Below are 72,089 nucleotides of genomic sequence, written 5' to 3'. Positions count from 1 at the left end.
GTATGCCGGGGCCAGGCGAGCCTTAATGAGCTTGCTTTGGCTTTTCAGGACGCACTTTGATGTCTGCGTGAAGAAATGAGTTTATCGGCATTCCATTTACGCTAAATCATATTCACTCGTTCTGCCAGTCATCTCATATTGTTCACTCTCATTATCCTACATTGTGACCAAAGCAAGGCACAGATCTGTGCCTCTGATCCCTGGCCAACCCTGTACTGCATCGGCTGACTCCATTCAGCGCTTCCACCAGTTTCTTATCTTTCCCATCTCCTAACAGCTGTGTCGTATTCCTTGGTAGGCATTCTGCCACTATAGTAGCCCATCGTTTATTTGCCGTAGGCAATTCATGGCTTGCCGGCTTCACGTGTTCCGCCAATGCCGTCGTTAAAATGCTTTAAACTTGAGACGGGACAAAAAAGCTCCGGTGAGCTTGAGAAGGAATCCGACCTCATTGGTAGGACAACAGTACAGCACGCATAAAAAAAAAAAACCTGAAGCGTAAGAGAAATGATACATACAATAATTCAATGAATACAACAAGCACACATAACTTAAGGTAAATATCTCGCTATCGGCCATAGGTATCATTCCATCGTCATTAAAAACTACGCATTCCCGCCGTCGTTGCTCAGTGGCTATGGTGTTGGGCTGCTGAGCAGGAGGTCGCGGGATCGAATACCGACCATGGCGGCCGCATTTCGATGGGGCGAAATGCGAAAACACCCGTGTACTTAGATTTAGGTGCGCGGTAAAGAAACACACGTGGTCGAAAATTCCGGAGTCCTCCACTAAGGCGCGCCTCATAATTCTAAAGTGGTTTTGGCATGTAAAACCCGATTATTTAAAGAAAAAAAACTACGCATACGTAACCACTTAAATCCAACCATGCAGGGCCTCCATGTAGCGCAAAAAAAGTTACTGAACTAATTCAATTTCCCAATGTAATATGCTTCAGAAAAATCAAAGTACGACTTATACACATCTTACGGACGTGATAGCGTCGGACTGTAATTTTAATGTAGGAGAAAACACAATTCTGTTGCGGGGAAACTCGAAAAAGAACCGCATTTAAGGCGATAGTGTTTTCCAGCTGCCGTTTCAGGTCTGTCTGAGTAGGAGCGGCGTAAAGCCTCTTTAGAGCAGCGTAGCCCCCTCGGTTCCTTGCACACCATCAAATAAAGAACCAGAAAGCTCGCCTTCGTGCAAAGCGTTCGCCGCCACCGTTTCGCGGCAAACATTACGGTTACACGAGCTGCAGTTGCCGTGAAGCGTGAGAAGCACTCGGGGATCTTTGGATGCTGTCGCGTTCCACTCTTAAAGGCGAATGTAATGCGCCCTCCAATTTTTTGTTCGTTTTTCTTTTAACCAGTGCTGCCATTGTTATCTGTACATACGTTGTACGTCTACCGCGTTTGTTGGACGACGTTTCCGCCCACTAATAATATAGATTTACTTACCCTAACAGCCCAACGTAGATTGTGAATCACACGTGTCGCGTGGTTGAGCGACCGGTTGCGGACTGCACCAGCGTCCTAAGCAGTGTTAGATTTTGCATTATAGGTGTATTTATGTTTGATAGCGCTTTGCCCAAGCATGCGGCGTGACCGTTGTGGTCTTATTGCGGAGTTCACCAATATGGTTTCTTTTTTTTTTCGAAAGAAGTGGACGACAACCGATGTGTTTTTCGGCCTTGTTCGTGCCGTCGTGTGGGACAGAGTCACCAGTCTTACGGAAATTGTGTGCACAAATATAGTCATCGAATTCTTTTGATGCGGTTCCCCTTGGATATTACTACCTCACAAGGCTAAAATGCAAGGCCGAAGCACAAAACATATGTATTTTCACGTTGTCGGGATGGTGAAGCACGACGCAGTGTGAAAACCGTGGGTTACAAATTGAACTCTTCATTGAGCGAACTTGTGCCCAGCAAAACAAGTAACACTCAAGCACAGGGATAGCGTCGACCAAAGTCGTCGATTTTCTAAAATCTGATTTGTGGATCTAGCTCGTCGGTTTTTATGCATTAACTCGTCGAAGGTTCCTGTGCCACCGCCGACGCCCGCATGCCTTCCAAAAACCACTGCAAAATTCACGTCGCGCACACAATCAGACTACACGAGGTTCGGTGACGACAGATACAACGAACAGAATCAACCATCACCGTTGAGTAAGTGCCAAAGCATGCAGGCGTGCCTCGCGCTGAGTGACAATTGTAAGTTGTTACCGGGGGAAACCCAGTGACCCCGAAAATTCAGAGCCCTTCCACTACGTTAAGATGGAAGACCTGTGAAGCTGTATTGCTGAATAGCTACAGGGTGCAGCATGTATTTGCGAACACACATTTCGTGATCCCCATTCTTTAGGTACATAATAGCTGCAAATACTTTTTTGCTGCAGGTGACCATAGTAGAACTTCAGCTAACTGAGAAAATGAAGAAGCATGTAGTTATCGCGTCCTTGGCTGCAGGACACCCTGATTCAGAGATCGCAACATTCTTGAAGTTTGCCCGATCATTCGTGTTCAAAGTTTGGAAAGAACTGGAGGCTGCCAAGGGTGATGTGGACGCTGTTTCACAAAGGAAATGAAATTGTCAGCGTTGTGATACTATTAGGACACCAAAAGTTATTTGTCGCGTTCAATGCATAATTGATGACGACCCTGGCAAGTCTATAAGAGCCTTCGCCAAGGAGGTCGAGGTTGACGAGGCCACTGTCAGACGTGTGGTTCATGAGGACCTTCGCCAGAACTCTTATGCGATGCGGAGAGGACTAGTTGTTGTCTGAGAAAAATAAGGACAACCACGTGACCAGAGCTAAGCGTCTCTTGACCAAACTGAAACACCCCGAGGAGCCTGGAATGTTGATTCTTCTCCGATGAAAAAAACTTCGTCCGGTGCAAGAAGCCAAACCAGCGTTTCCAGTTAGTCAATCAATCATCACCATCTCCCATCACCCTAGCGGTTCAACACATTGCTCACCTTGTAATTGAGCTTGTGCTGCAACAGGCACGAGCGAACGGTCGCTTTATCCTAAATGCATAGAGCCACCGAATGTGCCTACAAAGTCACTTCGAGTGCCTCTTTACACTTGCGAAGCGCATAGCAAACTAGTGCCCCTTGCTCATTGTCAGACTTTAATACCCCGCATACGGCCTGGGGTTACCCACATGACACACCGAAAGGCCGTAGGGTGTGGTTAGCTGCGCAGGAAGCCGGTCTCTCCAATATTCACCGACCCTACCTCTCCTACACGCACGGCAACCAGCGTCTGTACAGACACTACACCAGACCTTACGTTCGCACATCACCTCCCTCACGTCACATGGTGCAAGCCACAAAAGAATTTGGGTAGTGCCCATTGCATCATCGAAATTCTCCTAAACATTCAACTACCCCTCAAACCTCTCAGAGGCTCCACTTTCACGAAGTGGGATTCTTTGCGATCATGTAGAGCAGCCCGCACCTCCGCCCCCATCAAGGACATCACCGAATTGTCTAAACCACTACGAAGTAATTTCAGATTCATAACTCGTCCCCTATGGGAGGACTACCCCTGCGGCGCCATTTGAATCCCGCCTCCTACTTTTATGGGAAGCTCAAGCAGGCTACAACAACGCTCGCAAAGGCAGCGTTCGAACCGGACACTTAGCTCTCTCCTCCGTCTCAATAAAGAGATAGAGACGCGCGCAGCGACTCTTTCACGACAAACTGGGAGTCACTATGCAACAAGCTAGATGGTATTATCAGTTTACCTGAGACCTGGAACCTTTTTGGACCCTTAATAGACTAAAAGCAGTTTAAGACTATACAAACACACAACCCCACCAAACTCTAACATACTTACGATACACCTCCACTGGAACGCCTCCAAGAACTTCGAAATTTGTACTTCCTCAAACTCCCTCCTTTCACATAACCTGACTATGCAGGCCCCCTAAGTGCCTCCTCGACCAGTCCATGACAGAAGCAGAAATTCAGGCTGAACTCCAGGGACTTAACACCTCCTCAGCCCCGGCCCAGACGGTGTGCATAAGAAGGCAGTCCGGTATCTCGTCGTAAAATTCATTGCAGCCCTTACCGAATATTTGAATGGTCGCTGGCTCAAAAGGGCATCTTCCCACCGCAATGCAAAGAGGACAAAGTTGTTTTCATACCTAAACCTGGAAAACCTCTGCTCACCTTTAACCTCAGACCCATCTCTATGACCTCTTCTGTCGGCAAACGGACGGAACACGTACTGTAGACTGGGCTCTGCCGGTATCTAGAAAGCAATGATCTGGTGCCCTACTGCATGTTTGCATTTCGTCCTGGTCTTTCCACACAGGCGATCTTCCTACAGCTAAAACATCACATCCTAGATTCGCAAACCAACGACACCAAAGCTTTCCTATGTGTGGATCTTACTAAAGCATATGATAATGTTACACACTCAGCTATCCTACATAACCCTACAACCTTGGGAGTCGACGCCAGGATGTGCAACTACACCTGAGACTTCCTCAGTCCCCGCAAAACCACACTTACATTCCGCGACCACCGCCTCCCACGCATCACATTGGGGGAACGAGGAACGTCCCAGGGCGCCGTCCTTTCCCCTATAATATTCACTATAGCACTAGCTCAAATCCCCGACAACCATTTGAGCATCTACAGCGACGACATAACTGGGCAAACCGAGGCAGTGACGCCGAAATAGAACACCTGCAACTGGCACTAACCACCATCGACATATATGTACGGGAGTGTGGCCTGACCTGCTCCCCCTCAATACCGGAGCTCTTTCTCTACCGTCACAAGCAACACGATTCAGTCGATCCTCGCAGCATCCTTACGCTAGGTACACATCCCGCTAGCATCCAAAATCCGCGTGCTAGGTCTCCTTCTCCACTTCCTGGCGCACGCAGAGAAGTCATAAAGACTCTCCAAACACACGCTCAACAGACCACCCGATTGATACGCCTCATAGCGAATCGTCGGGCTGGCTTACACGAGGGGAACACGCTTCGCCTCCCCCAGCCTTACATCATAAGCCGCACCACATATGCTTTTCCATACCTACTCCTCCGACAGAAGGAGAGAGACTGGGTAAACGCGCTCCTACGGAGTTGCATGACAGCAGCTCTACACTTTCCTCCCAGCACATCCAATGACCGACTCCTCAAACTCGGTGTCCACAATACCTTTGAGGAACTCACAGAAGCCACCTTTACGGCACAAATATCCCTTCTGTCTAAGAGGCTGGCCGCACTGTGTTATCCCAATTAGGCCTAACCTCAAATAACACCATACCAAAAGGCCCCCCTTTCTCCTATCCTCCGCTCTAACCGCAACATACCCCCATCCCCAAGAACAGGAACCCTGAGCGAGACGGTAACCGCAGAATAGCAAGGGCTCGGGCCCTGCAGAAGCAGTATGGCGAGCACAATGAGGTGGTCTATGTGGACGCAGCGGAATACACGCCAGGCTCCCGTATGGCCCTGGCGACAGCCGACAATCAAGCAAACTTCTGACCTCCAGCTCAATCATCACCAATTCCACCAAAGAGGCAGAAGAGGCAGCCATCGCGCTTGCTCTTATCTCTACATCTGCCACCACAATTATCACTCACTCAAAATCCGCCTTTCTCAACTATGCCAATGGCTACCTATCCCACACCGCTGCACGCTTACTTCGTTTCTCGCAGCCCCGGTGTCCCATAACCCTAATATGGATGCCAGCACATGCCGGCCTTCCTCGCAACGAGGAGGCTCGCTCCTTGGCCCGAAGTCTCACATTTGGGCAGTAGGAGCCGAGCCCCCTCTACGGGCCGCGGAGTGCCTGCTCTCCTTCCGTGATATTCTCTCGTACTACCGGGACAAGCGAAGAGAATACACACCCCCAGCCCCATCCCTCACCATAGAGCAGGCCGCACACTGGCGACGACAACAAACGGACTGCTCGATACCCCATAATATTACATGCCCGATACCCAGACCAATTCCCCTCAACATGTAAACTTTGCGGCAAACCAGGATACTTATTACACACCTTCCTCACATGTCCCACCTTCCCTCATCCCTTTTACCCGCCGTGGCCGTGCCTTACTGGGAGACCTGATCAAGATCAGTGCCGGATCATCTCCAGTGCTATAAAAAGGATTGCACTCCAAGGGCTCTCCTTCGCTTTCTAAGGGTGCCGCCTCACAGTAAGGGAGCACCCAAGTGTCATGTAGGGGGCTTCGCGCCCACCATTCATATCACTAGCAATAAATGTTTCTACCACCACCAGTCCAAGGAATGCAGTAGGCGCACTTGCTGGTTTCGCCGTAACCGAGTTGTTCGCTTGCTTTAGGGCCAAATTCGCCCAATAAACTCTCTAAGTTTACCGCCGACGCAGTGTCACTTTCTGTTTGCCTGCGTTCCAACCAGCTTGCCGTCATCTACGTGACAATATTAACAGAAGCGTTTTCAAAACCGAAATTATTTTCCCAGTTTTGGTTTGACCCGTTTGCACCGTTGCCTTAGCAATCGGAACGTTGTTCAGCATGACCATGTCGACGCAGTGCATCATAAAGTAATGTGCGACTCAAAGCAATTACCGCAAACACCTTCCTGAAGCTTATTTTCCATACATTTTGTCACATCCCCTCATTCCCACAACCTTAACGAGGACATACAGTCGCTTACAGTAAATGGTTTCCGTTCTAATAGTCGCTTTTTAATTGTGCTGCTACTCCCAATGAAATGCTCTGAAATTTTGTGCTTGTTGTGGTGTCGCTTGCAACTTTTGTTGGCTGGAGATATAGATAGTAAGCCTGGCCCTCAACTGAGGATATGCTTCAGCTTACCTTGGACAAGCCGGCATTGATGGATGATAGACTTGCACGTTTTGAGGGAAAGCTAGACACGGTGGCGCAGTCATGCAGTAAGCTACTTGCACTTGAACGCAATGTGCACGATCTTAAGTGCGCTATCAGATTACAGCAGCAAAAGATTAATGACATAGAGGATAGAGCTAGACGCAATAAAATTATGGTTTTTGGTGTACCGGATAGCCCAAGTGAGACGCACAATTACAAAGAAGAAAAGCTATTAAGGGTGTGTTTGGTAACCGCTTTGGTGTGGCAGTGTCCTCAGTGGAAAAAATTTGTTGGCTCGGCCAAAAGAAGGCAAACCTAGATAGACCCATTATCCTGAAGCTATATAACTAATGAGAAAATGGCCATCTTTAAGAACTGCAAAAAACTTAAGGATACGAAAATAACACTACCTGATGACTACTCAAAAGAGACAGTGCAAAAACAAGTTTACTTTGGCGTTCAGCGCAGTCTGATTGGCAGTGTGGCGCAAGGGTAAAGCTCGTGCATGATAAACTCTTTATCGGCGACGTTGCGTATACATGGGAGTTGAGGGCAAATAGACGGCCGAAGCACGCACTAACCGACAATCTGGGCCGCATGAGTGTTCGTGACCACAGAAGCCTCCAGAAATAAGGCTACTAAATATAAATGCGCGAACCATTGTTAATAAGCACGAACCATTCGAATGCCTATGTTCAGTACAAGACCCTCACGTGGTTGGCATCACGGTGAAGTGGTTACAACGCGACATTAAAAATGAAGGAAGTTTCCCTAATTCCCCATACGTAATGACAGGACAACAAGTGGCGGTGGCGTAGCCTTATTAATCCAGAACTCAATTCAGTACTAACCACTTCCCTTCATTGAGGATCACGAGAGCATATGGTGCAGATTATTCGCGGATAGATTCATTTTAATGATTGGTGTTATGTATCGTGCCCCTGGCAGCTGCTCAGAGTTTCTTCAGAAGCTTGATGATTACATTGTAAGCATACCTAACAAACGTAGTAGGGTAATACTAATAGACGATTTTAACCTGCCTGGTGTTGACTGGAACACACGCATATCAAGTACTGTCGATAGGCTACATGCGGACTGTATGTTGGAAATAATGGCAAAACATAGTTTAATTCAAGTGGTAAATGAAAAAACGCGAATACAGGGCCAATGCCACTCGATACTTGATCTGGTATTTTTATCGGATGACAGCTTTAATAGCAAAATCGGTGTAGAAAATGGAATATCGGACCATAAAACCAGATCAGCCACCCCTAGGATAGACGATAATGGTTTTCCCAAACATTATAACACGCATGTGCTAAATTTTCGAAGGGCAGATGACACATCAATCCTCGACCATCTAGAGATAGCTCTTGACACGATACCGCTGCAAAATGATGTGCACCGTCTTTGAACACATTTTAAGTCAACAGTTGCACACTGTACGTTGCAGTTTGTACCTGCCAGGGTGAAACGCATAGAAAAGGCCAACCCGTGGATCACTAGAGCCATTATTCACTTGGAACGCCGACTATGGCGCGCCCGGAAGGCAACGCCAAGAAACCCTGACACGATACCTGTTCTTAGCGCGCAGGTTCGAACTGAATTAAAGACAGCCAGGGCAACTTTCTTTTCAACTACCTTAACCAATTAGGTGCTAAATAGTCCGGACAGATTCTGGAGATACCTGACCGGTTCAAAACCAGCAATAACTGCAGCTCGCGTGAATGATAGCATTTGGAGCAAGCCAGACATCGTGCCAAAGGAATTCAATCATTTCTTATGTCCAGTGTTCTCGCCTGGTCAAATCCATCCCCCGATACGGGAATCATGGGTCACCTGCGGAGACGATACTCAAATGTAGAAGGAAGGGGTATTAGAGCTCGTATAGAAACTAAATTGCAAGTAGTCATCATGGCCAGATGACATACCAAATGAATTTCTGAAACGCTATAGTGACTGGGTTGCAGAATTCCCAGTACAAATTTTGAGGGCATCATTAGACACCGCTACTTTACCTGATGACTGGCTAATGGGCAGGGTAGTGTCGATCTTCAAAGAAGGAGACAGATTGAACGTGAACAATTACCGTCCTATATTTATTACATGCGCTGTTTGTAAATTGTTGGAGCACATCCTCTGCAAGTATATAACAGTTCACATGGAAACGAAAAAAAATATTTTACTCTAAGCAACACGGACTTCTTGAATACATTGTTGCTCCAAAAGAAAGGAAAATAAAGACTTGGGAGGGAGCGTACGAAACGACAGATTGAGCGCTGATTGAGCGAGATTGAGTCTACCCTCTCTCCCAAGTCATTATTTTCCTTTTTTGGCGCAACAATGTATTCATTCGATCCCAACCAACTTGCACAGCAACAAGTTCTACTCAACATGGATTTCGTAGGCGCCTCTCCACTGTGACCCAGCTGTTCAAGACAGTTGAATACTTTGCCTTAGCCATAAGCAACAAAGAAGGCATAGATGTCATAGCCTTAGATTTTCCAAGGCATTTAATTTGGCAGGGTTTGCCATGCAAAACTTGTGCGCAAGCTTTATGACACTGGTCTTAGTCCAACAGTAGTACGATGGGTCAGGCTTATTTAAAGAATCGACAGCAGTTCGCAGAAATTTCTAATGAGCGGTTGTCAACATTGCCAGTTACGTCCGGCGTTCCTTAGGGGTCGGTCTTGGGGATGGTACTGTTTCTGATATACTATAATGATATAGCCGTGAATATTAACCCACTGATTGAAGCACGACTATATGCAGATGACTGTTTGGTGTTCTGCCGGGTAAAAAACGTCAGTGACCGAATTTTATTGAATGGGTCATTGCAGATTATTTATGACTGGTGTAGCTTATGGGATATGCAAATTACTTTAAAGAAGTCTGCTTGCACGACTGTATCAAATAATAAAGTACCTTCGCTGTTTTCTTATGCTATTGGCGGTGACATATTAAAACGTAAAAAAAAGAAATGAAATATCTTGGAATAACTACAACACTTGATCTCAAATGGAACCGTCATGTGGCGATCACTTGTGGATCCGCACAGCGAAAGCTCGTCTTGTTAAAAAGGAAATTGAAGTTTGCCAGTTCTGATGTAAAACTAAATGCATACCCGGCAATACTTCGGCCTAGTCGAGATTACGCTAGTCTGGGACCCATACCAGCAATACCTGATTAATAAACTAGAAAAAGTACAGCGTCTTGCTGCCAGGGTTGCCTTTTCCTGCTACCATCGAACGCAATCAGTTACAGAGTTACTTGATGGGGCTAACCTTCCGACACTTGCTGAGCGCCGGAGGGTTGCTAGATTAAAATTTATGTTCCAATTACAAGCTTGAAGCCTAAACGTGGATCCCAGCCTGTACTTAGACCTCCTGGCAGAATATCACCAAGTATTAATCAGAGCTATGCTTTCATGCCTTATTCCTCCAAAGGTGATGTCTCTAAGCATTCTTTTTTGTTTAAAACAATTGTTGACGGGAACAAACTTAATTCGTAGGTTTTTGAAGATGTTGACTCTGTGGTTTCCCTTGAAAGAAATTTGGAAATGTTGTTTTACTAATCGTAAGTGTATATATGCCTTGTAGATGATTGTTTATTAATAATTTTTGCGCATACCACAGTTTTGTTATAACATTGTATTTCCCATCCTGTAACAGCCCGAAAAGGGCTCACAGTATGGACAAATAAATAATAAAATGAAGAGCGTGAAACGTGCTCTGCCTCACACACTTCACTAATGGTTGTCAAAATGCGTGATATAACGAAAATTTTCACTTAGAAGTACCCGCTTAGGGAATACCAATATCACGTTAAATTCACAGCCGACAGGGCCAAAGAATTGTTCTCGGAATTTCCAACACCTACATACCTTACTGCCTTCTCGTTGCGCTACCCAGCCGGCCGACATGCATTCCACCATCGAATCCGGCCATTCACGATCAAATTCTTTTTCAGGTTTGTCCTGACGCGAATACATGAAATCTAATCACGCCGGAAACTACTGCGGGATCATGCTGACAAAATCAGGAAGGAGGGTACGTGTCCGTACATTGCGCACGTCATCTTCGTAGGCGGCCAGAATGCCGCGGAATCGATCGGCATGCTCGGACAGCCGGAAAATGTGGTCGCTGTACATGGAGTTCGCAGCGAAAGCAGTAGCGAGGACACCCCTGCAAGTAGAGTAGATAATTCGCGATGCGCATAATAGGCAGCACAGCTTGCCGCATTTGGTACAAGATGGCGTTGTTGTGGTTTGGCTACGCCTCGTTAGCCAACCAATCCACTGTAGCGGGGTCGTTAAAACGTATGCGAACCTAAGAGGTCACGCGTTGCCGGAGCAGCACGATCTTGTAACATTTCCAATGAGACTTCGTACGCTTGGACTTACGTGATGGATCACAACATGACTTTTATCAGCAAAAGCAAAATTCTGACCTATCGAGCGAGGACAAGCGAATGGTTCGCGAAGCGAAGATTTACAATATCGCACCACAGGGCTGGCATTTGGAGACAACTCAGTGTCCGGAGAAGCCAAACGGGGACAAAACGCGGTCTCGCCAGTAAGCCGTGTGAAAGCGGTGCTACGGTGGCAAAACCGGGAAGTATGCCAACTAAATCAGAACGGCTGGAAACCTTACGCATGCCTCAACAATTTGCAGTCTATAATTGACATTACAAGCACAAAAGTGGTTCAAAGTTGGGGTAGAATCGCAGATTGTCATACACGCTGCGTACTCATATTTATATAGCCAGTAAAATACAAAATTCTTCGTGTGCAGCTGTTAGCCTCATGTCGCCTAACCTATTTTCTTTACCTAGGTATGTCAAGGACGAGGTGAGTGTAAGAGGTGCCTCCTCGCTGCTGCTCGACAGCGAGTCAATCGGACCGTCGGGTCGTGTGTTTGGGTACATGTGTAAGCGTCTCAGTGCACCATGCGCTTCGTGGGTCTTGGCCTCCTGCAGGTAATCGTCCGTTACGTGCATTTACACGCTTACACTTCTTAACAAACTCGCGGAATTGGGTGCCTCCACATTTGGGCTGCTTTTACAGCACGTTTACCGTTGTTCCAGCATGCGCTCTTTAGCACAAGTAGAAACCGTGCGATGAATGTCAAACCGTCCAACGGATTCCACTGTCGAGTGGAAGTGACGACGCAATGCTTGCTGCTATCTTGCCGTTGCCATATGGAAGGGCGAATACGTTTTGGCCACGTCATAAATACTGCCGCAAAGCAGAAAAATATAAAAACAGCATTAGGATGCGAAGTGAAATCCTGAGACTGAGCAGAAAGCGAAGGCTTTAGAGCAACGTCAACAACAGGCTACATGCATGCACCTTTGTACTACGTACATTGTCCGCTGACTGTACACTTTATAGGTTTCTGACACATAATATTTGTTGATTTCAGCGTTCCTGAAGACCGACTTTGTACACTTTGCGTGAACGCTATACTGAATTGTTAATTATACCATGTTTAACATTCGAGCTATAGCCACTTCTAGACAGTTCTTTAGTTAGAAAAGCGAGCTATGACACTCATTCTCATTCAATTGTGTTGTACCTAGACTATCCCTAATGTGTGCCGAACGCCACCAGGCAGACGTGATGACGAAAAAAATGTGCGTGTATGTTCTAGAGTTTCGTACGTATTTTAAGGACTCCTACGGCGGTGTGAAATCTCGCTGGCTGCTGCTTTGCCGAAGAAGTTTCTTCTTGTAGATACGTCATGTCTTTAAAAAGAAAAAAAAAAAAGAAACGTTCGGCAGTACGTCCGGCGTTTCTCTAGACATTTCGATAACACCTATGCGCGATATGACCCCTGCTTTTGGTCCCTCAGTTTTATTGGCATATTTGCAGCTGTAGAACTATAGCACGCTTTCTTTATTTTTTGACAGTGTAGGTTATATTTCATAAGCTTTATTCTGCCCTTCGTCTGTTCTGATAGAATCTGCATAGGCTGCTGGTTTGGCTGCCAAATGAAAAAAAAAAATATAGAGCAATTGGCAATGAGTAGCGGGGGCGGCAGTTTCGTCAGGCTTTCCGACAAAACTTTTTTTTCTGTAGCTGCTCCACTCAACGAATGGAAAAACGGATTTAATAAAAAGTCAGCAATGGGGCTATTGAAGACGTCATTGCCGGATTCTCCATGTGAAGTTTGATAGCGCTATTCCGCATTGCCAATGGAAAAGTTTTAGAAAAGGCCCCCCCAAACTTTTGGGGCCCCGAGGAGCTTTATGGATGTTAGCGTTGAGGCATCCACGAGTGAAGAGTTTTAGAATAGCGCTTTCCGTTAGCGGACAGCGTCGTGCGTGCGCTGACAGCGCCATTATGGCGTCAAAGGAAAGCTGTTAGAAATAAATAAAATATACCATTTTACGACGCGAATAGTAATTTTGACTTTCGTGTTTTCGCGTTAAATTACAATTAAGAGGTTATTCTATTAGCAGTCAGCAAATTGTTGTGCTTAGTTTTGAGTGACCAACTTTACGTGCCTTTACCAGCCAAGATAAGCCGTGTTTGGGCTACGACCCATGAAATCGACAATCTAATTCGGAATCAGCTGCGTCTAACGAAGATTAGAGAAAGTGATAACCTCAGTCATTTCTCCTAGCTTGCAAACTTCAAGCGTTACCCTAATTTGAGCCCAGTTTGGTGTTAGGTTAGAGCAGTCGCTTCGGCGGGTGCCGCCATGCTTGTTGAGGAAAACCTTTAGGGGCAGCTTTTGGGGCTGCCGCTAAATCAGTGAAATAGCGTGCCCGACGCAAAACCAAAAGCAGGTGGCGTCTCGCGCTTGCGAAATGGCTCCGACGGTATTTCATTGGGGGCCCCAAACGTTTTGATCTGGTGCCCCTATTCTAAAACTCTGTAACGATAAAAACGACCCTTAGTTTCGCCTTCGCCGGGACGGTGACATAGCAGTCCTGAATCAAATATGCTACTTGATGCTCAATATCACCACGCCACAGCACTTAGTGAACACGTCGGATTAGCTAATAACGTGTAGGAAATGCGTGCTGCTAAAGTTGTACGTTTTTTTAGTGGCGGGCGTACGTAAGTATGCATGGCTGCGCGTTACATCGCCTACCCAAGAAAAAACAGGAGAACGGCCATGGAGCCCCTGAGCACGGCGAGATGGCATCGCTCGGTGCCCGACGGCTCCTCGTCCAGCGCATCCTCCAGGTCAGAGGTGCTGTTTGACAGGAACATAAGGCCTCCGGGAATCAAGTTGAGCAGCGCGATGACGATCGCCACCACCGTCAGTGCTGGATACGTGGCCAGCATCTGCGTAGCCACACGTAGCGAATCGGCGACAAAAGCGTAGGGCTGTTTGGCGCGATTGTGGCTTTCTACAGATCTAATGAGGGTGAGCGGAATTAATAATTCAACTGCCTGAAATCAATAAGCATAGCAAGGCTTTATTTGATAGGAAGAGATTTTAAGAAGGGGTGGTCGGAGGGCCCCCAGTGCAGGGCACCATTGGCCTCTGCCACCTGCATGACCTGGCCACTTAATGACTTTTGTATCGCCAAGTCGAAACGGGTGAGCTGTACTTCCTACTGCTCCATTTCGTCAATGGTATTTGGCCTATGAGGGCGCTTAGTGCACACCCAGGTAACATGTATAGCGGTGGGTATGCCGTGGCACCAAGGGGAATCAGCCCTATAGCGAGTGGGATACATGGCGCTTAACACTTTAAATGAGGAAATAGCTCATTCTGGATTTTGCGCAAATCGGGGGCCTCTTCTCGGCTAAGTCACGGGCGAGGCAGCGGGTATCTTCTGTGGCCTTCGCGCTGATGAGCAAGGATGTCTTAGGCATTTAAACTCTACTTCATTTGAAGCAGCATAGGTCTATACATCTACTTCATCGCTGGGGACATACCTAGGAATCATTAACAAACACTTCAACAATGAATAAACTTACTCAAGCAGTAACTCAAAATTACTTGTTTTTGGGCTGGTTGGGTGATACTTGGTGAAGCCAGTGTAGTGCATATTACTTTAAAACACTCGAACAACACAAGAATGGACACCACGGGCGCTTGATTAACAGGTAACTATATTAGTGACCTAGAAGACTAGCAACAAAAGATATAGTACATTAAAATGTGCATTCGCACAGTATTATTATGGTAATAAACGCATCTCACTTTCAAACAGACCAGGGAGTGTATTACTGATGCTAGGCGTGCCTCTTTTAATGAAGAAACGATTTAAGAGTGTGCGTGCAGTAGTTCCTTTGCTTCTACCAAGAGTCTTGCTTTGGCGAAATCCACGTTTACAGTCGCAAGTGAAACAAGGTTGAGGCAGATGGGCGTTGTCTGTATTTTTACTTAAAAATTTCTGCTCCCGTGCTCGGTCAATAATACATCGTCCAGTTTTGCCTGAATATAGGTCACCTCTCATGACAGCGGTATGAAATAAACAACGGCAGTAAGGTTTTTCAAGTTTGGCATGATGTGCTTCTCCAAGCATCCAAACTTTGTTTTCCTTGACATTCGTGGACACGGATCAGCGAGCTTGCGCATCGCCGAAATAAATTACAGCTACGCCATGCGTGCTTGTCACCTTGACGTTGTGAGACACCGTATGCATGTTCCTCACAAGTTCGAGCCTGGGCTATTTTTTGGGCTCACGCCATTCCATAATATCTGGTTCCTTTCAGCTTTTACAAGAAGGTTTAAGAGAACAATTTAGGACCGAGCAAGAATAGTCGCGTGCAAAAATCCTTGGCAATTTTCTGGGACAACTGCCTTGCACCGCGCGAGCACAGGACTTCATGAGTGAGGAGTCTAGCCAGAGGGTAGCGATTCTCCTCCGGACTAGATCGCAATGTGCAGAATAATAAGGCATAAAAGCTTTAAGTAGGTTCAACAGACATCGCCTTGTTTAAAACAAATTAATAAGTGTAAAAACTGGGGAGAGCCATGCGAAGGCATCACACGTTTAAGGAACACTGCCTTGCTATGTTGTCGAGAAGTGGCTAAAAGATGTTCAATAAAAACATTAAAACTGAAATGGCGGAATTTCTTGAAAGCAAAATAAAAGTCGTCAACACATCTAAAAACGCTTAGAAAATTCTGTCATTAAAGAGGGACACTATTGTGAGACAAGTCATCATCATTATCATCATCTTGAGAACCAACACAAGCAGAATCCTATTTTTATGCCCACTGCAGGACAAGAGCCTTGCCCAGCACTCTCCACTTAGCCTTCTTTGGCGCAGGCCGATTTCAATGTGCCCCAGTAAATGTGGTAATTCCATCACCCTCATATTTTCTCCCGTCCTCTACTGCGCATTCCCTCATTTTCTAACCCTAATGGTCCACCGGTTTTCTACTCTGCGCACAACATGGCCTGCCCAATTCCATTCTTTTCTCCTAATGTCAACTAGAACACCGGCTACCCCCTTTTGGTGCGTAATTCACACCCCTCTCATCGTGTGTCGCAACGTTAAGCCTAACAAACATTCTTCATTTCATTGCTCTTACGCGGTCCTCAAGTCGTTCTCGAATGTCTTTTTAACCTCCAAGTGTTTGGACAATATGTTGGCACCAGTAGATTACCCCGCTGTGGGACAAAAAGCAATTTAAGCAAGTGGGCAGCACAAGGAAAAAGGAAGATACATCATTGCTCATTTAATTTCTTACGCTTTTGGTTTACTTATACGCAATCTGCTGCATCGATCGGGGGAATAGACCAACATCTCACATTCGGAGCTGTGAATTTCAATGTCGAAAAAATATTTGCTTATTACCGCATAAAACAGACACTGAGTTTTTGTTGTTTATTATCGTGCCTGAGCCGCCGCAGTAATGACACACGTTAAATATGGCAATACTTCAACACATTTAGATTCATCATAAGAAAGAAAAGTATGCAAGAGTTTCACGTCCAAGGTATTTACTCATACAGTAATGACATAATTTATTTTAAATGTAGAAGTCATATTCACTGCTTTGGGCGCATGCGATAATCTAGGAGTTTCCATCCTCGCTGTCATTTTGCAGTCAAATTTTCAGAGCAATTGCCGATGGTCTCAAGTGCGTACAAAACCCTTCTTTACAGAAAACAAATGGTTTGTGTTCCGTAAACAACACGTGCAATTCTAGCATCACTTTACTCTGGCCTCACTGTAGTAGAAGGAAGGAAATGGCCCGAAAATTAAGTGGCGCCATTTCGCACAGACTAACGCAGTCCATCTGGTGTTAGTGGGCTTTAATAACCCTTCGTACTTTGCTTGAACAGACGTGACGCGCTGTACATTAAAACACTTCTGTTGAGGAAAGAGGTCGTCACTCAACCATGCAGTTGTCATGTGCGCATATGGCGCTATTGTAGAGCCCCGAACTTCGCACTTGTAGCTAAATTTAGCCTCGCGAGTCGAGTTCCGAGAGGCGTAGCGCGGCAGTAAGTTTGTCCGCGAGAGCAGGAAAGGTCAGGTCGCATTTGCCAGAGTTCATTCCAGCGTAGTGAGTGTAATTTATTAAGGAGGTATTGGCGTACAAGTGTGCAATTGGTGGCAGAAAATTCACGCTTTCTCGGTTGTCACCTCCTGGCGTTCCACACGCGTTGTTCAAATTTGGCGTAAAGAGAGTCAAGCACCAAAGCAGCTTCACAGTTACTCTCGTTGACCACGGTGGAACGTGTTCGTTTCCAGCGGAGAACAAGGGCTACGTATGAGACGCAGGCAAGTGGAGAAGCCCCAAACATCTACGAATCGCAGGGGGGGGGGGGGGGGGGGGGGTGTAGGGCTTGAGAGACGCAACGCAGTCCTGGGTGCCACCAGTATGGCGTTGATCTTTTCAAGCTGGTTGAGAAAATACCCATTGCGACAGCACTGAACCTGTTACAAATAGGGTCCGATCACAACTGCAAAATTGAACCATGAGACCACCACCAGCTCTAGCATAACTTAGGCAGGTGAGCTTTCTAATGCATTTATATGGGCAACTTAAGAATTTGGTTGGGCTGTTTGTGTAACCTACTGTCCGTACACCTGCAGCAGCACAAGCGAAAAGTTTCAAATAACGAACTGCGCCTGTAGTCTTGATATAGCCTATTCGAATTTTTGGACGGGAAGTGCTTGCACAAATAATGCCAGATTCACCATCTTATGATGTGAATTGCGCTGTTAAATCTTGTATGAAGCTTGCAAAGAAGTGATGGCACAGATGCAGTAGGAAGGGTCGTTGCGCTGTGTACTACGGAAATTTTTTGTACGTGGATAATTGCAGCACAACACCAATAATAAGTAAAACACCATGCTTTTGGTGGAACTTCAACCAAGTTTGTGTAACATCAGAAGAATCTACTAGGATCTTGCAATATCCAGACATTAGAGACTTTTAGCTCAGCGGGTTTACGTTTCGCTCCGCTCACGGTCTCCACCGTTGCGCCAGCGGAGCGGCTCGCGAAAAAAAGAGTTTTAGCCCGGCGGATCACTCACCCACTCGAGCGGGGTAAAGAGCTGGGCGCTCTGCTGCCCCACCTAGTGGTCCGAATAGGAGTTACTGAGAAATGAATTTGAATTACGCTTGCTTTATTATGCAAGAAATGTTGAATAAAGATATATTACATGTTCTCAGTACATTATTTGTTAATAATATACTGAGTACTAATGCACGGGTCAGCGCCGCAGTCGCCGTCGTCGATGCAGAACTGCCGGCGTTCATGTTCGCGGCTGCCATCTTGCATTTCCCATACACGCCCGCGCGCGCTTACGCACGCTCGCGCGCTGCGTATACCCTCCGCTGGGGAGTGCTTTCCAGCGGGCGTAAACGCTGCTCCGTAAAACCGCTGGCCGCCTCAGCGTGGAGCGCATGCGCAGTCGCGTCTCCGCTCGCCCACTCCGCTCCGCTGGCCGTAAACCCGCTGGGCTAAAACTCTCTATTAGAAGGGAGTTCATGCTAGCTTACCCCTCTGATGAAATAAATTGTCTTGAGATAAGTTGTCGTGTCGTTCCTATCCTCCTGGGTCAGAATAAATGCTGAAGGAAAGAGAAGAATTACGATGATTACTTATGAGAAAAACTATATGCTGTAGCGGAAAATGCAGATTGAGAATAATTGTTCTGCTCCACAGCAAATTACATCATACGATGTCAGCAAAAAAAAGAGTGACCAACCGTTTCCCTACGGCAAAATTGGGGTAAGCAAAGCTTGTTCTGCGTGCACCTGGACTTCGTCATGGTCACCCCACACGTAAGGGTACTGGATTGCTTCGGCCTCCCTCTCACTCAGCCCGGGATCTTTTCGTTGGTGTCACCTTCCCTAAGCTCACGCTGTTCTGGTGACCGGATCGGCGCGCCGATGGTGAGCCGCTTCACGGGCGAGTTCTCGCTGCCTAGTCGTCGGCGGAATGCGTAACGGGTGGTCATGCCATCCGTTTTCTCAGACTGAAAGCAAACAAAGCTGGCGCCGCGCGAGCGACGCCCTTTCCAGCCTTTTCCCTCCCCGGTGGAAGCAAAACGGCTCTGATTGGCTGCGCGCATCGTGTGGGCGAGCGCCTTTGCAGCTGGAATCGTTGCTAATGACTCATGCTTCGGCGTTGGCGCAGCTGCCAACTCATCAAACCGACCTTTCCAGCCACTGCTGTCATCATCATCATCAGCCTATTTTTTGTCCACTGCAGGACGATCGCTTCTCCATGTGATCTCCAGCTACCTCTGTCCTGCGCCAAGAGATTCCAACTAGTGCCCACGAATTTCATCATTTCATCGCCTCACTTAGTCTTCCGCCGTCCTCGGCTGCGCTCCCCTTCTCTTGGCACCCATGCTGTAACCCTAATGGTCCACCAGTTATCTAACCTACTCATTACATAACCTCCCTAACCGTATTTTGTCCCTCCTAATGTCAATTAGATTATCGGCCATAGCCGTTCGATCTCACTAAAAGCACTCTCTTTGTGTCTCCTAAAGTTATGTCTAGCATTCTTCGTCCTGTCACTAATTCCGCTACCCTTAATTTCTTCTCAAGTTTCTTTGTCAGTCTCCAAGTTTCTGCCCCATATGCCAGCGCCCGTAAAATGCATCGATTTTGCACCTTCCTTTTCAATGATAATTCAGTCAGGAGCTGACAATGTCTGCCGTATGCGCTCCAACAAATTTTTAATCTTCTGTACATTTCATTCTCATGAGCAGGGTACCCCCGTGAGCAATTGGCCTAACTAAACCTACTCCTTCAGAGACTCTATAGGCTGCCTGGCGATCCTGAACTATTGTTCCCTTGCCCGGCTATTTATTATTATGTTTGTTTTCTGCATATTAATCTTCGACCCTACTTCTACACTCTCTTTGCTACACTCTTAGGCAAAGTTACACCCTTTGGCTTGCCCCTTCTGCCACACAACAATAATCGTTATCTGCCTTGATGCGTTTCCTTTCATTACCGCTGCGAGCCCGGAACTTTCCCGTAACGAACGGCATGCGCGTTATCAGAAGGGGCACTCCAAAGGGTGTAAACTGCTCTATGCTGATAACGCGCGTGCCATTCGTTACTGGAAAGTACCGGGCTCGCAGCGTTAAAGAAAGGAAACGCATCAAGGCCGATGACGATTATTGTTGTGTGGCAGAAGGGGCAAGCGAAAGGGTGCAACTTTGCCTAAGAGTGTAAGGTCCTCAATCATTTGTTGTAATTCGTCTGCAGTGTTGCTGAGCAGAACAATGTTATCTGCAAACCGAAGGTTGCTGATATATTCTCCGTTAATGCTTAATCCCAAGCCTTCCCAATAGCTTGAATACTTCTTCCAAGAAGGCAGTGAATAGCATTGGAGAAATTGAGTCTCCTTGTCTGACCCTTTTTTTATAGGTATCTTTCTACTTGTGGATAATTAGGGTGGCTGTGGAATCTTTGTAGAAAATTTCCAATATATTTACGTAAGCCGCCTGTACTCCTTGATTACGTAATTCCTCTATGACTGAAAGACATGTAGCGAGGCTGATTGTACTCTGCAGGTTTGTCGATTCTGCTCCCTTTGTTCACTATAGTCCTCTGTTGCCCTTATTCTGTTGGAAATTATCTTGAATATTTAATATAATATTGGGAGTAAGCTAATCGGCCTGTCATTTTTCAACTATTTAACGTCTCATTTTTTGTGGATTAGTATAATGTTTGCATTCTTCCAGTTCTCTGGGAGCTTTGAATTCGACAGCCAGTTCTTATAGAGAGCCGCCAGTTTCTCAAGCATTATGTCTCCTTCATGTTTGATTAAATCGACTGTTATTCCATCTACTCCTGCCATTTTTCCAGTTTCATGTCGTGCAAGGCCCTTCTAACACAATCGCAAGTTATGGAAGGAGTCTCTGGAACCTGTTCATTACTGCTTCTAATGGAGGTATCGCGGCTGCTTTTGGTACTGTACTGGTCAGTATAGAATTCTTCCGCTGCTTTTACTACACCTTCGAGATTGCTGATGATAATACGCAGTTTATCTTACAGTGCATACATATTGGTTTGTCGCATACCAAGTTTCCTTGTCATTGATTTTATGCTGCGTCATTTTTTTTGCTGCGTCCTCAGTCTTTCTCACGTTATGACTTCGAATATCCGTTCTTTTCTCATTGCTATCAGTGTTGATAGTTCCGTGAATTCTATCCTATTCCTTGAGTTGCACACTTTCATTGTCGTTTCATTATTAGGTCTTTCGTTGCTTGGGAGAGCTTACCTTCTGTTTGCCTTGGTGCATTACCTTCCACTTCAATTTGCAATGCTCATTTAGAACAAAGTGGAGGCCAGACTTATGGCTACTATACACGCCGCGTACTTTGGACATCAATATTAGCAACAACAAAAAAAAAAAACAAGTTGGGCCAGTTGTTGCTATTGGTTTGGCTGCGACACAGGTTCTAGAAGGAAATAGATTTCTAAGGAAAATAAAAGAAGACCGGAGAGAGGACAGGACTATAATCCCATATCATCAGACAAGTGTAATTTAAAATCAAGTAAATATAGAATCAAAGTTGAGCATGAGTATAAAGGTGTATGCGCCAGTGAACAACAATCACGCCGAAACAAACACTGACAGCTATGGCGTGGTAATGTATCGTCACGTATGTTTTCAAGAACATGGCCCGGTCACTCAATTTTGCCACCACTTAATACAGCCATCATAGCTACAGGGGCAGCGCTGAGTTCCAATGCGACTTAACAGAGCAGTTACCATTCTAATACTGTCGAGGCTCGACAACTTGCTGCTGAGCTCTTGACTATTGATCGTATATTATTTCTGGACGAGTGCAGTTCATAATGGCGACTGCTTACATAATGATATCAAAAATGTTGCGACATTCTCCTTCTTGCGTTCTTGCTTTTGCTGTTTAAAATATAGAGAATGGTATGCTTTGGCATGCGGAGGTAATTTATGAGTATCCGAGTGCCAAGCAATAAACAGAGTGCATTTTCTTCCGTCACAACAATAACAATCGAGAAAAAATTTGCTGATGATTACGATACACTCTAATGTGAAATTTGAGCGCACCTCTATACGTGTGTTCATTTGGCGATATACTGGCTGCCGTGGGCATTGTGTCTTGTGCGTTACAATAGTAAGCTGTTGGATTAGTTCGTCTGACATAATTTGTGCACAATTTTTGCAAAGGGGAGCGCAGAAGCGTTGCGGAAAATATACTTAGTCGCAAGTGAGCGTCTTTCCTGGCCACGTCTCCTCTTTCCGCTACGCTTCTGCGCTCCCCTTTTTAAAGATCAGTCTCGTGCGGCACGTTGCAAACGGAGCGAAGTGTGGCGCGACTGCCATGCTAATCCAGATATCGCCAGAGACAGCGCGTAGCTGACGTGTGCGCGCAATTCACAACAGCCGCCGCAAAAAGACCTCCGCTAATGCAACGCTTTGTCTTATAGCTAGTATCGTGGACGCGCACGCTTCATCTGTCAACAGACGACGCGTGCTGCTCTGGCACCATCTCGTAGCCGTCGTCGCCGCAACGCGGCACTACGCCTTTCTTCTCACGCTTTCGCCATACCCTCCTGCTCCAGTTTTCGCCTCATGCTTTCACTGTAGGTTCCTGCACCGCTTTCCTCGTCGTGTTGTCTCCGATTTTCTCCCCCGACTGCTTATTCGCGTTCGCTCTTTCATCCTTCGCTCTATCCGTTCGCTCCGACACTGAACGCAGGAACGGGCGCTTAAGAGCTGAGCTCTAATAGCACAGGCTCTTATACTTACATAAGCCCTGCGCCTTTCCAACGAGCAAGATGGCGAATATGTCAACGACAATGTGCACCGGCGCCAGCAGCGAGGTCGCAAATTCGTCTGGGGTTTCCGGTAGCGGCCCAGATCCGACACACTGGCCAGGTGACGACATCGCTTTGATGTACAGAAGATCGCTGTCGGGATGGACACTGAGGCTCACAGAATGAAGAAGGAGATGATGATGCTGATGATGCCCTTGATGTGTTTGGCGAATACCCGCTCACGGGTATTGGTGAAGACTCGGGCAGATTTTACATTTGTGCACTTAATAAATTTATAAATATACAATTTCAATGTATAACTTAAAGCGAGGAAAGTTCAAAACGATTCAGTCGACAGTCATTCAATCAAAAAGAAAAAAAGTATACGTAATATAAATAAGGCAAGTAAAGGAGGAATGAAATGAATAATACGGTCAACAATGAAATCGTTTTGATGCAATAATGAATTTTTCTAAGGCGATGCATACATTCCTGTGGGAGTGCCCAAGCAGAAATGCTTTGAAAGACAGCAGTACCGAAGTGTTCAATGGCGGGCCGAGCTATGACACTGTAATTTCGAATGTAATCTTTCTCAGGGAGGAGAAACGCCGGCATTCCACTAAGTGGTGTTCAATCGTTTGTAATGAGTTTCTAATGAGAAAAATGGCACAAAGGGGAAATTACCAGACCAGATCGGTGCATGTATAAATTTATGGTTGGGACTCGACAACCGTGTCTGGTTAATTTGACTTCCCTCTGTGTGGTTTTCAAAAATTTCGTGCTCCAAGGAACTTGTAAGTGGTGTCGTTCTAAAGATGATGTTTGATTTGATTTTGATGTTAAAAGCATGTATCTTCCAAACCTGACACACGTGACAAAACCCGTCGTAGGAAGACGGGTAAGCACAGGGCCGCTGATAGAAGCCTTGGCCAAGCTGTCTGCCGCTTTATTCATAAATATGCCTTTGTGCCCAGGTACCCATATTAATCGTAAACTCCGCAAATGACTTGGAGCCAATGAGCACAAGGTTTTAATATGTGCGACTTGCCGGGAGCAGTAACTGAGGTGGCCTGCGATAAAGAGTCCGTGATTATTACCGCGGTTGTCCTGGAAATTTCTAGCTAACGCAAAGCTAGGACAACAGATAGGAATTCCGCTAGGAATATTGTAGTGAAGTCGGGAAGCCGAGTAGAGAAATACCAATCCAATGCTGATGTAAAATTCCAACACCAGCCTTCGCACTCTGCGAAGCATGTGTTGCTATAGTTACTCTTGTGTGGAGGTGATTCAAGTGATCATGGAGTAAGCCGGTAAGAATACGGGAGGGAAGCTGCTTTGCATTGTTTGGGTAGATGTCATCATAAGTAATAACCAATAAATTTGAGAGACTGTTTACCATGATTACATGATTTATATGTTCATATAACGGACTGCATAACGACTGTGTTATAATCACTTGTGGCGTGTGAAACTGAGGCCATGTGACTCCAAAAAGTTGGGCTCGTTGATTGATCAAGTTTGAATGGGACCTTCTTAGTGGCGATTCATAGAGCTTTATGAATGCTTTAATGGTGACTATTATAAATCTCATTTCAAGGGAAAGTAATCGTGATTCCTTGTAGAGCACATCGTTTGCTACAAGCCTTGGCAGCCCCAGACATAAGCGAAGAGCTTCCCGTTCCAGCAAAACTAGTGGACGTAGCTCGTAAGCAGAGGCGCCGGAGAATAAAACACAGCCGAACTCTAGTATAGGTACAGTATAGTATAGTATAGTATAGTATAGTATAGTATAGTATAGTATAGTATAGTATAGCATAGTAGGAAGGGGTGCTCTTGTTTTTATCGTCTTCCTGCTTCTTTTTCTCATGTACCCACGAGGGCAGAGTGGTCATGGTTTGCAGGTAAAACATAATATGAAATTCTCGCTTCATGTTAACTTATGGATAAGTATGACATATATTTTAATTAACTGTGATAATTATTTATTAAAGGGAAGCTTTCTTCGCCTCTTCCATCTACTTTCCCATTGCTGCTCTTGCTGCCTTGCACACTGCGTCGGGGGTTGGTTCAGAGTGTGTGCTTACATGACAGGTGTGAGGCAGAGAGGAAAGACGACACGTGAAACTCACTTGGACACCACCGCGTCGAAGGGCACTGTGCCCTCTGTAGCTCCCTCGGCGTTTCCACATTAGCCTCTTGACAGCAATGATTATCCGTGGCCCCCATTTTGACGAGGACGAAGTTTTATTTATTTATCATACCTTCAGGGCCCTTACGGCATTATAGAGGGGAGTGGTTGCAAGTAAAACGGGTAAATTCAACAAAGAGGAGTTACCAGTGCAGAAAACTATATATATATATATATATATATATATATATATATATATATATATATATATATGTACATATATATATATTGAAATGGGGTTTATTGCAGCTCGTTCGGGGATCGCAGGTAGCTCTAGATCACGAGTCTAGCAGGGCGAGAGCGATGGCGGCTTGCTCGGTCGTGGGTCCGAGATATATAGGGATTCCAAAACGGCAGTCAGGGCTTTCCAGAAGGGTTGCATCGCCAAGCAAGCTGCTCGTCTTCTTAGCAGCTCGAGTCGATATGCTCTCACGCATCATTCAATCCACTGGTTTCCATTTCACGTAGGGTCGGTCGAGGGTGCTCCCCCGAACCTCAATGAGTCTGCTCACGAGGCTGCGCGTGAACTCACCGACCGCGCTTCCTCTGCAAGAAGCCCCGACTCCCCTCCTCCCTACGGCCACAGGGACGCTCCCGCTACTCACAACGAGATTATTAAATTCTTCTACATGTCTAGAAGGGTCTTTCCCCCCACTCACCCCAAGCTGAATAGGGCGCAAGCCGTTTCGCTTAGGCTTCTGCAGACCAGTACGTACCCGTGTCTGTCCGTTCTCTACGAGGCTTACCCGGACGTGTATCGCGACGACGCCTGCCCCTCCTGCGGGCAGACCTCCACTCTTGCGCACATGATGTGGGAGTGCGGGTCGACATACCCCAAGTTCATCAAGGAGGAGTGGGACTCGCTTCTGCGTAGCCCCGCTCTTGAAAAGCAAATCCTGGCTGTCCGGCGTGCCCGCGACCGGGCCGGTGGGCTAGACCTGCCGGTCCCGACGTGGGACTAGCCAGGTGCGCGACGAGTTCGCGTCCTCGCCGGACCTGCAATAAAAGTTTCTTCACTCATCACGAGTCCTAGCGCTTCGCATCACCAGCCCGAGCTCGTGTCTCGCGCCGCAGCGGTGGCAGTCCGCACAGTGTCGCATGCATATTACCCACTACAACTACAGTGCCACATGCATATTACCCACTACAACTTCCCCCGCGGCGAAGAGGAGCCATCCTGGCGACCTGAGGTGATGATACGATAAGGGGGTCGTGGTACGGCTTCAGGCGGCTGACGTGAACGGTCTCGCGGCCACGGCGGCGTTTGTCGGAAGATGGCATCACCGGTTCGATCACATAATTCACAGGCGAAGTACACGCGACGACCCGGTACGGACCTTGATATTTCGGAGCAAGCTTTGGGCTAAGGCCTGGAGCTTGGAAGGGCAGCCGAAGCCAGACGTGAGAGTCCACGGCGAAGGACTGTGTGGGCTGATCGTTGTCTTGACGATCTTTGTGGATTCCTTGGGTATCCGTCGTGAACGAGCGAGCCAGTTGGCGGCACTCTTCAGCATGGCGAGCAACTTCAGAAAGAGGGGTGAATTCAGAGGCATCCGGGTGATATGGTAGTACGGTGTCGAGGGTAGTGGATGGTTCACGCCCATAAAGAAGGAAAAATGGTGAGAAGCCTGTGGTAGCCTGAACGGCGGTATTGTATGCGTACGTCACAAAAGGGAGGGCAGCGTCCCAATTGGAATGATCAGACGCAACATACATGGTGAGCATGTCCCCAAGAGTGCGGTTGAATGGCTCCGTTAGACCGTTAGTCTGTGGGTGATACGCCGTAGTGGTGCGGTGAATAGTGCGGCGCGCGGCGAGCAGCTCATTAATAACTTCGCACAAGAAGACACGGCCTCTGTCGCTGAGCAGTTCTCGCGGTGCGCCGTGCCGTAAGACGAAATGGCGTAAGATGAATGCGGCGACGTCGCGAGCAGCAGCCGAAGCAAGTGCAGCAGTTTCAGCATTTCTTGTCAGGTGGTCTACTGCGACAATTATCCAACGATTTCCGTTAGCACTGCATGGAAGAGGCCCATAAAGGTCGATGCCAACCCGACCAAAAGGATGTGCAGGACACGGTAAAGGTTGCAGAGGGCCTGTCGCATGAGAAGATGTCTTGCGTCGCTGACAGGCTGCAGATGACCGAATGTATTTGCGGACATAAGAATACATGCCGCGCCAGTAGTACCGCTGGCGGAGCCGCTCGTAGGTTTTCAGGACGCCAGCATGAGCTTGTTGTGGGTCTGCATGGAAATACGTGCATACGTCGGAACGCAAATGGCGAGGGATGACTAGCAGCCATTTGCGACCGTCTGGCTGATAGTTTCGGCGGTACAAGATGGCGTCCCGTAGCACGAAGTGGGTGGCTTGGCGACGAAGGGCTCGAGGGCATGTAGACGTTGAAGAACTCCTAAGAATGTCAATGAGAGATACAATCCACGGATCTTTTCTCTGTTCAGACGGCATGTCAGTAACAGCAAGCGTAGCAACCGGGCACTCTATGGGTGAGGGTGGCGTTTCGTGGGATCGCATGGGCGAACGGGAGAGCGCATCTGCATCAGAATGTTGGCGCCCGGATTGATAAATGATGCGAATGTCAAATTCTTGGAGCCGAAGAGCCCAACGTCCAAGACGCCCCGACGGGTATTTCAGTGACGCAAGCCAGCAGAGCGCGTGGTGGTCTGTCACAACGTCGAACGGACGGCCATGCAAGTAAGGGCGGAATTTGTTTAAGGCCCAAACTGTAGCCAAACATTCTTTTTCCGTGACAGAATAATTGGATGCTGCCTTCGTGAGCGCACGACTCGCTTATGCAACCACATATTCTGGAAAGCCAGGCTTCCGTTGTGCAAGGACGGCTCCAAGGTCAACGCCGCTGGCGTCGGTAGGAACTTCAGTCGGTGCACTCGGGTTGTAGTGGCGTAGAACAGGCGGTGAGGTAAGCCGACCACGCAAAGTGGTGAAGGCTTGGTCACATGCCGGAGTCCAGTCGCGAAGGTCACCAGGGCCAGCCAGGAGCTCCGTCCGGGGAGCGATGATGCAGGCGAAATTGCGCACAAAGCGTCGAAAATAAGAGCAGAGACCGACAAAACTTCGGAGCTCTTTCAGTGTAGTCTGCCGTGGAAATTCTGCGACAGCACGAAGTTTGTCAGGGTCGGGAAGGACGCTGTCTTTGGATACGACATGGCCAAGTATGGTCAGCTGGCGGGCTCCGAAGCGGCACTTTTTAAAGTCAAGTTGAAAGCCGGCGGTAGCAAGGCAAGTAAGGACTTCGCGTAGACGAGAGAGGTGAGTGGTGAAATCAGGGGAGAAAACTACCACGTCGTCTAAATAACACAAGCGCAACTTCCATTTGAGGCCTCGTAGAATATTGTCCATCATCCTTTCGAATGTCGCGGGTGCATTGCAGAGGCCGAATGGCATTACTGTAAACTCATACAGGTCATCAGGCGTAATTAAAGCTGTCTTCGAGCGGTCGGATTCATCCACTGGCACTTGCCGATAGCCCGATCGCAAGTCCGAAGAAGAAAAGATTTCGGCACCATGAAGACAATCCAGGGCGTCATCTATGCGCGGTAGAGGATAGACATCTTTTCGTGTAATCTTGTTGCGGCGACGATAGTGCACACAGAAACGAATCAAGCCATCTTTTTTCTTAATGAGTACTACAGGAGACGACCAAGGGTTGCAGGATGGCTTGATAACACCACGTTCAAGCATGTCTTCAACTTGCTCGGCGATGACACGACGCTCGGTGGATGACACGCGGTACGGACGCTGACGTAATGGTGCGTGATGTCCCGTATCAATGTGGTGAGAGACGGTACTTGTGCGGCCTAATGATGTTTGGTTGTAGTCAAAACAGGCGTGAAAATTATTTAAAAGAGTAATAAGCTGCTCACGTTGTGTCGGCTCGAGGTCATCGGCAATAGAGCGACAAGAAACATCCGGTGGTACTCGGTTAGATGGCACACGGGGTGCCAGTGCTGTTACGTTGGCAGTATCCACGTCGTCGGGAACAGGGAAATGCACAATAACGTCAGCGTTCACACTCTGGATGGTACCAATAGTCTCGCCACAGTGCAAAGCCAAAGTGTACGAATTTGGGTTAGAAATCAGTATTTCTGCAGCCCCATAGAGAACCGTGAGGAGGGCGAAAGGCAACAATATAGGCTGGCGACAAATGAAGACGGCAGCGGGTGAAAACATGACCGTCGCTTCAGCAAGCGATGCGCATGAAAGAGGGACAAATACCGCGCTGTGAGGGGGAAGGTTATTATCTGAAGCTACACAGATCCTGGTAACATCATGAACTTTAAAGTCGTGAGATGGCAAATCGTACAGAACGGAGAATTGAACCTCAGCACGTGCACAGTCAATGACGCCGTGATGGCGCGACAGAAAATCCCAACCGAGAATCACATTGTGGGAGCAACAAGTTAGCACAAAGAAATCAATCGAATACAAAATGTCTCGAATCAGCACCCTGGCAGTGCACATAGCGACCGGCTGAACTTGTTGTGCACTGGCTGTTTTAAGCAATAGTACCGAAGGCATCATGGTCACTTTCCATAATTCACGGCAAAGTTTCTGACTTATCACGGATACAGCAGCACCTGTATCGACGAGCGCAAGACATTTGATGCCATCAACAGACACTTCAATAACGTTAGCGGGGGAAAAACAAGGACTTTGATGTTCCGACGATGAAGCAGTTAGTGCCTCAGGAACTGCGGAAATCAGTTTTCCGCCTCAGTAGTACTGGCACTGGGCCTACGACGCATGGGTGAGAGTGAGCGCCGACGAGGGGAAGGCGAGCGACGAGTATTGTAGAGCTGTGACTGCGGTGCTGGTATGTCATCAGCAGCGTAGACTTCCGGTGGTGGTCGCTGAGGCATACCGGAATGGTCGGAAGCCGGAGCTGGGTGGTCGAGCGGTGCCCACAAAGGCCGGCAAGCGCCGGCGGCAGAAGCGCGCTACATGTCCCGGTCTACCGCAGGCATAGCATATTGGGCGGTTGTCAGGAGTGCGCCAAGGATTTGTACCTTGCTGCTGTGCACTGAAAAAGGGAGCCGGCGTCAATCACCTGCTGGCGAGTTGAAGGCGGATGAGAGAACACCGGCTGGAGAGGCGCTGAAGGCGGAGGAGAGAATCCCGGCAGACGAGGCGCCCGTGCAGCGGTTTCAGCATACGTCAGAGGCGCGGCCACGGGAGCCGGCTGACACGGAGGTGGAAGAGCTTCGGTCACTTGCTCTTGAATGATCTGTCAGATCGCTGGAGCCAAATATTGAGAAGGCTTCTCCGTGGTCGGCAAAATCGACAGCTGTCGCGCGACCTCCTCGCGCACAAATTCTTTTATTTGCGTCAGCAAAGTTGTGTGGTTGTCGCCAATAACCAATGCTGCTAACGAGTCTTCCGTAGGGGGTGGGCGCCGAGCTAAGATGCGTTGTTTCCGTAGCTCGTCGAAACTTTGGCACAAATTGATAACGTCGGCCACGGTACGCGGATCCTTCGCTAACAACATTTGAAATGCGTCCTCATCAATGCCTTTCATAATGTGTTTTTTCTTGTCCTGTTTCGCCATTGACGGATTCACGCGCTTACACAGGTCAATGACATCTTCGATGTAACTTGTGAACGTTTCACCGTGATGTTGCGCGCGCCCCCGTAAGAGTTGTTCTGCGCGAAGCTTGCGGACAGCGGGGCGCCCGAACACTTCTGTGAAACTTGTCTTGAATCTGCTCCACGTTGTGAAATCGTGTTCGTGGTTTCGGAACCAGAGGTTCGCGACGCCGGTTAAGTAAAACAGCACGTTGTGCAACTTGATGACGTCGTCCCACTTGTTATGCTGGCTCACCCTTTCGTAAGATGACAACCAATCCTCCACGTCATGATCATCGGTGCCGCTAACGATGCCAGGATCACGCTGGTGCAATGCACCCGAAACGATGACCGTCGGCGGCTGTGGTGCATCTTCCTGGGTGGTTTCGTCAGGCATGGTCGCAGCAGGCGGTAGCGTCCGGCTTCGCAGTTCCAGTTTTCAAGGTTACCCCGCAGCTCCACCAAATGAAATGGGGTTTATTGCAGCTCGTTCGGGGCACCGCAGGTAGCTCTAGATCACGAGTCCCAAAAAAATAGCTCTTCAGACCCTACCAGAATTGCCAGATTCTCTGGGCTCCCCAGAACCCCATCTTGTGCACGCATCACCATCCCTTGATAACCAAGATGGCTCCGCCTCAACATATATGCAGTAAGCGCGGGGGCTCCCCAGGCGAAACGACGGTATGCCAGTGGAATTGCAGGGGCTACAAGAACAAGTATGGATCACTGATACAATACATCGCTACATCAACAAGACTACCAGAAATCATCGCACTGCAAGAAGCGAACACACACGTCCGCCTACCCGGATACGTCACTTATGGCACCGATACAGGGAGCAGCCTTCACACCCTGGTCAGTAAAAAGCTAGTGGCCGTTCAGCACCATCTCCAGCAATCCGAACCGCTTGCCATTCTGCTCGAAATTATCCCACAGGCAACAAACGAAAAGGGTCCCATGTTTGTTCTAAACGTCTACTGTCGGCCGAAAAGCGCGCCATCGGCCCTCGAACTGGTTTTGGAGTAAGCCACGCACGCAGCCGGTAACCATCCGCTTCTAATTGTGGGCGACTTTAATGCAGCCCACCCTTTCTGGGGTTATAGGTACACCAACCCCAGGGGAAACATGCTTCACAAAGATATTGAGGACATGGATCTCACGCTCGTCAACGATCCAAGGAATAGCACGAGGCTCGGCACAAGTGTTCAAAGAGACACGAACCCCGACTGAACCCTTACCAGAAGTATCCCCCAAGCTTGCTGGACCAATCTGGAGGAGTACCTAGGCAGCGACCACGCGCTGCTAGCCACCACTCTCCATGGGCTCGAATGCAAAGCCAGGATAGGCACGGCTCGCCTCACGGATTGTACCAAGCTGCGGGAGATAAGAGAAGAAAGAGCTGCGAACGAACAGAGCCAACAGCTTCAGTCAATTAAGCACTGGATCACTCAGCTTCACCAGGATGTGAAGGCGCACACCAAAATGCTTGAAACATCCACCACCACTCCAAGCATCGACGCTCGCTTGCTCCACATGTGGGCAGCCCGGCGTAGCCTGCTGAAGCGTTGGAAAAGGCAAAGATTAAATCGCAAGCTCAAGAGGCGAATAGCACTACTCACACAAGAGGCTGCGCAATACGCTACCACGCTATGCCGAGAGAATGGGCTATCCCTCTGCGACAGCTTGAGAGGAAGACTGAGTACTTCCAAGACGTGGAAGTTATTGAGGTATTTAATCAACCCGGCCAGCAGCAAAACGGAATCCCACCACAATATGGCCCGAGTAATTCACCAATTTCCTGGAAACGAGGCGGACCTCCGTTTGACTCTCAAAGCTCAGTACTTCCCCACACAGACATCGGAGCCTCTGCCACCCTACACTGGCACCCCTAACGAGCTCCTAGATGAGGACATTCATCTACATGAGGTAACAGCGGCGATAATGGGCTTGAGACGCCACACAGCCCCGGGAATTGACCAACTTACCAATAAGGCACTTGTAAATCTTGACAGCCCCTCGCTAGTAGAGCTTACCGCTCATCTTAACGAAGTATGGAGGAAAGGAAACCTTCCCGAGGACTGGAAAATAGCCGAGGTTTGTCTGATACCGAAGCCAGGCAAGCCACCAGCCATTGAGAACCTACGACCGATCTCCCTCACTTCGTGTGTAGGAAAGCTCCTAGAGCACATCGTTCTCAACCGGCTACAACCATTCCTGGAGGATTCGGGGAAACTTCCAACAACGATGATAGGATTCCGTCCACACCTCTCAACTCAAGACGTCCTACTTCAGCTGAAAGAGGAGGTGATTGTACCAGCGACACGCAATTCCCCCACGGCTATCCTCGCCTTAGATTTTAAAGGGGCGTTCGATAACGTCAAGCACACAGCAATCTTACAGAGGCTAAACGCGCTGGGCTGTGGGGCCAGGAAGTACTCCTTTATCAGAGATTTCCTCTCAGAAAGAAAAGCCATCCTAAAGGTCGGGGACAAAGCCACAAACCCCTTCCTACTGGGCGGGCGCGGCACACCACAGGGCGCAGTGTTATCCCCTCTCCTTTTTAATATCGCCCTAATAGGCCTACCACCGCTCCTCGATAGCATCCCAGGGATCCGGCATGGCCTATATGCCGACGACATTACCACCTGGTCGTCCACAGGGTCCATCGGGGAAATGGAGAACCGCTTGCAGGAAGCTGCAGACGTGGTGAGCGACTATGCTAAGTCATGCGGGCTCAGTTGCGCCCCCCAAAAGTGGGAGCTACTCTTGGTCTCACCGCGAAAGAAGCACACATCCGACTCGCCCACTATCAACATACAACTGGAGGGACACACCATCGTTCCGTCTCAGAGCGTAAAGATATTGGGAATGGTTTTCCAGTCGGATCGCACCAATACAATATTAATTCAAAAGCTTAAACATACAACAGCCCAAGTTACGCACATGATCCGGCGAATAACAACCAAGAAAAGAGGCATGGGGGAGGCGGACACGCTTCGGCTTGTCCAAGCCTTCGTCGTGTCTCGAATAACTTACGCTATTCCATACGCACTACTCAACGAGACGGAACTGAAGAAAATCAACACAATGATCAGAAAGGCATATAAGCAGGCGATGGGCCTGCCAACCAGTACGTCCACAGAACGCCTACTAGGACTAGGTGTGCACAACACGGCCGAGGAGCTGATCGAGGCACGTTTATCCAGTCAGCGAACAAGGCTGGCGGTTACGGAAGCAGGGAGGTCCATTCTCTTACGCCTGGGGCTCTCTGCCCCTCTGAGCTATCCGCCGCCTCAGACTGTGAGCTTACCCCATGCCATCCGGAGAAACATCACCGTACATCCTCTACCTCGCAATATGCACCCAGTGCACCACGCAGAGCGAAGGGAGGCCCGCGCCCTGGCCATACACAAGCGATACGGGACTTTACCCTCTACAGCCTACACGGACGCGGCTTCTCACTCCAGACGCGCAGCCACAACAGCCACCGTAGTCGTCAACACAGAAGATCGGAGCAGCATTTCGCTCACACGAAACAATCCCCTCCAAGCCGAGGAAGCGGCCATAGCCCTCGTGCTCTCCCAAACAGAGGTTGAAGTCATAGTGAGCGACTCCCAATAGGCGTGCCGCAACTTTGCTAGCGGCAGAATTCATACCACTACGCTCCGGATCATCAATCAAAAGCCGCCAACGAGATCAGTCATGATCACATGGGCGCCAGCTCATCAAGGCATTCCTGGCAACGAGGTCGCCAACCACGTGGCTCGAGATCTGGCCCGCCGAGCCGACGCCGAGGAATCTGAACCTGAGCGCATGCACCCTCTAGTCTCTTACCAAGACATCGCACAACACTACAAGCTAACCCGCAGAACATATGCACCCCCACACAAGTCACTACCTAGAGAGCAGGAGCGATTCCTCCGAGCTCTACAGGTTAATACATTCCCACACCCAACCAGGAATCACCTCATAAACCCTACAAAATTCTCTCCGCAATGCCGCTTCTGCGCAGAGCCCGGGTCCCTCAGGCACATAGTAGGGGGTTGCAGAGCGGCACCATTAAATCCTCCGAACCCTTACCCCCCTAACGAGCTTTGGGAGAGAGCCTTGGCCAGCTACGACCTCGAGGATCAGCAACGGCTGATTGCGAGGGCCCAGGACGCGGCCCCGCACAAGGCATTCTGGAATGAGGACGCCTCTCCAAAGCTTCATTCACCGAATAAACATGTTTATTATCTCTCGCCTAGCGCTTCGCATCAGCAGCCGAGCTCGTGTCTCGCGCCGCAGCGGTGGCAGTCCGCACAGTGCCACATGCATATTACCCACTACAACTACAGTAGTGCCACATGCATATTAGCCACTTCAATATATATATATATATATATATATATATATATACATGTATATACAAGACTATTTAACAAATGGAACCTATATATATACAATGTTAGCTATGGCGTTTGTGAGTACAGGTTTAACAATGTGAAGAAAAGGGTTCCTAGTTATAAAGTCATAGCTATAGCATTCTTGAATAATTGGTGATCTGCGATAGTGGCCATCGAGGCGGGGAAGCGATTCCACTCATTGGAAGTGCGTGGTACAAAGGACTGCAAAAAAGCGTTGGATCTGCAAAATGAAATGCCGACCTTATGAATGTGATCTAGTGTGGGCGATACATACGTAGGCGGAGAAATAAGTTTGTTGCATAGCAGCGGGTGATGAAATAATTTATGAAAAAGGCACAAACCGAACATTTTTCGACGTGATGACAAGGACGGTAGGTTAAGGCTAGATTTCATGGCACTGATATTCGCGGTTCTATTATAGTTAGAAAGGATGAAACGAGTAGAGTTATTCTGAACCATTTCCAGTGAGTGCATTAGGTTTACTTGACCTCGATCCCAGATTGAAACAGCATACTCAAGTTTAGGTCGTATTAGAGTTTTATAGATGATTCATTTTAAGGAAGAAGGTGCCTTGGAAAAGTTGCGCTGTAAGTAACCTAGCATTGTGTTAGCGTTACTTATTATATGGGTGATGTGGGTATTCCAAGTAAGATCAGAGGTGATGTGCAGGTCAAGGTACTTGTAAGTTGTTACCAATTCTAATGGAGCGTTATTAAGGGAGTACACAGGTTCTTCACTGGTAGTTCGAGATACACGCATGAATTTACACTTGTTAACATTTAGTTCCATTAACCATGAATTGCACCATGCAGAAACGGCGTTAATGTCAGTTTGAAGCCTGGTTACATCTTCGTCGCGAGTTATTTCAGTGTAAATAGGTGAATTTGAGATGAAACACAGGAAGGTAAGTCGTTAATACATATGAGAAATAGGAGGGGTCCAAGCACGGAGCCTTGTGGTACACCTGAATAAACAGGGCTCAGATTAGAGGTTACTTCGTTAGCTGAAACAAACTGTGAACGGTTAGTGAGGAAAACCTCAAGCCAGTACAAAATTTTAGGGTCAAGGTTCAGTTGTTGCAGTTTGTAGATTAAGAAGCCGTGGCACACTTTATCGAACGCTTTTGCGAAGTCCACAAAAATTAGATCTGCAACTGAAGAGTGGTCAAGCAATAGGTTGAGTTTATGCGTGAATGATACTAGCCGGGTGTCACATGAATATGTTTTGCGGAAGCCGTGCTGAAACTCCGAAAAAAAGGAGTTTTCTTCTAAGATGTTGGGAATATGAGAAAACAGAATATGCTCGATAATTTTGCATGGTATACTGGTTAAGGAAATAGGCCGATAGTTCAGTGGGAAATTTTTAGTACCTGTTTTGTAGAGGGGAATCACCTTCCCCACCTTCCTATCAGCAGGCAGTGAACCTTTGTCAAGTGATTGCTGGAAAATCTTTGCAAGAATAATAGAACAATATGTGGTAGTTTTTTTTTTAGAAACTTTGCGTTAATTAAGTCACAGCCAGGAGCGGATGAGGGTTTCAATGAGGCGATTATTTTTTGTATGCCAACAGGTTTGGTTATTAAAGGGTGCATTGCGGCGTAGTCGTAAGATAGTGTAGCTGGGCGTGTTACATGAGCGTGTTTAACAAATTTACGCGCAAAAACGTCATTTAATACAGATGCGCAATCGGCAGGGGGAATTGCGGTATCGGTGCTATCAACAAGGGTTATGGCGTCGTCATGTTTTGGGTTAATAGTGCGCCACAACTTTTTCGTGTCAGTAGTTAGCATGGATGGCAATGTGTTCTTTAAAAGGTTATCTTTAGCTTGTTTAAGCGCTGTTATGTAGTTATATGTAGCGCGTTTGTAAGCTGCCCATCTTTGAGCGTTTGCAGATGTTTTAGCTAGTCTGTACGAACGTTTCTTTTGGTTAGAAAGGCGCTTAATGGTGGGTGTTGTACCAGGGAGCGTTAACATTACAGGAAAGAGTGTCGGTAGGGATAAATTTTCTTGTCAATTCACGAATTTTAGTAACAAACATATTCCAGTTCGATTGAACACTGCGGTTATCGAAATCAGTCAGGAAAGTATCAAGGAATATACAGAGCTCGTTGTTAATTGATTCAAAATCAGCTTTCCAATAGTCGTGAATTGTCTTGATCTTTTTTGCTGATTTCGGACGTGAAATCTTGATGTTGAAATGGATAAGGGAGTGATCGCTTAAGGATGGTAAGTAAGTAATGTTCGAAATAAAATCGGGTCGTGTTGTCAGCAGAAGTTTAAGGGTGTTAGCAACTTCTGGTGTGATTCTGGTGGACTAGGTTATCAGTTGATTGAAAGAGAACAGTGCGTACAAGTCAAGAAAATCTTGCGAATGCCTGCGAAGTGTCAAAAGGCGGAAGGTGAGCCATGATGCTGTTGCCACTCCCGCGCCTTATTCAGTACTAGGACGCATCTGGCCCAGCTAGCAAGTTTTCGTCAAATTTTCATCAGTCTCTGGGGCGCTTTCCATGTTCTTGTTTGACGCAGTGGACGCCGAACGTTCCGCAGGCTCACGCGGCTAGAAGTGTGCGACTGCAAGTTCTTCTATGATTCAAGGCACCTGATCAACCACCAGTGAAAGCTCGAAGGAAAGCTCCTACTCTCGTGGCCGTGAATGCAAAGACTATTGCCGGCCCATCTGGCCAGAACTTTACATTGCCAAGCTCCTCAAGAAAACGAGGCACCTTGTCAAGCACTAGCGAAGACGCAGAAGCGTACTCAATCACAGGCGACGACTCATCGGATGGCTGCTTCGTGTCGGTGAAGAGGGGAAGGGCTAAAATAAGGCTTATCAAAGGCGTTATCACCAGCAAATACGTTAACCATGAAGGCAAGCAGTGAAAGCTGGCCACACACCCTCCTTTTCATGCCAGTGGATTCTTCGGTCAGCCTTCGAATATTGAAGAGAGGCAAGCTGTCTCTGTTGTTCATGAGGGAGAGGCGCCAAATGAAATCAAGGAGGTGCGGCTGAACACACGAAAGAATGTTCTAGCTGCCGACACAACTCGTGGAACCACACTGGAGAAGATATAACAGATATCATGTTTGGGCAACATAAAGGCACGACAGGTCATACCTATGGACGGGGCTTGTACTGAATGTGCAATCTACGCTATTGACTTGGCAATTTCAAACATGGACCAGCCAGTGTTGATAAAACTGGCATATGAAGGTGTGGTCATCCCTTATATATGCCGCCTCGGAAACATCCGTTGCGTGAAGGAAGTGTTCAAGGGTGAGAACATCCATTCACACGTAAAGGTCGGTCATTTCCGAAGTGTAGTACGGCTGTTTCACTCAAAGCGGCTTTAATTCCATAATTGCTTCAAGATCGGGCTTGTTAAAGGGAAGCTGAAACGCTATACGAAAAAAATGAGTTCCCTGCGGCATTCTACAGTTTTTAGGCCATTGATCACGAATATCTAGTTTTAAAGGGCGACAAACGCAAGCGGGTGTTTTTTGCAAGAAAACGCGCACCAGCGCCTCAGAGCATCGCGCGAACGCCGCTGTTGCCCGTGATTGGTCGGGACCGCTGTGACGTCATTCACAGGGATCACCGGTCGGCGCCGCCGTTTCAGAGCGTAGCACGCTGTTCCGGTCTGGCTTCACAGATGAGTTGTAAGCATTATGGAGCGTTCTCGATGTCTCGGACAGCGCTTGTATTTTCGCCTTACATGTTCGAACCGACAGCCGATACAAAAAACGATGCCGGCAATGACAACGTTGAAAGTGCCAACAGCGAGAACGACGTGTGCACTTTCTCGTGCATTGGAAATATTAGCTGGTACGTATGTTTTTTCATGTAGCTGCGCGTTGCAATGACAGGAGAAAAAACGCGCTAAATTGTCACTGGGAACGTGCAGCTGGAAGAATGCCGAAGCACTAACTTCTCTTTAGATTGTAAACACGGGTGCAATTCCGCGATGTCAAGCACCTTGCCGTTGCTTGTCTAAAGTTCGGTGGTTTTTTGCGTGTTGATACAGGGTCGCGAACATAAGTACCGCGTTTCAAAGCGCGCACATACAGTGCTGCGAGGCACAGTCATGGAAGCTGCTTATCATACAAATCCAGATCGAGATGGCCAGGAGGATTATATGTGCAATATTCAGACCATGGTTCGACGAATGTGCGATTGTGGCTCGATCAAGAATGGGTATGCGTGCTGCATGCTAGTGCTGACATACCGATATTAGGAAGTTTTAGCACCGCCGTGTGGAAAACACGGTAACCTTACGGTAACTGCAATCGTACGGCGAATGTTGCTAGGCAAGCCTAGCAACGCTAGCAACAACACGTTTCCGCATTGGTCGTAAGGCTATCTGGCTACGCTAAAGCTGTGTTACCAGACATTCATGGCTGCAAATGTTCGCATTTCTCGAGTGCATCAATGTCGGCACCGGAACACCGGAATCGGAATACCGATTTTCCGCATCGTTGTCAATCTCCGATGATAATCACTGTCGCGGAAATGGTTCGAACACAGCATAGTTGATTTCGTCGGCACGAAATTCTCTTTCTTACCGCACCGACCCAATGCGCTGCAAGCTTCTTGTCCTTAGGGAACATGTGAAACACCACATCGTCTCGCCCGCCTGTGTGCGCACAGCCAAATGCTGCACAGAACGAGGGCATGTTGGGCGCCCTTGGCTGTAGGCACTCCCGCAGCACAGAAAGGAAGCACAGTTCACGCAAATCGCAAAAGAAAGCAAACATCAGCGGCGGCAGATCTCTCGTAGCGTCGTCTAGTAATGCGCAGGACGGAAAGAAACACGCCAGCACATGCCAGCAAGCCGGTCCGACGGCACGCTCCCCGGGAATGACGTCGCTCTCGCCGGTTCTCTCCTCCGGCTGCCTCCTCACCCGGCACTCGGGAAGCGATGGGGGCGTATCCGTTGGGGGGGATTTAGAAAGCAATTTCTGCCCCTTATATTAACAAAACGAAGAAAAAAAATTCAGAACCATACATTAATAGGTCCGTTCTTCCCAATCCCAGCAATTCATGGTGCTTGAAACCGTTTCACCCTCCCTTTAAGGGCGTCTGCACAAACTCCACATTGTGCCCCCTGCACTCGGAGTTGCGCATGGTACAGGTCTCGCGGGCAACAAACTTTAGTTGTGGCAGCTGCGAAGGCACGCATGGAGCGACATTTAAGGAATGGCCAATACTCAAAAAAGAGTTGAAAATTCTGAAGCACATGGTCAGGGATAACTCAGCGCATAGAGGAGCCTCAGAAAAGATCCGATGTCGACGTCGTCATCAACGCAAACGCTCAAGACCGGATGTAGTTTGCGCACCGCTTGCGCCAGTGTCATCATCAGATAGAACGCCCGAAAATACAAGAAGGTATCAAAGGGAAACGGCTCCCCCCCCCCCTCTGTGGAAGAGTGGCCGGTGGTCGCAAGCTCTCAGTCTTCTAAAAAGCCTCCATGCTTGGTGCTTCCATCGAAGCCCACTTCTGTTGGCGAGGCTTCAACAATGAACTGCCAAATGATTCCGGTACTGCGATCCATTGTGAATGTCATCAGGGCTGTACTGACAAGCATTGACACCCCATCTGCACGAATTTGGCTACAAGTGCTGGACTCCCTAAGCCCCGTCCTAGCAAGCCTTGAGTGAAGTCATGGCTGACAATCACCAGTCATTTCGTAAAGAGGTCAGAGAAGCGTCAATCCTTCAGTAGAACGCGAGGGGTCTAAGATCTCGCATCGCCGATTTTCTTCAGTTTGTTGTTAACCGATTTCCAATCATTGTCATCGGTCAACCGAGGCTATCCGGCTACGAGACAATATTTTCATCAAGCGATAGCAAAAGTAGCAAGGTCGTGGTATTTGTTCGCCGTGAGCTCACTTACGTCGTCCAGCCTGTGCAGCCTCATGACGACGACAAGTACGTGCGTTTGACTGTTAAAAATAGAAGTCACCTTAGCACCCTTGGGAGTGTATCTGTCCCCATCAAGTCCATTTGACACCAAAAGACTAAAAGACATCTTAAAAGCAAAACCTGGTCCTTGAATTATCAACACAATACCATTTGGGTAACTTCAAAAGTTAACGCGACGGGACGACGAATAGCTTCATTAGTTTCCAAACAATGGTCCTTAACTGTTGAATGACGCGAGTCCAACGTTTCTGCGGGGCATAACGAGCAGCAACTGCCTCGATTTTACTTTCGTCTCCCGCCGCTTCGCCATACATGCTAAGTGGTTTTTGGACCTTGAAACGCATGGAAGCTACCACATCTCCACTTACCTCAAGCTGAAAGGGATGTCTAGCACGTATATGTCCATCACGATACAAAGAATAGATTGGACTAGTAATATAATCGTAGATTGAGGACGCTTTTAACAAAGGCCTCTCTTGTGAATTTCAACGAGCTAACAAGAAAACAGCCCAGACGGCCACGCGCGCACTCGCGTGTTCTCCATGGTATTCTGAAATCGACCTGCAATTGGAGCGGCTTCGTGCGATTCACCATCGTGCTGAAAGAAGATACCGATGCACTGAGTCAATTCAGAATGTAAGGAGAGCCCGGTGACTGCAAAAGAAGGTACACCACTGCGTTGATAACCTAGAGGCACAGCGGTGGTCAAGATTTTCTGCGTCACTAGACACCTGCAAACTGCTATATCAAATATGGAGAACTGTGCGAGTTCTACGTTCTGTTCCCGAACCACGCTTTTCGTTTAAAGCCCTAGCAGTATTCCAGCGCCGACATGACATTGAGGTGGCGGAAGACTTCTATGCTATGAATGCGGGTCAGTCAACTTGCACAGCTAGGTCCGCTTACACTGACTTGCAGACTCACGAAATTCACGCATGGATCTGCCTTTCACAACGCAAGAGCTTGACGCGGCGATCTCCCTATGTAATTGGTCGTCGTCGCCTGGTCGGGATGACATACCTTACCGTATACTATGTCACCTTGGTGAACGGGCATGAAGTGCGCTCCTTAATATATGTAACGAGCCCTGGCAGGATGGCAAGGTTCCTCAAGATCAGAAGATAAGCCGCCTCGTGCCGGCTCTTAAGCTTGCCAAGTCTCCCTTAGAGATTACTTCATGCCGACCAATGGACCATTTCGGAAAGTTGCGCGCGCCCCCTGCGCGACCGCCGCAAAGCACGCTGGGAATTGTGAGCGATCTTGGCGGGCAGGATCCGGCGCAGTAGCGGTGCGACATGGACGTCGCACAACAGCAGGTAAAAAAAAAAATTTTTTTTTAGTGCTAGTGATACTTTTGTTGCATGTTTGCGTCGCGCAAGTGATCTTTACATTGCCGTACAACTTTCTTGCGGTTATGCAGCCGACGCTACGAGCGCGAAGCGAGTATTTTCGCACGTGAAGCGCGCACATGTGCCAGTGTCTCGCACTCGGAGCTTGCGTTGCATAGCAACACCTTTGTCAGCGTTTTATAGCTATGCTACTGAAGGCACGAGCGCGATCCTACGGCTGGCAGGCGTGTTTTGCTGGTGAGCACGCGCTAACAGTGCATTTATTTACTAGTCGCCCGTCGCAAACCTTCGAAGTTTGTGCGGCTGTTCCGGCGGGAGGCGTAGTACGTAACGTACAGTAAATTCGTGTTTGTTGCAACAGTGCGACACCCTCTTGTGTGAATGTATGCGCTGTATTTCAGCAAAATACCTCGTTATCGAGCACTGCCCATTCAGTCTTTTGGTTACAGCATGCTATTTTATCTACGGACAAGTCTGAAACAAGTATATCGTCGAAAGGAACGGACAGCGCATACGTTCAATAATGTACATCTCGCAAGAAATAAGTAGCTGAGTTGGCGCTTAGCTTGTGCCACCGCATTTTCTTGCCTATAGTGTTGTTTGAATAGCACGCAGCAAGTACGAAGCAGAACCAACAAGCTCTTGTATTAGCACTGTTACATTCTGTGTATATATCTGAGCATAGCATTGCGGTACAGATAGCAGTTGCTGTTTGTTTGACAGCTCGTACTATCTTGGTCGCGGTGTACATTACTTACTACCGTGGAGTGCAGATAGACGCACCCAAATTATGAACGTGCCTCGGTGGCTACAAGTAACGCGAATGCGGTCTAAAAAAACTGCGGCGGATGTTTTGGCTAACCTGAAAAGTATTGAACGCGCCAGTACCATGTACTAGGGCGGCCTCAGAGTTTTAAGTTACCTAGTGGCTTACGGAGCCCGTCCTTGTGCAACATTCTCCACGACCGGGCGTAGTGAACGAAATGGGTTCAGCGTTGCTTTTCAAGCATGCTTGCCACAAGTAACCAAGACACAATGAATGAATACTCTTTTATTTCAAGATTGCATTGGTGATACCATGATCAGCTGTGTATGCTTCCATGCTCTGTTTATATGTGGAGTGCCAAAGAAAACATTTTGACGCTTGCTTATACCCACGTTGCATGTACCACTACGAGCCATTCAAAATGCACTTCCTCTTCAAGCAAGGTTACCGAAAGGACCATGGACAAAGCAGTTAAAAGACCTGCCGGATGGTTTCTCAGAGCAAGAAATCTTGGTGCATCAGAATGCACATGGTGCTCAGAAGCATACTGTAAGCGGACACAGGATGTTTAAAGCAGATAAGGTTCACAATGTTCTTATTTGCAAGGCTGACAGTTCCACTTTTCTCAAAGCAACCGTGGAGGCATCATTCTCTTTGGCAAAATTATATAACACTGGTGTTGTGCTCTCGTCAAATGGAACAGTGGTTGAAGAAACCTGCAACTGCCGGGCTGGAGCTGCAGGTGTTTGTAAACATGTAGTTGCCTTACTATGATTTGTACTAGACCTGAAGCGCTCTGGGGCAGCCTACCTGCGAGACACACCGTCGTGTACAGACAAACCTAGAGCATGGGGTACTGGGGCTAAGAATGCCAACATGCACTCACGCGAGTTCTCACAACTACGTTTTGTGAAACATATGCCAATGAAAGCTGGCAGGCATCTGACTCGAGAAACCACAGTTTCTTTGACAGTGATAGAAGACCATATTAAGAGAATGTATCAGACACAGAAAAATATTCCAAACGCCATGCTATGAAAGACGCTGGAGGACAACCACTTTCTGCCCGCACCAGTGAAAAGAGCACTTCACGAGGATGCTCTTAGCCAGATGCCAATCAGGTTACCGGTGCAAGCCCTGTGGGTTGAGCATGTGCCAGCTGGGTATAAGCTCGGCTCCTGTGAGCTTACTTTAGAAGAGTCATGGCCCTTGAGCAAGCGACTAGGATGCAGAGCGGCTCTACAACATGGAGCTTCGAGAGATCCAAGCGCCTGACTACTTCACACTTCGGAGATGTGGTGTCACGGAAGAAGCCAGCTGACGAGAAGTTTTTCAAGAGGCTGTTTGGGTCTAGCCAGATGCAGGCCAAATACATGGCTGATGGTTTAAGGAATGAAGCTGCAGCTGTGCAGCGTTACATAGAGAAGAGAGAGGTCCAAGTTAGGATTTACTGTTGTGTGTTGTGCGTCAACCCTGGTGTCCCTGTTCTTGGTGCAACGCCAGACCGTGTTGTAGAGGAGGGAGGAGATTTTGGTCTCCTTGAAGTTAAGACCCTCTCAGCTGCCAAGGAACGGGGTGATGAATTAGAAAATGCTGTGAATACGGCATCCTACCTGAAGAATGGAGTTCTTAAACCGACCCACAAGTACTTTTGCCAGGTCCAGGGGCAAATGACTTTGACTGGACTCTCCTGGTGTGACTTTGTGGTTGATAATGGCACAAACTGCACTCTTCAAAGTATCACTTTTGACAGCTCGCTTTGGATTTCTCAAATGCTGCCACGGCTTCTGGAATGTTTCAAGAACTACCAAGAGCACTGTGCTTGTGTGTGGATTTCAACGACTTATTGAAGTCACATTGGTCTGCAGGACAAAGATGCTTGGACTCATAACATGTTTTGGCATGTGTTCATACTTGCATATATTTGGTTTTTAAACATCTTGTATTGCAGTAGTCTCCATGAAGAAATGAAGAAAGTGTTTTTCTGTGTAATATCGTTATGGCCACGCGTATGTGTTGCCACCACCTATTTAAATGTGTGTGCAACTAGTCGGTGTGTAAAAAGTAAATGTAAAGCACCACACGTCTTGCTGCCTTGTCATTGAACACATACATAATGCACTCTTAGACCCAGGAATCTGGGCAGCTACATACTTCCACATTTCCTATACTTGATGATGATAGTGACTTCGCATTGGTCTCTGTAAGGAAACCGCATTGAAAGTTGCAAGCAAAATCTTGGCGAAGTGACAAGTGTGTTCTCCGTAGTGTAGGTACTCTTGCATACGGTACGACTTGTAACATACGTTGAGTGAATCAACGAAGGTTTGTGCTTTACAGTAAATCAATGTGCCGTCATAGAGAGTGCCCAAGGTGCACATTCAGCATACTTCATCTCTTCTCTGAGGGGCTAATGCACAAGTTTCGAGCAGCACTGGGCTCGCACTGCTTTGACGACCAAGCTCGAACCTGCCGCATCTCGAGTATTGCATACTGATACTGAGTGCGATAGCAGTTATTTATATAAGTTCTTCCTTAATGATTCCATGCAGAACATTACATGAGAGTTTGTAATAAAGGTCTCAAATTTCATTGCCATGAAATACTCGCATACATATACAATTTTTTTACATATACAGTACATAAATACACAATACAGATACATATCACAATTTTTTGAAAAATGAGCACGTCACTAACACATGTAAAAATGACAAAGTGAAATTCACTTTACAGATTTCACTCCAAAAAGTTAGGAAAGAAAATCTGTAGTAGAAAAGACAATGGCTGCAAACACCAACTTTCCCTCTTGTCTGTGTAGCTCAGCAATGAGACTGGTGATTTGGTTTTTAGTCATGACTCAGATATAGTACTGCCACATTCTATGCTACAATCATTTGCACAACACCGACACAGAAATAAGGCATTGCAGCGCTATGTAGCCTGTACAGTGACTTCAGGCTTACTTCAGCAGAGCAAGAAATGCTGCTCTAGTCTGCTGTACATGAAGTAGTGTATTTTAACGCACGTTCAATGCCTTGCACGGCAGAAGGGATTCTCAAACTGCGTTTTGTGGAACTCTTGGGTTTCTTGGAACACATCCTAGAATCGCCAAGCACCTATATTCGTGCATGTCTTCATCCGCCTTAGCCAGTTATTTTGGGACTAATGCTCTAGCTGCTTACTGCTATCCCACTATACAGCCAGTCATAACTGAATTTAAGTATTTGTTCAGGTGCTGTGCAGCTTGCGTACCCCTTTTACATATGCCGGCCAACACCTTTTCAAGTCTCGGCCGCAGCGGTCGAATTTCGATGGAGGCGAAATTCTAAAGGCCCGTGTACTGTGCGCTGTCAGTGCACGTTAAAGAACCCCAGGTGGTCGAAATCTCCGGGGCACCTCACTACGGCGTCCCTCATAGCGTAAGTCGCTTTGGGGCGTTAAACCCCCATAAAGGAAATATTTTCAATACAGGCTCCGTGACCGAAGCTGGCCAAAACAGAAATGAAACATGTTAGGAGCCGACTCCATTTTAGCCAAATAAGGTTGGTCTTTCTTCAACTGAAAAGGCTAAAAAGTTTGAGCACCCCTGCGTTACAGTAGATCATGCACAATGTACAAAACATTAAAAACACCACCATCGCTCGTCGGTTTAGAATGGGCTCATGCATGAAATTATTGAGATAGCAACAAATTTTCCATATCTTGTTCAGCTTCTCTGTCATAACAGTGGGAAAAACAGGGCGGAATATTCTAAAGTTTTTAACTTCCTTGATGACACGCTCAACATGGATTCGCAAACTGGCTATCTGCCGTGTTGCTAATTCCTCTGCCAGTGACAACTGCGAGCGGCCATTCAACATAGGTGGCATGTTTAATTCAACTCCAAGCTGACGGAGGTCATCTTCAATGAGGAATCCTGTATCCGCCATTACACTGTCCCCTTCCTCGAGCAACTCATACAGGCAAACAACATTACATAATGCCTCACTTTCACTTTTGAATATCCTCAAAGAACACTGCGAAGAGCAAATCGAAACTTTTAACCACAGACTTAGGAACATAAAGCTGACACCAGATGAGAAGAGAGATTTAGAACATTACGGCGAAAAACAATCTAGAAAATTGGTTCAAAAACAAAGGAAAAAAGCAAATTTTAATCAAAAAACAACCTTCCAACCAAACAGCCACCACACCCAGACAAGAGGGACCTCGAGCTTAGAAGTACCAGACAGGAAGGAAATTTCCACAGAACTAAACCGCTCCAATGTTATAGACATTTCTAAAACATTAAGTCAAAAAGAAATAGCCGTACTCAGCAAGGGCTTAAACTTTTGCCCCACGAACAACACAATAAATGAATTCGAGCTGCACAAGGACCTCTCAGAATTCTCCCGACGAATGCGTATCCGACACTTTTTTGCAGACACACCAGACACCGGGACGACACCACTTAGAGCCCAATCCACTTGGACTCCCGAACCAGAACAAGCCATAGAACTTGACATATACCTTAAAACTATCACTAAAGAAATTATAAGCCAATCCAAGACATCTAAGCGACCTAAAAACATAACTGCGTCGGAGAGTCATATCATTTCGAATCTGAGCTGCCGGAATGACATTGTTATTAAGGAAGCAGATAAGGGTGGAAGTATAGTTATTTGGCCAATAGAAAAATACAAGCACGAGGCTTACAGACAACTAAACAACCCAGAACATTACCGCAAACTAGATAACGATCCGACATTGTCCTACACAGTGACAATTACCAACAGGCTGAAATCACTTTTGGCTGATGAATTGATAACACCATCAGAATACAAATTTCTTAAACCAAGCAACAAAACTGCCGGAAGTTTTTACCTCCTTCCGAAAATTCATAAAATTCCATCCGCTGAACTATACACTGCTATTATCCCAGGCCGTCCGATAGTATCAAGCAACAACACCCCGACAGAGAGCATCTCCACATTCCTTAACCACTACCTTGGTGACTTGCCAAAAGCACTTCCGTCATTTGTACAAGATACGCCCCACCTGCTGAGAATTATCGAAGACATTAATACTAAAGGCACACTACCCCACAACACAAATCTCGCAACACTAGACGTCACGGCGCTGTACACCAACATTCCAATCCCTGATGGTTTATCTTCGATAAAACAAACGCTGTCTAAACACAGTGCACAACACTCTACTGAAGTCTACCTGTCTCTCCTTGAATAAGTTCTCACACATAACTACTTCGAATTTCAAGAGAGTTACTACCTACAGATACATGGTACAAGCATGGGTACGCCTTTTGCACCAACCTACGCGAACATACTTATGGGGATTCTAGAAACAGATTTCCTATCGCGCTGCACTACCAAGCCCCAAACATACCTACGATACATAGACGACATACTCATAATCTGGGGACATGGTCAAGACAGTCTAGATAAATATGTAGCCTTTCTAAATTCTGTTCACCCAACAATAAAATTCACATCAGAATCCTCAACTGAGCGCATAAACTTTCTGGACACAACAATATACATTGACAATGGTGAACTAAAGACAACGCTGTATAGGAAACCTTTCGACAAACAACAGTACCTAGAATATACCAGCCACCATCCCAGACATTGCAAACAAGGCATCTTTAAATGCCAAGCCACACGACTACGTCGCATTTGCGTTGAAAACCAAGACTACATAGATAGACTCGATCACCTTAAAGAAACGCTATCAAACAGGAACCACCCAAACAGTGACCTTCAAACAGCTTACATCGCTGCAACCAAACTTGATCGAGCCGAGGTCCTCAAGCCCCGCCCGAGGATCACAAGAACAACAACGCCTCTTCTTACTACTAAATTCTCAAACGCACTCCCAAACGTAAATAACATCCTAAGTAAATACTACCCGATTCTCACCAGCAACCAGAAACTTAAGAAGATTTTTCCCGACCCTCCCAGAGTGGCCTACAGACGCAACACTAATTTTAAAGATGTTCTTGTGCACGCCAAACTACAGAAAAAGAAGAAGTTGGGAACCAATCCCTGTGGCCGCCCCAGGTGCTCTACATGCAAACACATTCAATCTACTACTACAGTAAAAAGTACAGCGTCGAATTACACACACAAGGTAACTTCGGCTTTCACCTGCACATCAAGCAACGTAGTCTACTGTCTAGAATGCACCGCTTGTAGCAAACAATACATAGGTGAGACTGGACAACAAATTAATACAAGACTCAACGGTCACCGCGCGGACACAAAACACAATTTACCCAAAGCAGTAGCCAGCCACTTTAATGAACATGGACATATGTTTGACAAAGCAAGGCTCTATATACTACAAACAAACTTCCGTTCCCCTCGCGAAAGGAAGTATACGGAATCATACCTCATACACAAGTTTAATTGCCTACACCCGACAGGAATTAATTTGGCACGCGGCAACTTAGAATCTTTAAAAGCTGTAACTTAACTCTGAAACTCTCATATCATCAACCAATACACAAAACACATTAGGCCACCAGCCAACTTTAATTCTTAACCTCACCTACTCTTCCATTTCGGAAAAAAATTTTTTCCTGCCTACTATTCAATTTAATGTACTCTTTCAGGTTTTTACATCTATACCAACTGTAAGATCCCCTTCTTCCATGTACACTTGCCCCCTTCTGCGCGCGTCACCCTCCTGTTTGTTATACCGGTTTCGGCCCCCCTCCCCTTCTCTCTTCCCCCCCCCCCCTTTTTTTTATCCTTCTTTTTTTTTTCTTCTTGAAATCCCCTCGACAACACATTCCGAAGTCAATATGCCTTTTTCGGCGCCTCAACCCAGAGTATCGACATCTCTGGATGCCGCCGTAACGACACCTACGTTAAGCGCGTGGGGCAGTGCCCCTTGAAAGACCATGCCGCTGCCTTTCAGTCACCCCATACATTGCACCGCAGACTCCTCGTCGCCACCTTAACTATTTCAAAATTAGTCGACGTATTACTACTATGCTACTCAAGTCACTTTCAACTCATGTTTTTTTTTTGTTTTTTTGTGTCTGGGTTTTCTCCCTTCTCTTTTCTTTTTTCTTTTTTTTTTCTTTTGTGTTACTCGCGCGCTGACCGCTTGACCGGCCGTTTTAATGCCTCAAAAACATGCCGCTAACGACTCCCCCTGAATACCTCCTAACCTTTCGCATCCCCAACACCCTCCCAAGCCCCCGTATTTCTTAGATTTCACTTTTCTCCTTCTTTTTCTTTCACTCCCCCCCTTTTTTGTCTGTCTTGGTGCCGCCCTGGCTTCCCCCCCCCCTTCTTTTTTCTTTTTTTTTTCCTTTTTTTTCTGCTTCTATTCCTTTTCTTTTCGCCCCGCGTGCCCACTCTCACGCTCTTGTCCCCTCGTCTTGAGAATGAAGCTCACAGACGTCGGACGACAGCGCTTGTTTCCTCTTGTAATCTCTCTCTTTAAAACCAGCCGCCAGCGACAACACCCGCACGTGACGTCACTGCACTAACCCTTTAAAACTAACACGCCGAGGATGACGAGGCCGCCTTTGACGAAGATAGGTCCTCCTATCGAAACGTTGGCCAGCCTGTCTGAGGCACTTCATCCCTGTTTACAAACTTTATACCACAGTGTGCTATTCCATCTGTCAGCCCCGTTCTTGTTTTTGGACCACTGTGTCTTGTGATTTCTCGATCAGAAAGTCTTCCAGGAGCAAGATTAGACACGAAAGAAACGAAGCCGTTCGGAGTGACGCCAATGAGCCCTCTTGCGGTGTTGTGTCCTTTATACGAGCTGAAAGTGTCGCTTTGTGTATTGTAGTCAGACGGGTTCTCGATAAAAATTTCTGTGCAGTCCAGTACAATGCGTGTAGATGGGTACAATTCTTTAAAATTGTCTGGCATGAACAGGTCCACTGTATTACGGGATGGCCACATTGGTATCTGGGTTAGCATTTCAAACAAAAAATTTACCCAAAATGTGTACATAGCACTCACGGTCGACACAGACACTTTCAGGCGATATGCCAAATCCTGTTCCAGTAACCCAACCCTGAGCCTGCAAAGCAGTGCAATGAGCTGTTCTTTCATTGTCAATGCTGGTGGCCTACCAGCACCTGTTTTCAGTGCCTCGTACATGCCTTCAACATGTTTCACAAACGCATCAAATTTTTTGAAGGAGTTAAACCCCGTATAAAACACGAGTCGTTTCTCATCTGAAACAAAATCGTGAACTTTGGAGACAGGAACTTTTAGTTTCAGTTTCTCTTTGAGCGCCTCAACTTTCACATCGTGCAACTGAGCCTTCAGATCCTCAACCTCTTTCTGGAGCACAGATTTGTCTTTGCGGAGAAAGCTATTTTCATGCTTGAGTTTTCCACAGACTTCGAGAAGGTAGTTGACTCTTCTTAGCGTGGCAGCAGATGCTGCGTCTGGAGGCCCCATGGAGTACGAGTGGTCGGCACCTAAAAAAAAATGAACTGCTTATTGATTTGCGAACGGTTAGGCCCTGCTTTAATGCAGATTTCAGGGTTTGAAATAGTCACTTCAGCCCACAATGTGTGTTCTGAACCTTTGCTCTCGGCTTACATTGATATACAGACAACAAAGAACAAGGATGCCAAAGCCATAGAGCCCAACTCTCTTTCACTCCACTAATCCACCTGCGCAAGCAGCTTAGCAACCAGCAAGCCCAGATTAATGCTATCCAGTTATACTCGTAAACCTCATGAGCTGTCTGTGCCCCTCCTGAGCATGCAGTTAGACGACATTGCAGCTTGTGCTACCAGTGTATTGTTCCGCCAAATTTGCATGACATTTCGATAGCCTGACTTTTGAGTCATTTTTCCAAGCTGGGGTAAAGTGAATAATATCGAGGTGAAAGAAATGAAATGGGTAAGTTTCACAATGCGTGCACTGGTGGAAGAGGTACCACGTTTATCAGAAAACTCGCTGAAGTAATAAAACATGGACGATACAAATCACTGGTGACATCTATGTCACAGAACACATGAGGCTAGCTGCAAAAGCTTGCGAAAAACTGGCTTCGCGGGAAAACAGTTTCGTCAGTTTTCACTGGATAAGGAAGTCGCTCGCTATTAATATACAAGTTGCCACAGCACCCGTGGACCCCGTCATCCGTGGGCGCGATAGGGGTGCGTTAAATGTAAAAAATAAGTTTTCATAGTCGAATGTAGAAAGCGAGAATTTTGAATTCTCACTAACCTTGCGTTTCCGTGCGAGGCGAAGCCGGTGCACCGAAGGTCAGCTGGGTGAGCTCCTGGGAAACAACGTCGCTTGCTGCGTATAATACACTTTCGTGAAAATGCGTACACACAAAGCCGAAGCCTCAGAAAAAAGATGGCACAGTTATAGCGTCTCTTACGTTGATCGCATTGGGGCACGTCAACTACGCAGCCGATATCCAACTCGTTCAGAAGGAACACCGGGCTGGCAGAGGCAGTTTGGGAGCTCGTCTTCTTGCGTTTCGCGACTGGAAAAGATTTGGAAGTTATGATAACATGTAATAACCGTCTGAATATATGTACTTACCGGTATTAAAGGAAGGAGATAGTTGATTGATGACTTTATGGGGGAAAATTGTTGGCAGCCGGTTCACGTAACCACGGCGTCCACTTGCGTTGAAGTGAGCTCCGCATATCCGGTGGTGCTTAGAAGGCTGCCACAAAGAGAAGCGACCAGCACTTCCTTGGCGGTTGATTCTTCTCACCCACTCCTTTTTTTTCTTTTTCATTTGCAGGGAACGCGTGAAATAAAACGTTCTTGTCTTTCAGCGTGTTGTTGTCGCAACCAGGCACACAACAAGTCTGGCCGCCGCCTCGGCACTTCGACGACATCGCGCACAGTAGTGGCTGAGGTCACTAAGTAACCCACAGGCACGTAACAGTTAATATAACGCACCTGCAACCGCCCACCACCAAAAAGTACACGAAATCTCAAACCAAACGAAGCACCCACACACACACACACACCGCAGCTATGCGAACGCAGGACGAAGCCAAGACGGGCGGTTGGTCGGCGCTCGCTCACTTTTCCCATAATGCGTCGCATGCCCGCTAGGTTTTCTCGCGGCGCTGCGATTTCTGAAATGGTCCGTTGCTCTGGCGAGTTGCATTAGGAATGTAATGGAGCCAATTATCCTCGCCATACTTGACTGGTACTTCGAACACCACAAAACATAGCCAGATGCCACGGCTGGCTTGCGACGCCACCGATGTTCTATCGATGACGTTATCGATCTCGTAACCTATGTTCAACATCAAAAGACGTGTAAGAGACTATCTGTCGCAATGTTCTCAAATATAAACGGAGTTTATGACAACGTTCGTCATGACGCCATACTTTAGGCATTGGAATCGGTGGGCCTAGGCGGGAATTATTTCGTTTGACACGCAGTTATTTACATAGACTGACTATCTGTAAACACTGAAGCTGGCCCAACCTCTCAATATTACGCGCACCATGGAGTTGCACAAAGCCGTGTCTTCAGTCCCACGCTGTTCAACCTTGTACTCACTGGTCTTGTGGAACGACTGCCGAACCCGGTCAAAGCATCAATGTATGCCTACGACATGAGCGTCTGGGCATCTGGTGTGACACGGCCGCCGGTACACGCGAGGCAGCTGCGACGTTATCATCGACGTACCTAAATGAACAAGCCCTCAAGATCTCGCCAGAAAAATGCGCTTTGGTCGCCTTTAGCTGATGGCCAATGGGATCATACGATGTCTCTATCGATGACCAAAGCATACCTTATGTCAGGACGCATCGATTCTTAGGCGTCATCATCGATCGTGACCTCCGCTGGAGTGCTCATGTGGCCTATCTAAAGAAGCACCTGACTTCTAATGTGTTCTAGTTTCTGAGAGGAAAAGCCTGGTGTACGTCAGCACGTGCAATAATGCAACTATACACGACGGTCTTTTTCGGGTATTTGCGATACAGCTTGCCTGTGCTCACCAGATCATGAACAAGAGATCATGAACATCAAGTTGCCATTATCCCTCAAAAGAAAAGTGTATAACAGCTGTGTCTTGCCAGTACTCACGTACGGGACAGAAACCTGGGGGCTTACGAAAGAGGTTCAACTTAAATTGAGGACGACGCAACGAGCTGTGGAAAGAAGAATGATGGGTGTAATGTTAAGTGTTAGGAAAAGGGCGGATTGGGTGAGGGAACAAAAGCGAGTTAACGACATCTTAGTTGAAATCAAGAAAAATAAATGGGCATGGGCAGGAAATGTAATGAGTAGGGAAGATAACCGATGGTCATTAAGGGTTACGGATTGGATTCCAAGGGAAGGGAAGGGCAACAGGGGCCGGCAGAGAGTTAGGTGGGCGGATGAGATTAAGACGTTTGCCGGGACAACACGGCCAAAATTAGCACATGACCGGGCTAGTTGGAAATGTGTGAGAGAGACCTTTGCCCTGCAGTGAACGTAACCAGGCTGCTGCTGCTGATGTTGATGACCCTTTGATAATACTTCAGCAAATCGTCGACATCCTCATCAGCTTTCCTGGAAAAGGTGCGCGGTTCTTTCTGAGCGATTCAGCAGATGACTTGCCTTTTGCGCTCACTGTCATCTTGCATGCTTCTGTCATGCCTGCCGCCAGTTGCTTGAGGTTCGTTCATGTCCGTGTCTTCAGTGGGTAGTCCAAGCAAACGCCGGCTCCGTCGGAGGGTGTGTAGAAGAAGGTTGTCCAGAGCGATTACCCAGCACCATCCACCAAAGTTGTTACGGATAAGATAGATTCATTTACAAAATGATCGACGGGGCATAGCGACGAGATCGCTGGTAGTCGGGCCTTCTTTTACACCGCGCGCAGTTCTTCCATCTCCTCTTTTGCCGCCGCGCAGCGTAACAATATATATATTCAAACGGGCAGAGACATAACGTTAAACGGGACCGTGTTTGCTCTGCACAAGATGTGGCCGGTACAACCAGTATAGTCGAACGTTAGGTTAGTCCCACCATGTCGTCTTTTTAGTCTTGTTGGTGATCGTCGTCTTTGTTCCTCTCGTGGCACATTGACACAACCCCCGGCGGCGAAAACGCCGACCCGACGCCTTCTATATGGCGGCCGCATGACATGGCCTGAGATGACCCACGTAGACGATATTGCCGCAACGCCGACCACGCTGACGACGAAGACGACGACCTCGTGTGTGCAAGCGAGCTGCTAGAGAAGAAGAAGCCTGAACTGAGCGCTTGTCATAATTGCCTCTAATAAATACCGCTCTCCGCTCTTGTCTCAAGTGAGCCGCGACAGTGGTGGCGGTGTTGGGTATCGGATCATCGCCCAATGATAGGGACGACTCCTGCGAGTAGCCCCGCATGCAGCCCTTCAAGACACCATCCACGCGTTGAGACAACTTTGCACCGGGCAAGCCGCCACCTGCAAGGTCTGTGCCCGGAATCCGGCCTCTTGCAAGGAACTTTGTCAGTGACCTCACCGACTCAGGAAATGGCTCTTGCAAGTCTAACACAGGTGACTGTTCAAAACAATCTAGTCCCCGCAAATTTCCCCGGTGACACGTGTGAAGATACCGAAGAATGGCTGGACAAGTACGAAAGCATAGCTAAGGTCAATCAGTGGCGTCCGAACCAGAAGCTTTCCAATGTGTACTTTGATATTGAAGGCAGCGCAAGGACGTGGTTCCAAAAGCATGAGGCACACTTGGGAACGTGGGACGAATTTTGCCGTCGGCTACTTAATACCTTCGGAAGCACTGATCGCCGACATAATGCACATCGCCTTGCCGAGTTGCGCATTCAGAAGCCCAACAAAAGTGTTTCGGTGCTTGCCGAGGACATTTCTCGCTTGTTTCGCCGCGCGGATCCCAACATGCCTGATTCGAAGAAGCTGAGTAATCACACGCGCAGCGTCAAAGAACAGCTACTCGCTGGTCTCGTGCGTAGCCCGCCTACAAAAGTTGAAGAATACATTAAGGAAGCCACAGCAATCGAGCGGGCGCTGCAGCAGCGTTGCCGTCAGGCCGAACGCCTGAATAACGATGCGCCTGCAGGAGCCGCAGTACTGACTGTGATAGACATGATCTCGCTGCGTCAACTAATAAGAGACGTAGTGCACGAGGAGATTGCGAAGCAAACTGTGACACCGAAGGAGTTCACTGTTGCTTCGGTCGCTGAAGAGTTCGACCAAGAAATCCGGCAAGTATTTGCATCACCTGAGGCACTCCCTGAACCGTGTCCCGAGCTGCGCTTCGAGCCGCGTGCATGCAGGTACGCAGAAGTTGTTCGTCGCCCGCTTTCTACCGCGCCAGTACAGCAGTACCACAAGCGGCCGCCTATTGCTGCTTGGATACACATGGAGCATTTCAGGCGACCTCAGCATCGCAGGGCCGACATATGGCGCACTGCTGATCGCCGTTTTCACTGTGGCGAATCAGGGCATATTTATCGTTTTTGCCCTCGTCGCCAGGGTGGAATTCCAGGAATTCCGCGACAGTTTCCAGAGAGACATCCACGCTTCGAGGACAGTGTCACTCGGGAACAAGGCAGCTCAGCTAATCTCCGGTCGCGCTCGCCGTCTCCGTTGCGTTATTCTTCGCCGAACCGTCGCAGTTTCGCCGATGTGGAAAGAGGCCGCTCTCCAAGCGCACGGCGGGGAAACTGAAATCAGCGACCTCCGGAGGGAAGATGGCAAGTAGTCGAACCGTCGAAAAAACCCCCCTTATTACTGCGAAACGAGCAGAGCAACCCGGAGAAACGGAACGATGAATTTGTGAGTGCCAACCTACTCTTAAGGATTGCTGGGTATGACATGACAGGTTTAGTTGATACTGGCGCAGACTTTTCCATAATAAGTGAGCAGTTGGCAGGCTGGCTTAAGCAAGTCAAAATGCAATGGACTGGCCCTTATATCCGAAATGCCCGGGGGCAGATAATGACACCTACGGGAAAATGTACTGCACGACTCCAGATAGGAAATGCAGCTTTTGTCGCTGTATTTGTGAACCTTGTCAACTAGTAGAGGCACGAGCCACGATGAAGAGCGCCAACGTACAACGTTACGTGTTGCCGTCGACGACGTCTGCATACCACCACTTTGATGCAGTCTTGTCTCCTTCACTTGTGGAGAACACTTGGACAAGGACGGTGTAGGCGAACAATTGACTGCACATCTGTTCCATCAGGGTGTTGCCATCGCTCGGGGTATCGTCAGCCTAATCGATGGTCGCACAGAAGTACTACGGACAAATTTTACCAATGAACGCCGGCACATCAGTAAAGGAACCGTTGTGGTATACTTTCACGAAATTGACCACGTTCAATACTGCTTCCCTGTAAAAGAGGAATCGACCACCGATACAATGCCACATGCACCCGTCGTCGACGTTGACCCACCTTTAGGGCCGCAACAGAAACAAAGTCTCAAGCAACTCTCAAGACTGGTTTTCTACAACGTCGAGAGTGCGTCAAACACCACTGACGAAACACTGCATCATTAGGGAGGAAGCAGCAATACCCATCCGACAGCATCCGTATCACGCGGCTGAGAAAGAGCGTGAAGCAATACAGCAGCAAGTCATGAAAGTGCTAGCTGATGATATCATACAGACATCGAAAAGCCCTTGGCATCGCCCGTGGTACTCGTTAGAAATATGGTAGCCTGCGGTTTTGTATCGATTATGGCAAGCTCAATCGGGTTACGAAAACAGATGTGTATCCCATATGACGCATCGACGATTCCCGCGACAGGCTATGACATGCAGTTACTTCTTATCGATGGACTTAAAAAGTGGATACTGGCAAAAAGGGGTCGATGAGCGGGAGCGCGAAAAGACTGCTTTTGTGACTACTGATGGGCTCTATGAATTCAAAGTTCTCCCTTTTATTTTGTGCTCCACCCCATTCACGTTACAACGGCTAATGAATACTGTTCTCTCAGGCTATAAGTGGAAGACTTGCTCAGTCTACCTAGGCGACGTCATTGTTTATTCTGCCACATTTGATGAACATCTGAGATGGCTACGGTCAGTTTTTCAAGCGATATGGTCTGCTGGGCTTAGCTTAAATCCTGAAAAGTGCCACTTTGGCTATGAAGAATTATAGTTTTTTGGCCACGTTGTAAGCCACACAGGTGTCAGGCCTGAGCCTGAGAAAATCGCAGCCGTCGCAAAGTTTTCAAGGGCTACAGACAAGAAGACAGACAGACGCTTCCTGGGCCTATGCGCCTATTAGCGGCGATTTATTGCGGGTTTTCCACGCATCGCCTCACCACTCGCCTGCCTAACCAGAGAAGCTGTCACGTTTGTGCGGGGTGAGGAGGAGGAGTCGGCAGTTAACGAATTGCTCTACAAACTCCGCCTGTTCTTGTCCGCTTTGACGTGGATTCGCCGTCACTGATCCACACCGACACCAGCAACGTGGGTCTAGGCGCTGTCCTTCTTCAGCGGCAAGACGGGGCTGAGCGAGTCATAGCTTACGCGAATAGAACACTGTCACGTGCCGAGACGAACTACTCCACCACAGAGAAAGAATGCTTGGCTGTAGTATGGGAAGTTACCAAGTTCCACCCGTACATATAGGGCCGCCCATTTCAAGTCATAAGTGACCACCATTCTCTCTGTTGGTTGACCAACACGAAAGATCCATCTGCACGTTTGGCACGCTGGAGCCTGGGGCTTCAAGAGTAGGACATGGCATTGGTCTTTAAATCGGAAAGGCTGCACTTAGACGCTGACTGCCTTTCCAGATCGTCGATCGAGTCGTCAGCCGGAGATGATGACGAATCCGCAGGCTTTTTAGGTGTTGTTCATGCGGCCACCATCTCTCAACAACAGCAAGAGGGCCAGGAGCTCGCTTCACTAATTGATTTCTTAGAAGGCCACACCACAAACAAGCCCGGATCGTTCTCAAGGCACCTGTCATCATTCTGTATACGCAACAGTTTTCTTTATAGGAGGAACTTCTCTTCAACAGGGAAGAGATATCTACTAGTCGTCCCTAAAACTCTCCGCAATAAAATTTTGCAGGCCGGTAATGATGAAGCGAGCTCAGTCCACCAAGGCTACACAAGAGCATTAGCACGGATCCAAGAGAAGTACTACTGGCAGCGGCTTGCAGCACAGTTGAAGCACTACGCTCGAACGTGCCTTGACTGTTAGCGACGAGAAGTGCCACCTACACTGTAAGAAATGACTGTAAAATAACAGGTATATTTACGGAAATTTTCTGTTGTCATACGGAAAATATCTATTTTACGCCCTTAACAGAACCACGTTCCCCAAAAAAAACAAACAGATATTTCTGTTCTTGGAGCCGCTACCCCACAAATCACCGAACGGTTGGTCACGTGGGCATATTTGTTACAAAAATAATGCGATATGAAAAACACTTGCAACTCTTTATCAGTCACTTCGCATATTTTAAGCGCCAAAAAGTTATAGTGCGTAATATTAACCCGCAAAATGAGAAACTGTATACATTCCGCAGTCCTCACTTTTCCTGCGGTCCTGCATTCATGCGTTGGCGGGATGCATGTATGGTGGACGTGACCGGCGGCAGTGTCGGCAAGCTGCGTCTGTGATTTTCAACGTACAGGCCATTCACACAAAAGGTGGGTGGTGCACATTCTTACCGGCATGAATGGTACACTTTATGTTGTCTTTTGGGATTTTTGTTGCGGGCCTGTGCTGCTATCGAAAGGGCATCGAAAATGAATCGCTGAGGGACCTTGCCAAATCTTGAGCGGACAGATCTCTTCCACTATATAGAACTTAAGACTAGGAGTCTCCAAAACTAGTTTGGAGCGTCGTTATGCGCTTGCAAAGAATCAAAGGCACAACTGCGCTTGCGTTAAGAGCGAGTGCTATTCATTCGAAATGGCTTGCGCTCGAGAGCCGCTTCACCACCGATTCGCCACTTCTGCTTCACTGAGTCAGATAAAGAATACACGGCGCGCAGAAAAGGGAGCATGTAAGTGAGGAACGCGGGTGAGCACTATAATCTGCAGGAAAATGAAAGGCGCAGAAATTTTGCTTTGTTAGCAGGTTTCCGCACCACAAAATCAGAGTGAATGAAGCACGGGAAGTTCTTAGGCTTGGGAAGTAGGCGATTGGCTGGCTGTGCAGTGACTCAAAAAGCGCGGGGTTTTCATACGCGTTTCTCGTCCAAGTAGAGCTCACAAGGGTATGTTATTTTTGTTGCTGGTTTCTTTATTTATGCAGACGCAAGTAATATCGTACATAGATGATTTCGCGAGATTTAACATCGCGCGTTTTAATTTTCGGTCGAAAAAGAATGCAGGCACTAGAGTTGTCTAAGTATGAGGTAGGCATGCCGACAAATTTAGTTGGCCCACCCCCAAATTTGCCTCGGCCTAGCCCTAGATTTCTAGTTGGCCCACCCGAAACTCCTCCCACCCCCCGATTTTCAGTAGGCTCACGTCCAAACTTCAAGTTGGCCTACCCCTACTACAAGCTTTCCCATCCATATTTTAGGAGCCTTATGTACCTATATGGGTATTCTCTTTATATTTCCTTTTTGTTTAAATTGTTTCTTGTCTCTTATAAAGCTACCCATCACCTACATTTACATTATTATAAGAATTAAATGTCTTTGCAAATTACACATTTTTCTGCAAATTCAACGTATTGCCCCTTTCGCGTGACGGCGCTGGAGTACTCGCCAAGGAATGCTTACGGTGCATGGGCCAACACACTCTGGAGAGTTGAAGGCATTGACCGTTTATTGCATTCGCATGATAAAAGGAACTAATCATACCCTTGCTACGCGGTCGTTCCAAATGCCGTCTAACTGAATGCCATTCAATTCGACTGGCAATTTGCACTGCCACAGGGCATTTTTCAATGACAGTAAGTCGACATTTGGGTTTGAAGCTGCTTTAGCCATTATTTCCCCCCGGCCCGCTCTGCCGCGTCAGACGTTTGCTTTGGCTCTGTGGATGTTAATTTTGATATCTACTGCTTGCGTTTTTCTGCTGCTTCTTTAGCAAAAAGCTCGTGCACTCGCGAAATGGTTACCTTCAAGATAACAGTAAACTATACCGCATTTACTGCATGAGCAGGGACTTTCCGCAGGAATGTGCTGATGACAGCACTCTAGTGCGATGTTGTTTACATAGCCGTGTGCAGACAGCCACTGCTCATTGGCATAACATAAAACGCCAGCTGCGCTCTACTTACATTAAATTGTCTCTTATCTTTTGAACTGGTTGCACCTTTCCTTGTTTACGCAGTGCGATAACTCTTTAGGAAGCGCCTATGCGATCGCCCGCCTGAGAAACACTTGATAACCAAGTCGCTGACATTGTGTAGCAGTCGCGAGCACTTCAGACTCAGAACTCACAAAAGGGGACCGTCGTCCATTAATATGAAATAATTTAGCAAATGTTTATCGCTGATGACTTTTGAAGTGTGCACATATGAAATGTAGCCGCTCGGTCCGCTGACTTCTAACACTGACAAGGTATCAGACAAGCTGAGCTATTCGAGCCATTGCCTCATTGGCGTAGGTTTTCCTGAGCTACCGATCTGCTCAGGAGAGGTCAGGCAATCATCCTATGAGCGGATTTGTCACTTCGTTGTCCTGACAAACCTGTCAGACTAGGATAACTTGAATCTTTGGTTATATGGTATCGTCGTTGGTCTAGCTAGTTCTGATCGATATGCCAGCGACGGCTGGTGACAGCGTACTGATCGCCAACATCCGCATTTGTACACGCTGAAGATGAGCAAACAAACAAAAGTGAAATTTGATGGTAGCAGCAGCAACATTGCAGTGCAATAAGTGTATGCTGAAGCTTCTGAAAGTGTTTTGAAGTTCTCATAAAGCCTTGCGGGAGTCTGTCGAGGTCGAATGTCATTCAATTCATATGCCATTGGAACATATCCCTGTAGCATGGGCATAAAACTGTGTCATATTCCCATTTACTGCGAATATATAGGGAGTTGGGCAGGGCATATGGTAATGAAGTTTTGGCAAGTTCCATCAGCAGCAGTATCTCTTTCAGAATTCGCCTCAGTTCACTCCGCATCAGCATAGGTGACGTGAACTTCCCAACTAGTTAATGGTAAATCAGTCTGGAACGTCGCTTATATAGTAAAAATCTTGCCTTCAAAAATGCCAGTGCAAAATTATTTTGAACTTTAACGTACAAGACAGCCATTTAGCTTGGAAAAGCATTCTTGGGCACCCTTTAAACAGAGCCCTCAGTAGGATGCACTGTGGCCTCTGTGTGCTGAGAAATACAGTGTAGCCATACTGACGAATTTCGACCACACGTGCTTTGGATCCAGTGCTTAGAGTTTATGAGAAAGGCTTTTATACTAAGTAAAGAGGCGGCAATTATTAAGATGTAATTTGGGAGCCACATCTAAATAAATTAAAATTAAGTCTGGCTGATCAAAACTTCAAAAAATACAATGGCTATCAAAAATCTGCTTCACTTGTCTTGGAAATTCTAGCTGGTCATTACTCACTTGAATTTGATGTGGTTGTATCACTAGAATGCTGGATTTTAAGAGCTACCTGTGGTAAACCTACTTTTATGATACTGCTGTTATAGCATTTTTGCTACCTAGTATTTAAAAACATGTACCAGTATGTGAAAGGAATGCGGGATCAACGCAGTGTCTACAGTTTGGATGATTACTCTTAAATTGCGCATCGTACAGTGTGGTCATTCCCCAGTAATGTTTCGTTTGAGTAATGCTGTTCATTGCTGTTGTGGTCTTTTCAGATGTACCCCTGCAGTATGTGTGGCTGTGTTAGCTCTGCACTTTCCGCATTCCTCAGGCATGTGGCTTTGCACAAAAATGTGAGCAATTTTCATGTGAAATGCCCCTTTCAAGACTGCTACAAGAAATTTTGCAAAGTTGGCTTGCTCTACACTCACTTCTGTCGTGAACACAGACGGGTTAGACGTGCTGAACAAGAAAGCTGTGTTTCCATCAGAGTGCAGCGTTGTGACTTAGTCTGCACTGTGGACAGCTGCATGCAAGTTGGTAAAGATTATAAAGCTCTCACTGCACACCTGAAACTTCACATTGTTCAAGGTACAAGAGTGACATTCCCGTTATGTAAGAAAGCATACAATAAGAAGGCATCTTTTTCTTCCCATCTTTCACGTTACCACGGGAAGTACCTTTGCTCAGTATCAGATGTGGAAGTTCAAGAGCCTAGGCCTGTTTCAGCAACTGTTATGACCCCTCCACATGATGCTAAACAAACTGGAAGGAATTCATCTGAGAAGGAAGAACTACCTAGTACACTGGCAGTGCGTCAAGGCAGCATGCAAGAAACCTGTAAGAACCACGTTAGCACTGCTTTTGCCCATCTGTACCTGCGACTCTTATCTGAGCGCCATGTGCCATCATCTTCAGTTAAAAGTATTTCTGAGGCTATATATGACATACAGAACGCAAATGCTTCATTAATGGCTTCTTGTCTCAAAGAAAAGCTCAGGGAAAAAGCTGTTAACAGTGATGACATTGATAAGCTGATAGATGAAACATTTGAAAGTGATTATGTTTTGGCACTGCATCGACCACCATATGGTGTGTTCAGGACAGAACATAGCCATTCCTCTTTCTTCAAGAAAGAGTTTCTGTATGTACCACCTGTAGAAATATTGTCGGGGAAAAACAAAAAGAACATGAATACTACCTTTCATTACGTACCAATTCTAAGTACTCTTGAAGCCATGCTTGAAAATGAAGATGTGATATTACAGTGCGATAGGATACTGCCCCAGACCCCTGGTGTCCTGAAAGATTTCACTGATGGAAACATGTTCCACTCTATTCCACTTTACAAGGAGCATCCTGAAGCACTGAAGCTCATACTCTTGCAAGATGCATTTGAGGTCGGGAATCCGATTGGTTCTGCAAAGAAGAAACACAAGCTTCTTGCTGTTTATTTAATCCTCGGTATTCTCTATCCATGGAAAAGATATGCAGCTCATTCTCTCAAGTTGTGCTTGCTCTGCAATGAAAATGATTTTGCATATTTTGGGCAGGCCAAAGTGCTGATGCCTTTGCTCGATGATCTGAAGAATTTGGAAGCTGGCCATTTCGTAACTTCAAGAGGAATGCGTTTGTTTGGCACTGTGACTGCCATCCTTGGAGAAAACCTTGGAAGCCACGGAATTGGAGGCTTTGTGGAAAATTTTAGCTCTGCAAGTAACATCTGTAGGTTTTGCATGGCTCAAAGAGCTGACCTTTTTTCTCCATATGCACTGTCAGGTATTTCAGGAATCAGAACACCGGCCAATTACAATAGTGCTTTATTAGCCCCGCAAGCCAATGTTCAAGTAAAGAAAAAGGAGTGAAGTTCAATTCCTTATTCAATCAACTGAAGTACTTCCATGTGTGTGCTCCAGGTCTCCCTCCTTGTTTGGCAAATGATTTATTTGAGGGTGTTGTTTGATTTGACATTTCTTTGCACATTAAGCATTTTGTAAGGGTTCTCAAGTGGTCTTCGCTTGAGGACCTTAATCAGCGCATAACTTGTTTTCGTTTTAAACATGATGATTTGGCGGACCGGCCGTGTGAAGTTCACTTCGAAAAAGCACTAGGAGGCCATGCGGTTCAAAACTGGAATATGTTCCGCTTTCTTCCATTGTTTCTACATGGTTTAATTCAGTCTACTGAAAATGATATCTGGCAACAAGTTATTTTGCTTTCTGAAATTGTCCAGCTTGTTACTGCACATAGTATCACACTCCCCATGGTTATGAGGCTGCAAGACCTTATAGAGGACTACATGACGGGCAGAGCACACCTCTTCCCGTATGTTGCCATGAAACCTAAGCATCATTTCCTGATTCATTACCCGTTTCTGATTACACAGTTTGGCCCACTGATAAAGATGCGGACAATGATGTGTGAAAGTAAGCACAGCTATTTCCGTAAGTGTGCAAGAAATTGCCGGAATTTCAGGAACTTGACACACAGACTTTCTGAGCGCCATCAACTTTATCAGGCATATAAGAACACAGGAGCAGGTATTAATGGTTTAGTCAATAGTTGCTTATTCTCTAGTGAGCTTTGTACACTAGAAATACAAAAGGAAGTACGCGATGTGACCATTGAAGAAGGTAATATATTCTCGGCCAGTCAAGCTACTATCCGTGGCATGCTTTACAAACAGGACATGCTTGTTGTTATGAGGCGGACGGATGGCGCTCCTGTTTTTGGTGAGATTAGGCTTATTCTTGCCAGTAATGGCGATCACTTTTTCTTATTAAGAACTGTCCACACAGGATGTGAGCCTGCTATGCTCTTCTACAGCATTATCAGTAGTGATGATCCTTTCAAATGCATGGAGCTTGAAGGCCTCCTTGATTGGACTCCATTGGTGCAGTATAAACTTGCCCGCAACAAGTACCATGTTGTGTTGAATCATGCTATTTAAATTTTGTTTGATTTCATGCTTTTGACAGGCAAAATCGACTTGCAACAGCATATTTCCAGTTGGCTGCCGCACTTGTAAAGTGAAGTGATCGAACATATTGTACAGAAACTGCTGGACTGTGGAGTTCAGTCACTTGAGCACCTCAAGTATGTAGAGGAGGCTGACCTAATGTTCCTTAGTGTTGTCAGTAGACGCATCCTGCTCGAAAATTTCCAGACAGCTGCTTCACCAGCCGTGCAAGTGTCCATTCCACAAAGAAGCGAAGCTTCTGTGAGCATGTTGGGCCAGGCTTTTGCTATTCCATGGGACGCATTTCCACCCGAACTCATAAAAGCATGTCAAGATGGCAGGCGCCCACTGAAAAGTGATCTGAATGAAATGATCAGGACACTAAGTGACAGGGTACTTGCCTGCTACCAGAAGCCTAGACGGAAAGTGCTGCGAGTCATTGCGAGTGAAATTGTCAGCAAATATCCAAGAACTTTTGAGGACACCGTCAATGGCGCCATCATTGCTACAGGACTAGAAACGCTTCTATGGAAGCTGGAGAATTGTATTAACAACAAAGTTCTGAGTGTTCGAAGCGGTGTTTATCAGAAGATGAAGAGTTGACCACAAAGAAACGACAACTCCAAAAAGATCCTTATGGCTGTGTAGCCTGGCAGCCTGACCTTCCGTCTACGGAAACAGCTGAAACTCAAGAGAATAAAAGAAAAGTGTTGCAAGCCCAATTCAGGCTAGCTTCCTCAAACAGTTCTCGAGTCACACAGCTAATGGCCCAAACATATTCGTCACAGAGGCAGCTGATTAATGCCAGCAGAAGCGTGGTGAACGTGACGGAAAACTGGCCTTTCCTCTTTGAAAAAGCACACATGTGTTTTCACATGTCAATATACTGCTGGGGTTCAGTGCCTCGCAAGCATTTGACGATCAAGTTAAGGCTTTTGGGCGACAGGTTTTTAGGTATGCTCACAGCTTAATAAAGATGTCGAACGTGAGGACATGCCTAGAGGAAATTGAAAAGGCCAGAATTGAAATGAAATGAATGGCTATAGAGTATGAAGCCACTCCCCTTCCTCCTACTTGCCATCTTCGATGAAGACCGGGAGCTATTCTGCAAGGTAGTCGAAGCAAGCATTGCAATCTTGGAAATAATTAATAAAGAGAAAATCAGACATCCACCCGTTCGTAGCAACTGCTACAAGGGAAACCCATACGGGTTACTCAAAAGAAAAGCCTCGCAGTTGAACAAAAATTCGTCCTGATCCGGGACTCGAACCCGGAACCACCACCTTTACGAGGCAGCCGCTCTACCAACTGAGCTAACCAGGCAGCCAGCAGATGGAAGCTGAAGTCAAATTTGTCAACAACTCTAAGCAAAGGTAAGAGTTTGAGGTAATAGTTCTGCGGAAACCCGCAAAGTGGAGAGAAGTAATTAATAAAGGGAAATCACAATTGTGGGTTTCAGCAAAACTATTACCTCAAACTCGTGCCTTTGCTTCTAGTTGTTGACAAATTCAACTTCACCCTGCCATTGCTTGCCGCCTGGTTAGCTCAATTGGCTCACTCAAATGTGAGGCTTTTCTTTCGAGGAAGCCGTATGGGTTTCCTTTGTAGCAATTACTTCGAACGGGTGGATATCTGATTTTCCCTTTATTAATTACTTCTGTCCATCTTACGGATTTCCGCAGAACTAATACCTCAATCTTAGAAATATATCAAATCCGTACCTGTCCGCTATGATATCTCTCATAGCTCATGTGTCAGTTTTGTACATTTAACCCCACATATCATACCATATTGTATTATTTCTTGTCTACATTACTATTATTATAGTGCTACAGAACAGTGTTTGCGATGACGAAGAGGCGACCAGTGTGACGACGACGATTAGAGGCTAGCGCGTGCTGTTGCCTCTTGGCCAAGTGCTGCGTGTTTCCTTGTAAATATGCTTGTATATAGCTTTTCATCTGCATCTTCCTACGTAACAATATAAAGCTAACATTGTCAAATACACTTAGATAATGCAACATTGTGTAAAGCTGGGTGCAATGTAAAAATGAAGTAGTAAATGCCTCTCAAGAAGCCAGTCAATAATGAGATTGTCATGGCATGGTTAATCCCCTTTCGCCTGTTAGCATGACATTCCAAGGGGCTGGCAAGTGAAAAGTGATCTGCTGGTTAACCAGATTAAATGCAATGCCATGACAGTCTCTTGACATCAATGGACAGAAGGTCTCTTCTGCTATTGAGTTGTATTTGGCTATAATAATGTAACATGTTTCCTGATGCGGGCAGCCCACTCATAACTGGTGGCATCTTACTGGGGAGACAGCACTTGGTTGAGCCAAGAGCTGCGCTTAATACCTCTTTCCCTTATATTGCTCTTCACATTCGCTCTGTTCTCATTTTCTGTACAGTGCTCAAGGAATGAAACGCATCTTTTTAGCGCTAAGTAATGCGCATACTTTCATTTCCACTGGCTGCAGTTCGTGTCGCGACAACGTAATTCTGGCGCATACACCTACGTAGGAGTCCTCGACACATTCGGTGATCAAATTCTTTGCGACATGACATGGTGCCTCTCGTGTACTTTGCACATATGCAGGGTTCTACTAAATGCTTCGCGTCGCGTTTCATTCCGTGAGAACTGTACTTATACGATTTCCACGTCCCCTGTTTCTGTGTTTGTCGCAGTCTTATGCTGCCATGACTGCTTTGAGAGTCCTGCAATATTGCATACTGTCCCTTGCCTTCACTCTCAAGTGTGTGAAGGTGGGGATCACGCTTCCTCATTTGTTCTGTGTCCTTATATTGGTCAAACAGAATAGTTGTGAACCAGACCTGATGAAGGGAATACCATTCCCAGAATTGTTGGCAAAACAAACCTTAAAAACGAATAGTCATGTTTGTCGTAACATTATAATTCCTTTAGTAAACTGGCCGATAGAAACCTTTGCTAATTATCTATATATATAATATATATATCGTATAATAAGAAGCCAGCAGACACTAAGGACATCATAGGGGAAATTACTTGTACTTGCTAAATGAGTTAAAGAAATGATAAATTAATGTAAATGAAATTGGATGAAAAAACAACTGACCACAGGTGGGATACGAACCCAAGTCTTCGCATTATGCATGCAATGCTCTATATTGTCACGTGGTGGTGATGTTGAAGAACACAGTAGCAATACTGTGAACGACAAAACTAACTTTTATTGGGCGAACCTGTGCCCACAAAACAGGCTACACATATAGCACAAGGATAACGGCGAACACGGTCGGGGATCGTCGAAAATCTGATCAGCGTGTCAAGCGCGTCGGCTTTTTAGATCGGCCATCGAATGTTCCAGATGAACCGCTGGGATCCGCGTGTCTTCCACAAAGCTCTACACTATTCGCGTCGAGCATAGATGCAATCAGATTACACAAGTTGCGGTGAAAGACAGTGGACGGAACAATCGATAACATTCCAGAAACTTCGGATACATGCAGGCGCGTCCCGCGCTGTGCGATAACATTTGTTAGGCGGCGAAACGTGGTCGCCCGATAAAGTTAAGTACACGTGTCATTACCCCCCTCTTGAAAAGCATCGACCCGATGCTGCAAACAAACGAAAGTAATAAACAAAAGCACTCGTAGCCAAGAAAACAACAAAAATAAGGAAGTTCGTCAGCGTCCGTAAAAGGGTTTAAAGCGCACCACGTGGACAACTTCAGATCGTGCACGGCGCCTCTTAGTCCAGCACGACCTCTTAGTCCAGAGCGCCAATACATCGGATGACCTTGTAGGGTCCGAAATAGCGTCGGAGTAGTTTCTCACTGAGTCCTCGTCGACGTATCGGGGTCCATACCCAAACAGGGTCGCTGGGCTGGTACTCGACGAAGCATCGTCGGAGGTTGTAGTGTCGGCTGTCGGTCTTCTGCTGGTTCTTGATCCGCAGGCGGGCGAGCTGTCGGGCTTCTTGGGCGCGCTGCAGATAGGTAGCGACGTCAAGATTTTCCTCATCAGTGACGTGCGGCAGCGTGGCGTCGAGCGTTGTCGTCGGGTTCCTACCGTAAACCAGCTTGAATGGCGTGATCTGTGTTGTTCCTTGCACCGCCGTGTTGTAAGCGAATATTACGTACGGCAGGACCGCATCCCACGTCTTGTTCACGACGTCAACGTACATTGCAAGCTTGTCGGCGAGGGTCTTGTTCAGGCGCTCCATGAGACCATTCGTCTGCGGATGGTAGGCAGTTGTCCTCCTGTGACTTGTCTGGCTCTATTGCAGAATGGCTTGGCGTCGGATCACGACTGCGTCGCGTTGACCTGTGGCTGGTATGTGACGTCGTCAGGTCGTGTTTTGTCGTCGCATTCTTTGCTTCCAGACTTCGTCGTGACGGCGGCGTGTCGCTATGTCGTTGAGGTAGTTTCTTCGGCGTCTTCGTCGGCGGCGAAGGATCTTCGTCAGTTCGACGAACAGCAACCGCACCTCCATCGGTTGCTGCTTTTAGTTTTCCGGATATGGGCTCGCTGACCGGCCCCGGGCTGGGCCAGTGTATGGTCGGCGCTGCGGAGACAGGTAGCGGCCTGGTGATGGCGAACGCGACGGTCGTCGAGAGCTCCACTGAGTAGCGGCGAGGTAGTCAGCGATATCGCGAGGGCGTTCACCTTGCTGCGGGCGCGGAGCTTATGTGAACTTATGTTTCTTTGCACAAGAGCGCAGTAGATCTTCAATAACCCGAGATGAAAAGTAGCGGCCCCTGTCTGTGAGAAGCTGGCGTGGAGTTGCGTGGTGTAAGATGACGTCTTGGAGCAGGAAGTTTGTGACGTTCGTAATACAACTGGTCCGGATGGCTCGTGTGACGGCATAGCGGGTTGAATAATTTGTTGAAACGGCAACGTACTTATTTCCAGCTCTGGAGGTAGGAGAAGGCCCCAACAGGTGGAGTCCAACAAGATAAAACAGTTCGGTGGGTATATCAATTGCCTGGAGTGTTCCAGCCAGTTCCAGCCAGAAGGCTTCTTACGATGATGGCAGGGTTCGCAAGTATTGAAATAACGTCGCACGGTAGAGTACAGGCCAGAAAAATTGTCACCGGACATGGTGGTAGGTCCTGGAAACAACCAGGTGGCCAGCGGTGAGGACATCATGGAGTTGTGCGAGTACAGTTGCCCGGAGATGAGAAAGAACGCCTATCTGCACTTCATGTCCAAAATCGAGAACAGCACGTTGCGGAATCGGGGCGTACGCCAGATGAGTCGACGAGATGACCAAGGATAGTAATTTGGCGGCGACCAAAGTGGCACTTCGAAGAATTTGTTTGTAGCCCAGCAGCACGGAAGACGGAAAGAATAGACGAAAGGTGTTCAAGGTGTGTCGCGAAGGTCGGTGAGAACAGGCTGACGTCGTCGAGGTAACAAAGGCATATAGGCCACTTAAAGCTGTGCAAGAGCGTATCCATCATGCGCTCGAAGGTAGCTGGAGCAATGCATAAGACGAATGGCATGACTGGAAACTTATAAAGGACATTCACTGTAAGAAATGCAGTCTTCTCACGGTCCATGTCATCGGCGGCAATCTGCCAGTAACCGGCGCGCAGGTCTATCAAGGAAAATACGCCGCACAGTGTAGGCAATCCAATGCTTCGTCTATGCATGGCAGCGAATAGACGTCCTTCTTCGTTAACTTGTTGAAATGGAGGTAATATATGCAGAGTCACCAGGTGTTGTTCTTTTTTACCAAGACAGCAGAAGAAGCCTACGGGCTCGATGATGGTTTAATAATGCCTTTGGTAAGCATCTTATCAACCTCCTGTTCGGAGCGGCATGTAAGACGCGATAGGGTCGTCTGTGAATAGGCGGTGCATCGCCTATATGCGATGCTGAACTAGGAAAGTTCCTCCCAAACGTTCGTATATGCCAATACAAAAAATATCGGAATAATATGTGAGCAGATGACGACGATCGTCGGTTTGTGCGGGGGTAAGGTCCAGGGCTATCATCTTGGTAATGTTGTCGTGCGCAGGAGGCAACGCGGCGGAATGAGAATCGCAGGCGGCGGAAGAGCTGGAGGAAGACGGAAGAAGTGACAGGGAAGAAAGGTGGTACTCGTGCGCCGGCAACAGTGTGGCGAGAGAGATCCCTGTGGGCAGTACCTGAGGGCAGAATCCTAAATTCAGGAGCGGAAGGCAAGTTTGGTTAGCCGGTACGGTTACTACGGTGTGGGGAATCGACACTCCGTATCGACACCCGAATCGACACTGACACAGGGAGTGACGACACAGTCACCATCCGGTACACAGAGGTTGGGCACCACAGTGATAGAGGCTAGTGCCTGCGGAAATAGACGAACGAAGTCGGCGCAACAGAGCTGGATCGGTACAGTGTTGGGAAGGTCGGTAACATCAGGAAAATC

General features: G+C 47.2%; 1 non-coding gene across 1 annotated transcript; it reads right to left on the bottom strand.

Annotated features, from left to right (window-relative positions):
* Window positions 1-66,940: 66,940 nt before the first annotated feature.
* Window positions 66,941-67,015, bottom strand: TRNAY-GUA (transfer RNA tyrosine (anticodon GUA)). Its single transcript has one exon. It is a non-coding gene; the product is annotated as a tRNA-Tyr (tRNA).
* Window positions 67,016-72,089: the final 5,074 nt, after the last annotated feature.

Source organism: Dermacentor andersoni, chromosome 6 (assembly GCF_023375885.2).
Source record: "Dermacentor andersoni chromosome 6, qqDerAnde1_hic_scaffold, whole genome shotgun sequence".
Lineage (NCBI taxonomy): Eukaryota > Metazoa > Arthropoda > Arachnida > Ixodida > Ixodidae > Dermacentor > Dermacentor andersoni.
The sequence above is the reverse complement of the archived record's forward strand: the minus strand, read 5'-3'. Positions and strand labels throughout refer to the sequence as shown.